This window comes from Cornus florida, unplaced genomic scaffold (genome assembly GCF_030987335.1).
Source record: "Cornus florida cultivar Cherokee Brave unplaced genomic scaffold, ASM3098733v1 CherokeeBrave_3.0.0_Hap2_Chr10, whole genome shotgun sequence".
Lineage (NCBI taxonomy): Eukaryota > Viridiplantae > Streptophyta > Magnoliopsida > Cornales > Cornaceae > Cornus > Cornus florida.
The window spans coordinates 5,100,243-5,172,331 of record NW_026775580.1 but is presented as its reverse complement, the minus strand read 5'-3'; the positions used below and the strand labels follow the sequence as shown (position 1 = coordinate 5,172,331).

The following is a 72,089-nucleotide window of genomic DNA, read 5'->3' as shown; positions in this document are numbered from 1 at the left end:
TTAGATTAGTGCACATGTAGCCTTTGATTTGTGACAAGTGTGGGCTTGGGATTTAGTCTTGGAATAGGCATTGGATTAGTGACAAGTGTAGGATCAAGATTTAGTCTTGCATTGTGTGTAAGAGAGAGGTAGTGCAAGAGCACATAGTGAGTGGAGGATTTCTAGCCCTTCCACTCACCATTTTTACACATTACCTTCTTTATTTCATTATCTCTCTTAAACCCTAGCAAATCCACCATTGGAGGAAAGCTTAGTTTATAGCTTCTCCCTTCAATTTGGCTCACTTCCTTACATTTTAGAGTAAAAACCTTGGGAGAGAAAAGATTCCTCTCACTTTCCTCTTCAATAACCCTAAACTTGTTTTACATTTAGGGCTTGGTTGCTTGGATTAAAGAGATTCAATTCTCTATTGAGGTAGGGGTGGTTGTATGTTTATCCTCTTTGGGTTTTATATATATTGGAGCTTGATATATATTGATTACATGCTTTAAAATTCTTGAATTTGCATATAAATAGAGATTTTGTATGCTTGACTTAGGATTTGTGGATTAAAGCATATATATGACTATTAAATTGTATAGGTAGGTTATTGTTTAATGATTTACCTAATACTTGTGATTTCATTGAGGGTTTATGATGAATATCTTGAAATTACTCTTGTGTTGTTAAGTAATATAGATTTCATTGAAATTCTTGTAAGTATTACTTGAAATTACTTGTAAGTAAATTGCTATATTGCATAATTAGTAATTGTGGCCTACATTAATATTAAATCCATGTGGCATAATGTGTAGAATCATTAGCTTGCCACTTTAGACATGAAACCTTAAGGCATGGTTTTTGTGGTTTTACCCTACTTGTGCTTGGTAGGTAGTTCATGCATTGAGATTGTATAAATGTCATGAACTTGTTGATTTTTGGAACCTTGTAAGGATATAAAATGTTTGATGGCTAAAGTTTGGCTCTAGTACGGAGGATAGGAATTCTCCTAAGTCATAATACGCATTTGGTAGTACCTTGTGGGTTATAATTACCCAAAATAAATTGTATGGTCTCATGGCCACATATCCTAGTCTTTCCATTACTTGATTTCGCATTACTTTCCAAGTTGTAAACCATGGATTTCTTGTAGCTTGTGATTTGGTAAATCTTAGTTTTAATATGGTTAGTGTACTTACTTATGTATACTTGGATGTTACGTGTTTACCGTTCAACATTTGTATAGCTTGAGATGATCCCTTAGAGCACCATGGAAACATAGACATTAGGTGGAATGCACCCTTATGATGGTCTATGTTTGGTTCACATTATACTTGAAACTATAGGGTATGCACATACACCACATCCTACAAGTAACTTGATTACTCACCCAAGTGGTTTGGTTTGTTTTTCAGGTAAAGAGACTATGTTCTTGGAGGCTCATCATCCTTAGAAGCTTTTGACCTAAATGAAGCATTTTTGTACATTGAAATGCAAGTGTTTAGCATGTCTTTCTTTTGATATCATATTTTGAATGCCATGGGTGTATGGTACTTTTGGAGCTTTAGTAGCTTTCTTGATATGTAATGACACTCAAACATTTACTTATGACATTATAAACATGTATGTAAAGAGGCCAAGGGCCAAACATGTATGTAAAGAGGCTAAGGGCCAAACATGTATACTTTTGTACTTAGACACTTTTGGTATCAACCTTTGCATCAAAAGTGTATTTAAACCAAAGTTTGAGGTTTGACATATGAAAATCTTGTAAATGATGTGTATGAGGCCATGGGCCATGGTTTTATGTTTATTTATTCATATTAGAGTTGTTGACATGTTCACATTTTCAAAACTCATGAAAAATCAGTTTTACATATTCATTGTGAACCAAAACATCATGGGATTCAAAGTTGAGGTTGAACCTTAACACCTTAGACTCATAGAAGCCTTTTTAGCAGCTTTTCATGGTGTTTCGGTCGACCAAAACTCCATTTCGGTCGACCGATGGCAAATGGAATTGCCAATGCACAGTAAAATCACATTCCAGTAGCCAAATGCACTGTTCATGAGTCATTTCGGTCGACCGAACCTTTATTTTGGTCTACCGAAGCAACAGAACCTTTTCTTCATGGTTTCAGGTCTCAGCACTTTCATTTTGGTCTTCCGAAAGTCCATTTTGGTCGACCGAAATAGCTTCATCCCGAGCCTAGTCTCTGTGGAGTTCCAGCACTGATCATCCAACTTCAACGGGTCATAACCTCTTCGTTTCTAATCTAAATGGGGTGATTCTTGAGCCTAAACTCAAGGATTTTGAGTCATCTTTCCAATGGTACTAATCCCATTCTCAAATTCCAAACATGGTGGGAGGTATGTATATTTTAGTGAAACAGTGTCAGTTTTCACTTCAACCAGGACGGGGCATTTTGTGGGATTCTTGCCAATGTTCATGGAACCTCTTGGAATGTTTCAAAATGATTAGATTAGGTTGTATTCACCTTGTTTGATATTTTTTGAGTCAAGTTTCTCTCTTTTATTATGAGTTGACCTTTTTGCCCCTTGGATAGCAAATTTTGTCCTTTTTGACCCTTGTTCCGTTTTTGTCCTCTTTAAGTTCCATGACCTCATAGAGGGTCATATTTGTGTCTTAGGAGTGACTCTTATCTCTTAAGACCTTGGTTTATTATTTGCTTCCGCATTTCGGATCCGTTATCGGGTCAACTTTCGATTCATCACTGACGCACCGGGTTGAAAAACTTGGGCTATCACACTATGGGAACCAGGCATTTTGCGAGAGTTGGGGTATGGTCCAAAGATGTCCGGCTAGCTAATCGCGGCCAATCCTAAAACTCTGATAAGAATGTCATAGGCACTATTATACTTAAGGCCTAAAATCCTCAATACTATAACAACCGGTAACTCCCACGCCTCAAAACATCTTTGTCAACAACACTAGTCCCAAATCCAAAGCCTAATAAGTCTGTGCCCTCAAGCCAATGGATTGGAATTTACGAAATCAAACAACATCATCACCCCCTAGTCACAAGAACTTCCACTACAGGGTACTACATCGAAGATCCAACACACCATCCTAAGACAGACCTGTGACGAGGCTACATATAGGAATCAAGATACCGGATCAAATCACTATTGGGAACAACAAAATCCTCAAGGACTCGAATCTACCATGAAGCTCACACATTATGATCCCGACAACCAAGATTACAAAACCCCACATGTCAGTGCAAGAAAAATAAAACAATATGGACTAGATGTAACATGCAGTTATGAACCCATGTCATGATGAAACACCGAAATTGTTGACTAAGGAATGTGTCCCTCGTCATAAAACAAATATAGTGACTAAGTCACAACTTAAGGTAAATATACATTATGTATACAACTCCAATGCAACATAATGTACCCATGTATGCACTCGACACTCACGTAGCACATACTCATAAATCAAATCACATAAATCAAATAATACCTTAACACTAAGCACATAGTATAAATAAGGCAAATCAAATAAGCTACCTATCACATAGGGGCCAAATAAGCAATGACACGCTATACATCACAAATTACACTAGCATGTTGAATAGATATAGTATGTAAAAAACACATCATTCATATCATCACACGAACTACCACATAGCCAGATATCCTAAACATGTTTTTAAGGTATGCTCAAACGACAAAGCACATAAACATGTCAAGGTAAATACATAAAAATAATGCCACGAAATCAAATGTAAAAATGAAGTGCCTCTCAAAAGGGACAATCTCACAGAAAGTGTATCCCAAAAACCTGGATGAGTCCAAAATCTCACTATAAGGAAAGGAATCATCTCCCAAAATGACTACCAAACAACTGAACAAGAATGTAATGGAAAGTTTCAACGCTAACCATTACCAAACATCCATGAGAAGAACGTATCTCAAGATGCCAAAGAGTCCGATGAGAACTCTACAGGATTATAATAGAACCCTAACACACTATCCTAAGTCTCCAATGACAAAGGAGAGTAATTAATTACGTCAATGCAATTAATCACATAAAACCGCTCATATCCCAACCATAGCTCACAAGTGCTATCCAAGGTAAACACAAAAAGGGTCCTAGGTTAACACACCTATTAAATCCCTAAAGCATCACTCTAAGAAGGTAAGACACGAGGACCTCACCGTTAAGGTTAACAAAAATAAACCTCACAATTCCCAAAGAAGGACTCAAGTCAATCCTGACTCATCAGCCTAAGACGCTAATAACGAAACCCTAAATGATGTAGCCACATCAAGATCACCACGAAATCCTAAGAGATGACACTGACACCTTTAACACAACCACAACTACGTCATGAAGAAACAAGGGAAAATGAGACGAAACGGTGCCTCCATGTGATGAGCATTGAAAATTGCGCAATTAAACCCCGTAAGCTTAGGTATTCTAGGACCTTTATCTATCTTACTTTCCCGTTTTAGACTAATTTCAAGTTATTGCCCTTTTCAGGCACTTATCCCAAAAATAAGCTAATTCAGCCAAATAAGAGCATTAAAAAAGCTAACTCAAGCTAGATGGAAGAAAGGAGCAAAGTGAAAGCAGAATGAAGCAAAGTGTGGAAATCAGCAAGTTCGATCGATCTCGACATCACTTCGATCGATTGAAGAAACATCGATCTGGACACTTCAAGATGGATCCAACCCCTTTTCCTTATCCAAAAGATTCCATAATGTTTGATTGATCCAACCACTCTTCAATCGATCGAACAGATTTAATCTTATCCACACCTATCACCCCACCTACAACGTTTGTCTCTTTCCCAAAATATCCCAAAATAGCTCAAAGATTTGTCTTTAATCAAAAAGGCGCCGCCAAGGATGGATTAATCTCTGTAGCATTAGATGGATCTTACCTCAGTTCGATCGATCTCTACATAGTTCGATCGATCAAACCTCCTCAAGTCCAAAAAAAATAAGTTCCAGCTCATTAAAAGTTGGCTCATGGTGCGATCATTGCAAGGACCCTAGTGCACGAATCCAGACCATTGGGTGTGACACTTAACCTACCTATCTAAGGATTTTGAGCCTCTTTTACAATAGATGATATACATATCTCATATATCATGGGGAGAGACTTACAAACATTCTTAGAGAGGAAGAAAAGAGAGGAGGAGAAGCTAAAGACACATCTTTGGGAGTTCTTCTATTCTTCTAGGGTTTCCATCAAAAAGGAGGTCATTCCTACCATGGAGATAACCCTTGAGGGTTAGATGACTACTTCAATGAGTGGCTAAACATCTTCTTGGGGCTAGAGTTAGCCCTAAGCATGCCTTCTAGACTCTAATGCTTTGTATTTTGAGGGGATTTGTGTTGTTATTTTGTCTTGACATTTATTTTATATATAAATCTTGTTTATTCAATGATTTGTGTGGTTTAATACTTCCAATTAATCATTTCATTCTATCCATATGTCTATGTATGCTAGAATAGATGTTCATGTGTTTATCTCTAGTTTTTGTGTTATTAATGCATGTCTATGTGTGTTGATGCTAATCTAGAGATTGTCAAGGCATAGTGCTTAATGGAATACTATTGTGGTTTATTTGATGGTTCATACTCATGTCTTGATGGATTGTGCCTCTCCCTTAGTTTCTTTAGTTTAATTTTCATGCCCTTAGCTTAGTTATAGTGTAGTAGCCTTAGTTATTAGATGGGAGGACAACCCATGCTTGTTGTTTAATGTTCCATGCTTATGAATGCAAGTAGTATTATTCTTTAACCATGTGATGTGTTTGGATTGTGAGCTTAAAGGAAGGATTAATGGCTTAATTTGATGTATTGTGCTATTCACTAGGTTGCTTAGACAATATATACTTAATTGGTCATCCATACTTGTTGAAACAATCAATCACACACTCTCAAATTGCAACACATGTTTCCCCTCATTAATTATGCATTGAATGTCTGTAATGGTGATGTTTAGTGGCGATCTCCAGACCCCAAGACCTCACGCTGTTGTTTTCTCTAAATTTCATTTAATTTGCTTATTCTATATTGAAATTGTTTAGTTTAATTTGTAGTCTACTCAACCAAACACACCATCTCTTGATCACTCGACCTACTAACCCTATACATTTTTTCCATTACAAGTACGCCTAAAAATCCCTTGGGACGATCCCTACTCACCCTAGCTATCTTTTTAGTTAGAGGTAGTAGTGGAATTTATAAATTTAAAACTTGGCCACACTATTTTATTGCAAATTCGGGTGCAACCAACGACAATACGCCAAGTTTTTGGCGCCGTTACCGGGGATTCAAGTTGGCAACACCATGTTTTGGAAACAAATATGAATTAATACTCTTTTGATCGTGTTTTTACTTTATTTTACTTTTGTTACTCATTGTGTTTGTTCATATTTGGCTAGGTGGATTGAGCAAAGGAAGTTGAGCAAAGGAGAATTGAAAGCAAGGAAGCCAAATGAAGCTAAGCAAAAGCACAAAAAGGAGTTAAAATCTAAAAATTTGCAAAGCATAGCGAGGCTTGAAACTAAAAGTTTAATTGAAGTTGCTTAAGGACCCTTTGTGAGATCTTTCTAACTCAATCTCTAGTTAAATCGTCGGCCCGCATGGTGGCAAGGTTTTCAATTCTTATATAAATCGTGAGCCCGCGTGGAGGCAATTTACTTTTCTTTGCATGTTGTTCAAGCATGGGAGTATGGGATCATTGTATGTGGAGATTTGTTGATTGATTTGTTGTGGGGGCGAAGTGATTGTTTTGATTTTTGTGCGGTCTTAACCCACCCTTCATCATCCTAATGGAAAATCTAGAGGGTCATCTTGGTTATTTAGACCCGAATTTCATGGAACACCTGCCTTTCAACCAATTTCCTCCCGGAGTTCAAGCTCCAATTCCTCCAATGGTCCTTCGTGATCATTATAATCTCCATGAATACCATGCACCAACTTGTATCATGCTTCCTAATTTTGGAGCCGATCAATATAAGATTAAGCCCGAGACTATTCAAATGTGTCCACTCTTCTATGGCTTAGATGGTGAAGAACCATATAAACATATTGATGAATTCCTTGAAATATGCTCTACCGTGAGATACATGAATGTCTCGAAAGAAGTTCTTAGGCTACTTCTCTTCCCTTTCACTCTTAAAAATAAGGCAAAACATTGGTTCAACAACTTGGGGGCAAATTTAATAACTTCTTGGGTACAAATGCAAAAATAAATTTTTAAAGAAATTTTACCCCGTGACTTTGACCAATGTTATGCGAACTTCTATTCGTGAATTTTCTCAAAGGGAATGAGAACTTTTGCATGAGGCTTGGGAAAGATTGAATGACTTGTTAAGGAAATGCCCACACCATGGCATTCCTAAATGCCAAGTAGTTCAATATTTCTATGAAATTCTATCCGACATTCACAAGGACATTGTTGATACCTCATGTGGAGGATCATATTTTGGGAAACATGAAAATGATATTTGGCACCTTTTTTAGAAAATGAGTGAAAATTCATTGCATAAGTGTCACACTTCTCGGTTGAGTCAGGATTCAAATAACAAAAAGAAAATTTTGAAAGTGTGTCAAATTGAGAGTCCAATGGAGATTGTTGCCGAGGTCAAAACCCTCATTCAAAAACTTGATCAATTTTTATTGAGTCAAAAACCGGTAAATCAATCATCTCCTCTTCTTAATCATCATCTTCATCATTCTTGTGAGCCATGTATAACTTGTTCAAGTGTATTGTATAGTACTTCCAATTGACCCCATAGACATGTGCTTGATGAACATTATGAACAAGTCAATGCCACATTTTCTCACCCTCTTTCAAATGTTTATGTTCCGGTGTGGAGTGAACATTCAGATCCATTTCAAGCTAAAAATTTCCAAAATTGATATATCCCTCCTCATCAAAGAAATAAAGGTTCAAGGGGATTTGTCTCACCTTTTTCTTTTCATCAAAGAATAAATCATTTCTCTCATCCTCAAGCTTATAATTCTCAAAGTAGCTCTAATCATCCTCATGCATTTTCTAACAATCCCACATTTGAAGATAAGATCTTAGTGGCTTTGGGTAGTTTGGAAATGAATACAAATTTGTTGCATTCTCATTCTCAATCGATATCAAAGCTTAAATCTCAAATAGGGATGATAGCTAATGCATTGAATGCGAGAGAGATGGGTAAATTACCTAGCCAACCCGAAAGGAACCCAAAAGCCCAACATTTTGTGGAAGTAAACTCTACATCGGGGTGTCCTTCCTAAGAACAAGTGCAAGCCATTACTACTTTGAGGCAAGTTGACAATAGGGTTGAACAACCAAGAGAAGATAGTAAACCGGTGAAACCAAAAGTTGACACCCATCCCATTTCCAATCCTACTCTTACTTCCTTGGATGAGAATGTCACCATCAAGAACTCACGACCCTTTTTATCATCTCCTCAAGTTGCACGGTCTTATGAGCCAAAAACTCCATTTCCATATGCATTAAGAGAAACTTGGCCTTTTGGGAGGCAAGAAGGAAAAATCCATGACATAATGGAAGTATTCAAACAAGTCAATATGAATCTTCCTCTCTTGGATGCAATTAGGCAAATTTTGCCTTATGCAAAATTCTTGAAAGATCTTTGCACACAAAAGAGGAAAAGCAAGCGACAAGGCCCTAAAAAAGTGTTTCTCATGGAGCAAGTGAGCTTCATCATTCAATAGAACACTCCACCTAAGTTCAAAGATCCTGGTGCTCCGACCATCTCATGTGTAATTAGAACCCATAAAGTTCGTAGAGCTCTTCTTGACTTAGGGGCAAGTGTCAGTTTGATTCCTTACTCTATGTATGTCCAACTAGGTTTGAATGAGTTGAAGCCAACCTCGGTGGTGCTTTAATTAGCCTATAGATCTATCAAAACACCTAGGGGCATGATTGAGGACATACTCATCAAGGTTGACAAGTTTTACTTCCCGATTGATTTTGTGGTCCTTGATACCGAACCGGTTGCTAATCCTACCAACCACATTCCAATCATCTTAGGAAGGCCATTTCTTGCTACCGCAAATGCAACTATTAATTGTAGATTTAGGGTTATGGACCTTTCTTTTGGTAACATGATGGTTAAGCTTAATGTATTCAATGCAAGTCGACATCCCATTGATGAAGACGAGTGTTGCCTCATAGATATCTTAGATGAGATTATGGAGAAGTCCATTCCTTCAATGGTTATAAAAAAACCAACCGAGGATAATCTTTCATCTCTTTTAGCCGAGGATCCTCTTGCGTCTTGTCTCCTCAAAATATATGAAAGTTGTGGATTTGATAATGAAGGATCAATGAATGAGGTTAATGATCTAATGGAATCTGTTGCAAGTTTGGACTTTCCACCTTGGAAAGCTCCAAAAGAACCTCTTTCTCCACTCTCTAACACTCCACCGGTCCCATCTCTAGTCTCTCCATGAGCTTAAAATTCTCCCTCCCAATCTTAAGTATGCCTTCCTAGGCCCGAAAGAGACTCTTCCGGTCATCATCTCTTCAAATCTTGAAAAAGGTTAAGAGAATTATCTTTTAAATGTGCTTAAGGAAAATAAGGAAGCTATTGGGTGGAGTGTGGCAGATCTAAAGGGAATTGTCCCTTCCATTTGTATGCATCGCATTCTTATGGAAGAGGATGCAAAACCCTTTAGAGACGCCCAAAGGAGATTGAATCCCAACATGAAAGAAGTTATTAAAAAGGAAGTGGTAAAGCTCTTAGATGCTGGTATTATTTATCCAATCTTTGATAGCAAATGGGTGAGCCCAACTCAAGTAGTTCCCAATAAATCAGGGATTACGGTGGTTGAAAATGCAAAAGGTGAGGTAATTTCTAAGTGTACTGCCAATTCATGGCGTGTATGCATTGACTACCAAAAATTGAATGCCGCCACTAGGAAAGATCATTTCCCTTTGCCATTTATTGATCAAATCCTAGAGAGATTGGTTGGGCAACAATATTATTGCTTTCTTGATGACTATTCGGGTTATAATCAGGTAGCCCTTAACCCCTTAGACCAAGAGAAAACCATATTTACTTGTCTTTTTGGCACATTTGCTTATAGACGGATGCCTTTGGGTTTGTGCAATGCTCCTGCAACATTCCAAAGGTGTATAATGTTAATTTTCTCGGATATGATGGAAGAGTATCTTAAGGTCTTTATGGATGATTTTTCTGTCTTTGGGTCGACATTTGATGCATGCCTCAAAAATCTAAATTTGGTGCTTAAAAGATGTCATGAAATAAACCTTGTTCTTAGTTGGGAAAAGAGCCATTTCATGGTTCAAGAAGGTATCGTTTTGGGTTACGTCATCTCAAAAAGGGGAATTGAGGTGGATAAAGCGAAAGTTGAGCTCATTTCTAAGTTACCTCCACCTTCTACGGTGAGAGAGGTTCGCTCCTTTCTAGGTCATTCCGGCTTCTATCGCTGTTTCATCAAAAACTTTAGCAAAACTGCTAGACCTTTGTGCAATCTTCTCACCAAGGAAACTCCTTCTGTCTTTGATCAAACATGCCTTGATGCTTTTCATAAATTGCGTGACTTATTATCATCTACTCCTATTGTACAACGTCCCAATTAGTCATTACCCATTGAAATTATGTATGATGCTTCTGATTATGCTATGGGAGTGGTTTTGGGACAAAGGGTAGGAAAACTTTCATGCGCCATATACTATGCAAGCAAGACCCTCTCGGGAGCTCAATTGAATTACTCCACTACCAAGAAGGAATTACTTGCCGTAGTGTATCCTCTTGACAAATTTCGGTCCTACCTCTTAGGGTCAAAAGTCATTGTTTATTCTGATTATGCTACTTTGAGGCACCTTTTGACTAAGAAGGAAACAAATCTTTGTTTGATAAGATGGGTTTTGCTTCTTCAAAAATTCAATTTTGAAATCAAGGATAAAAAAGGCACAGAAAATATGGTTACCGATCATCTTTCTAGATTAGTGGTAGAATCTTCCTTGAGTCCACCAATTCATGATTCATTCTCGGATGAACAACTATTCCGAGTTTCTAATGGACAAATGCCTTGGTTTGCCGACATTGTGAATTTTTTGGTAATTAGCAAACTTCCGACCAATTGGTCAAAGCAAGTGAAGAAGCGTTTCTTTGCCAACATCCAGAATTACTATTGGGAAGATCCTATTTTGTTCCGATATTGTCCTAATCAAATTGTAAGAAGATGTATTCCAGAGAGTGAAATTCCAAGTGTGCTTGTGTTTTGCCATACCCTTGCATGTGGTGGTCATTTTAGTGTAAAGAAGACCGCCTTGAAGGTGCTTCAAAGTGGACTATTTTGGCCCACCATCCATAGAGATGCCTACAACTTTTGCAAGCAATGCGAGAGATGTCAAAAAATGGGATCGATGTTAAGAAGGGACATGATGCCCTTAACAAATATCCTTGTGGTTGAAATCTTTGATATTTGGGGCATTGATTTTATCGGTCTTTTCCCTATGTCTTATGGATATTAATACATTTTGCTTGCTGTTGACTATATTTCTAAGTGGGTGAAGGCTTGTGCTACCAAAACCAATGACCACTCCGTGGTTATCCAATTCATTAAATCCAACATTTTTACTCATTTTGGTATGCCAAGAGCAATGATTAGTGATGAAGGAAATCATTTTTGCAATCAATTTTTGAGGAAATTATTTCTTAAATACTCCGTTACTTATAAAGTCGCCACTCCCTACCATCCTCAAACAAGTGGGCAAGTAGAAGTGTCAAATCGGGAAATTAAGCATATTCTTGAGAAAATGGTTAACACAACCCGGAAAGATTGGTCACGCAAATTGAATGATGCTTTGTGGGCTTACCAAATGGCATACAAGACTCCCATTAACATGTCTCCTTATAGACTTGTTTATAGAAAGCCTTGCCATCTTCTGGTTAAGCTAGAACACAAAGCTATGTGAGCGGTTAAGAAGCTTAATTTTGACCTTGACAAAGCCGGAGAGAATCATTTACTCTAATTGAATGAGTTAGACGAGTTGAGACAAAATACTTATGACAATGCAAAACTTTACAAAGAAAAAACCAAGGCTTTTCATTATAAACATATTGTGAAGAAATCTTTCGAACCAGGACAAAAAGCATGGCTTTTCAACTCTAGGCCTAAACTCTTTCCCGGGAAATTACATACCAAATGGGAAGGTCCGTATGAGAACATCTCTGTTGTGCCTCATGGGGCGGTTGAGATTCAAAGCCTAAAGAATAGCAACACATTCAAGGTGAATGGGCAAAGGGTGAAACCCTACATTAAGTGACAAGTTTTTCAAAGGCATATGGAAGCTACCCTTTTGGTAGATCCAATCTATGAAGAGATTTAGTAATACATTCCGTGTTTTCAATGAGATGTTCGAATTCTTCTTTAATTGGTCTTGTTCGATTGATCTTAGAATAGGTTCGATCGATCGAACATCATCTCTGCATCCAATCATCTCTCAGTCCCATCGATCGAGAAATTCCTGTATATTCTAGCTCTCTGTGTATCGATCGAACTTCATTTCAGATCGATCCGAGTCTTTCAAGATCGATCAAATGTTTTCTTCGATCGATCTCAGTTCCATACTTAGAAAATTTTTGGAGTCCTGCATATTTCAGCTCTCTGTTCCATCATTCGATGATATCTACAGAATTTCAGAAGTTCAATCGATCATGATGGATTCAAAAAAAAAATTCCTTTATCTTTTTACCATTACGCCCTTATATGTAGTCATGTTACTTTCATGCTTTAGCTAAGGCTTGATCTCATATCTCTCTTTTCCCTTGTGTTATATTGCCTTAGAATGCATGATTTGATTATTCTTATCCCATTTGATATTTGATGTGAGCTTGCTAGTGTGGTTATTCAAATAGGTTGTTGATTTCGAGTTTGGGGGAGACCCTTTTCATATTGGATCATATCTTTCACCACCACGGTATACTTTTTCCTTCTTTTCCATTGTTTTCTTTGTACATTGAGGATAATGTGCGATTTAATTTTGGGGGTAAGGTGTCTTGTTGCATTCTACTTATAAGTTGAACTTAAAATGCATGATTGAGATTAGAGATCCATGTTAGCTATGATTTTGATCTTTTGAGGACTATATTGCTTAAACTTTAAAAATTGCTTGACTTGAGAGTCCAATACTCCTTGTATGCCTTGTGGTCCACATCATCCTAATTTTATAATTGTTTTGAGATTCACTCTAGGATTCTACACTAGCACAGGCGCACACTAGCATTCATTTGTGGGATACATGCTTTGTTGACTATTGAATTGGTTATATCCCAATTGAGCTAGTAGTACATTGAAAGCTTTCATTTTGACAAAAGTAGATAACAATCCCTTTTTATTGAGTAGCTAGGATTCTAGCCTCATCAAGCACTGAATTTCTCACACCGAAAGGTGGAGAGCCCAAACTCTAGGTTAATAATTAAACTTACTAAAAATAAATAAAAAATATAAAAAGGTTACAAAAGTAATAAAAAGTGAGGACTTCTCCCAAAAGGTGAGAAGTGGGAAATGATTAGATGGAGGTTATTTTGATTTGTAGCCTAATTGATTTGAGCTTGTAAGTCCTTAGGGGTGTTTGAACACCTAGTGCCCTAAAGCCGTCTGGTTTGGGAGTCATTGACAGAACGCTCGACCTTATGGATCGCTAGAAAGCTTAATAGATCAACACATTGCACCATGCTTCCATCTTTGATCCTTAGGATTAGTTCAAAAAAAAAAAAAAAAATTTTGATTGAAAAGAATAAGCGCACTTAGAACAATAAAGTTTTAATAAAAGGTCCACTCTCTGTTTTGATGATCGGTACTAAATTTGTGTGCTAGTTTGAGGGTAAGGATGTGATCAATTCTCTAGTTGGCTTAGATAGCAACATATTTGATGACAGTCCACTCAAAAAGGATTCTAGAGTTGTTTTGATTTGCATGATCATTTTCTTGATGTGTGGAGGACCATACTTGCTTGCTTGATGTTGAGATTTTGGGAGATTGCTTGGAAATGGTTGAAAAATTGCATACTTGAGGTAGTTTTCTCCTAATGCTTGTTTGCAATATTGGTGTCTCTTTAGTGATAATGAGCTTAATGTTTGTGGGTATCATTTCTGGAAACCCTTACGAGACTTCACTCGTCCACTAAGGGTAACCTAGGGGTTTAAAATGCTTGTTGCATACGCTAAATGCAATCGTGTTCCTACGAAAGTGGCGTTATCCATTTATTGGTTTTTAGATCATAGTTGTATAGTCGTTCATTTCATTCCTTTACTTCATAGTTCATTGCTAGGGACTAGTAATATTTAAGTTTGGGGGTATGATGAACACTGAAAAGTGCACAATTAAACCCCTTAAGCTTAGGTATTCTAGGACCTTTATCTATCTTACTTTCCCGTTTTAAACTAATTTCAAGTCATTGCCCTTTTCAAGCACTTATCCCAAAAATAAGCTAATTCAGCCAAATAAGAGCATTAAAGAAGCTAACTCAAGCTAGATGGAAGAAATGAGCAAAGTGGAAATAGAATAAAGAAAATGTGAAAATCAGCAAGTTCGATCAATCTCAACATCACTTCGATCGATCGAAAAAACATCGATCTAGACACTTCAAGATGGATCCAACCCCTTTTCCTTATCCAAAAGATTCCACAATGTTTGATCGATCCAACCATTCTTCGATCGATCGAACATATTTGATCTTATCCACACCTATCACCCCACCTACCACTTTTATCTCTTTCCCAAAATATCCCAAAATATCTCAGAGATTTATCTTTATTCAAAAAGGAGCCTCTAAGGATGGATCAATCTCTGCAGCATTAGATGCATCTCACCTCAGTTCAATCAATCTCTACATAGTTCGATCGATCGAACCTCCTCAAATCCGAAAAAAATAAGTTCCAACTCATTAAAAGTTGGCTCATGGTGCAATCATTGCAAGGACCCTAGTGCACGAATCCAGACCATTGGGTGTGACACTTGACCTACCTATATAAGGATTTTGAGCCTCTTTTACAATGGATGATATACATATCTCATATATCATGGAGAGAGACTTACAAACATTCTTAGAGAGTAGGAGAAGCTAGAGACACATCTTTGGGAGTTCTTCCATTCTTCTAGGGTTTCCAACAAGAAGAAGGTCATTCCTACCATGGAGATAGCCCTTGAGGGTTGGATGACTATTTCAATGAGTGGCTAAACATGTCTTCTAGACTCTAATGCTTTGTATTTTGAGGGGATTTGTGTTGTAATTTTGTCTTAACATTTCTTTTATATATGAATCTTGATTATTCAATGATTTGTGTGGTTTAATACTTCCAATTGATCATTTCATTCAATCCATATATCTATGTATGCTAGAATAGATGTTCATGCATTTATCTCTAGTTTTTGTGTTATTGATGCATGTCTATGTGTGTTGATGCTATAAATCTTGAGATTGTCAAGGCATAGTGCTTAATGGAATACTATTGTGGTTTATTTGATGGTTCATACTCATGTCTTGATGAATTGTGCCTCTCCCTTAGTTTCTTTAGTTTAATTTTCATGCCCTTAGCTTAGTTATAGTGTAGTTGCCTTAGTTGTTAGATGGGAGGACAACCAATGCTTGTTGTTTGATGTTCCATGCTTATGAATGCAAGTAGTATTATTCTCTAACCATGTGATGTGTTTGGATTGTGAGCTTAAAGGAAGGATTAATGGCTTAATTTGATGTATTGTGCTATTCACTAGATTGCTTAGACAATATATGCTTAATTGGTCATCCATACTTATTGAAACAATCAATCACACACTCTCAAATTGTAACACATGTTTCCTCTCACTAAATATGCATTTAATGTCTAGAATGGTGATGTTTAGTGGTGATCTCTAGACCCCAAGACCTTACTCTCTAGTTTTCTCTAAATTTCATTTAATTTGCTTATTCTACATTGAACTTGTTTAGTTTAATTTGTAGTCTACCCAACCAAACACACCATCTCTTGATCACTCGACCTACTAACCCTATACATTGTTTCCATTACAAGTACACCTAAAAATCCCTTGGGATGATCCCTAGTCACCCTAGCTATCTTTTTAGTTAAAGGTAGTAGTGGCATTTATAAATTTAAAACTTGGCCACACTATTTTATTGCAAATATGGGTGCAACCGACGACAACATACCACCATAGCCCACATCTCATCCCGCCAAACGAAAACTGCATTCTATGCTCACATAAGCCTCACTTACATCAGTCCTCAACCTAATGCCTCAAACTCCCAAACTGACAAAACAAAGAAGAAGGCTTTTATCGTGGAGACCTTGCGAAATGAATTTCTCCTGCCCAAAAGAGAAACCCAAAATGACAAGGAAAAGTCTAAGAATACTATGAACTCCCAGAGATAATGCCCAAGCGTTAAACTTACCCAACCGAGCATGAACAATGCACAAAATAAAAACAAGTTATGCACGTAACATGGAGACACTTAAGCACATAGCCATACAAGTGTACGGGTCAAATGAAGGTGCCTTTAAACATATAATCAGATAAGCGCGTAAGCATACAAGTGCTAAGTAAATGCAAAGTATACTATCATATGTAACATATAAGTCATGCTATGATTTTTAAATAACACTTCTAAACACATAACTACATAAGTGCATAAACATGTAATCATACTAAATATGTTATCAAGAAGCATGTAAACAAGTAGTGCATGTCAAAAAAAGCATGATATGCACCCAAAACCGATAATCCCAAGGTATTCAAACCTAGGAGCTCTGATACCACTTGTGACGGCCCTAGTATTTCAAGCCAATGTGTTCTGTGAAGACCCAAAGTTTGAATCGATAACAAATCCCGAATGCAGAAACAAAAACAAAAACCAAGTGTCTAGAGATGTACGTCATCTCTAAGATGCCAATGTGACCTCCCATGAGTCACGGGAGCCAAAAGGGAAACAAATGCAAAAGTGACATTTTAAACACGAATAAGTTTAATCCCAAGGGAAAAATGGTCATTTCAAAAGGATATGGATGCTACTGAGCACACCATTGGATAAACAATGAAAAATTAACAAAGTTTGACTCAAGAATCGCCTGATTCGGAGTCCGGACGAAGAAATTATGGCGAACACAAAAATCGACGTCAAGGCTGCCAAGTCTGGGCACCAGGGGAGCACTCACGGAGCACGCCCCACGCGCGCACGCGCACACGCTGCTGACCCCTGACACGCCATGTGGGCCTACACCTATTTTTCTACTTGAAATGTTGTTTTGAGGGCTTAAATGACCTTTTTGGAAAGAAAAAAAAAAAAATTGTGAAGCGACCCCCCCCCCTCCCCCAAAAAAAAAAAATCATGATTTATATACGACCATATCAAAAAAAGTTTTCATTTTCAAGTGAAATACCCAAAATGCCCCTTAAATCAGACTTTTTCCTGAAAATTTTGCACCCACCAGAAAATCATATTTGACGCGATATTTTCGAGACCGAGACGACATTTTTTGGAAAAATGTTGTGAAGAAACCCCCCTAAAAATCACATTTTCTAAGTAACCATATCAAGGCTGGAATTTATTTTTCAAAGCAAAATCCACAAAATGCCCCTAATCCATATTTTGCATAAAACCTAAAATAAATTTGCTTCAAGTGTTCATTTGGTCAAATATGAAGTTGTGTGTTGAAATGATTGTGAACGCAAACATAATTAGTGTTTTGAAGTGCACGCGAATGGTTCATGGCCTCCAAATATACTCGATACAAAATACGACCTATCAAACCTCAAATTTGCCTAAAATGACTTTTCAAAGTAAAACTTGAAACCAACATGCATAGATGAAAAAGAAAAGGCATTTGGCCATTGGCCACACCTCAAACATATCAAAAGAGTCATAATGAGTGTGCTTCGGCACGCTTTCTACGCTTCGAATTGAAAATGATACATTAAAATTTCAAATTTTCATATTATTGCCTTTAAAGGAAATTTACAAAATTAATGTGCAAAGGCATGAACGAAATGGTGTTTGGCCCTTGGCCACACCTCATGCCTATTAAAGATATCCCAAGGAGTGTATCAAGTACACTTTACATATCACAAGGCAAAAATGGCATATTGAACCTAGCTAAGTATTATAACTTTACAAGTAAAACTTAAACATGCTAATACTTGCATGTGAGCAAAAAAATACATTAAAAGTACTTTAAATTTACAAGACAACTTAGGGTTATTGTCCGTCCTGAAACCACATCTTCGTGCCTGAAACAAATCGCATTCAGTGGGGTGAATAACTTACCCTACTCATACGGAATGAACATGCGTATGACCTAAAGTTTTACAAGTTCATCAAATTGATATAAATCAGTCCCTGTGGTTTATGCCACTTAACGTCTATGTTCAAGGTGAGACTAAAGGATCATCCTAAGCTACATTAGGATAATTTGCAAATTACAATATCAATGCACTTTAACCAACATTGGAACTTCCAGTACAATGCAATAAAACGTAATTTCTCAAAGTTATCAACTTGAAACATAAAATGCGAAAACAACTAAAGTGGTCCATGCCACCTAATGTCTATGTTCAAAAGGGAAGCTAAAGGATACCCTAACGCTACAAATGAACATGTTATAAACCATTCACCAAAATTGAAATCAACAAATTACAACTTAAAAAGGTAATGCCAAATTGTAAGAAAAAACGGACAGAATCAACACAAAGTATGTACTTGTACAAATAACTACCACATAGCTAGTTAAAAAACAAGATATACAACAAGGAATAGTTAACTTGGAAATGAAGACGAATCAAACACAAAGCATATACTTGTATAAATAACTACCACATAGCTAGTTTAACGACAAGACATACAACAAGGCATAGTTACTTGTAATTGAAAGCAAATCAACGTAAGTATATAACACATCAAAAGTTACCAAATAGTTTGCACATAAACTCTACTATGATGCAACTCACACATGTACTCCATGATGCAATGTGATGAAAGACAAATGTCATAATCGAATCCCGAACACAAAAACAAATTGGTGCACTTCCACACCCCACTGGCCAAGTGTATTGTAGGACTTCCAACCTACCGGACACGATGTCCACTTTTTTCAATATTCAGATGGCGTCCATCCTTCAAACTCATTATATATGCCGTGCATACATAGGTTAAAATCAAATGCATATTTATAAACCGAATAGTGACCACAATGCTCCTAAAGCCCAAATGGCACACACAAAACAAAATTTATACATAAACACTACATATCTACAAGTCATAATGTAAACCTCTAGGTTACAATACAAGTCAACTTACATTAATCTAATTATAAAGCAAGTTTCAAGTCCTCATTACAAAATACATGATTAAATCATTAATACAATAAAATAGAAATTAATTAAATAAAATAATTAATTTCTTTGGATTTCAAATTTACTCCAAATGACTTAAAATAATTATGTGTCAAAAATCATGTCATAGTCATTACATATATCAAGTCAAATATTTATTTAAATGAACGGAACACTTAAATAAAAAATAGTTAAACTAATTAATTAATTTCCTTAGAATTTAAATCAACTTCAAATGACTTCAAATAATTATATGTCAAGGATCATGTCATGGTCAATACATATATCAAGTTAAAAACATAATTAAATAAGCAAAACAATTAAATAGAATTCAATTAAAATAAAATAATTAAATCTCTAGATTTTAAAACAACTCCAAATTATTCCAAATTAATATATGCTAAAGAATAAGTCAAGGTCATTACATATATCAAGTTAAACACCTAATTAAATCAATGGAACCAGTAAATAAACTTTAATTAATTCATTTAATTAAAATCTCTAGATTTTAAAACTCATCCAAATATTCTCAAATTAATATATGTTAAAGAACAAGTCAATGTCTAATTTAATATCATGTATTAAGTTAATTCCACACTAGATACAACTATGTGAATTAAATTTCATATAAAGAATAATTAAATTAAATTTTAGATTATATACAAAAACATGCATACAAGTTATATAAACCTCAAAAACAATTAAGACTCTAAGATTATAAACCTATATACATCCCCTACCTTACAGGAGGATTGTTGCTCTTAAATCCAAAAGAAGCAAAGGAATTCCAAGAATCCTTCAAAGGTTTTGTAGAGGAAGGTGAGGGGAACCTTTTGTATTCCAAGAAGGTGAGTGGAAGCGAACCAAAACCAAGGTTTTAAGCCTAGGTTAAGCTTTCCTTCAATGGTGGCTAAGGGTTTTTGTGCGGAAGAAGCAAAGTTAGGGGAGAAAAGTGTATTTCTCCACTAACTAAATGTGGTTGGTCAAACACACACACACATACACTACCTCTCTCACACACACAAAATGTAAGACAAAATTTGGAGCCTACACTTGTCACAATCCTAAGCATCCATCCAAGGCTTAATCTTAAGCCTACACTTGTCAATCCTCCAAGCCAACAAGTGTACCTATCCTAGGTCAACAAGTGGGTGAATCCCTACCCTCCACATGTCATCATCCAAGACTCCTAAGTGTGAACCAATGAGATGCCTACAAGTGGACTAATGGGAGTGTGACACTTATCACATTTTTCTGTAATTACAAAAAGCTCTTCTTCCAAAATATCTTCCAAATTAAATTACAAAATGGTCCCTAAGACGAAAAATAATTACTTTATTTAATTACACTTAAACCCTAAAAATCAAGAATGTTTCCAAAGAAATTATTTATTCATGCCCTTTACAAAAAAAGTTAGCAACTAACATGCTTTTCTATAAAAGTAAAAATACACATATCATGGAAATTAAATATTAAGATTACGTGAAGGGAAACAACAAATAAATAAGTAAGAATTTCATGAAAAAGAAAATAGCCGAAAAAGGAGAAAATGATCGGGTCATTACAACCTACCCTCCTTAAAGAGATTTCGTCCCCGAAATCAAACACATCCTATGGAGGACGAAACAAGAATATGACACAAGGCCACACATAGGAATGGATCAACAAATACTAAGGAACAACTCCAAAAGTCTCAAAACCAAACAAGGGAACAGGAGATCACCGAATTGTAAAACACGTCACCTACTGAATCAACTTACAAATCAAATGACAATCGCCAATCGTATCAAGGCACTAAGCTAAAGGTGAAATGGCAAAATGAATAACGATTAGTACCTGTCCACAGCGTACCCCAATGCATGGTAGCATTGATAGTGACTAGCACACGCCCATACAAACTCGTCAGTAAGGTAGCATTGCCAGTGACTAGCACCCACCGCAGCATACAACTTGGTACTGTAGCATTGATAGTAAATAGGCTAAATCATTACCAGAAGCACTACGGGAACTAGGCATTTTGCTAGAGTTGGGGTATGGTCTAAAGATGTCCGGCCGGACAATCCTGGCCAATCCTAAAACTCTGACAACAATATCGTAGGCACCGTTACGCTTAAGGCCTTAAATCCTCAATACTATAACAACCAGTAACTCCCACGTCTTAAAACATCTTTGTCAACAACACCAGTCCCAAATCCAAAGCCTGACAAGTCTGTGCCCTCAATCCAATAGATCGGACTTTATGAAATCAAACAACATCATCAGCCCCCTGGTCACAAGGACTTCCACTACAAGGTACTACATCGAAGATCCTACACACCATCTTAAGACAGACCTATGACGAGGCTACACATAGGAATCAAGATACAGGATCAAATTACTATTGGGAATAACAAAATCGTCAAGGACTCAAATCTATCATGAAGCTCACACATTATGATCCCGACAACCAAGATCACAAAACCCCACATGTTAGTGCAGGAAAAATAAAATAATATGGACCAGATGTAACATGCAGTTATGAACCCATGTCATGATAAAACACCAAAATTGTTGACTTATGACTGTATCCCTTGTCATAAAACAAATATAGTGACCAAGTCATAACTCAAGGTAAATATACACTTTGTATGCAACTCCAATGCAACACAATGTACCCATGTATGCACTCGACACTCACGTCGTACATACTCATAAATCAAATCACATAAATCAAATAATACCTTAACACTAAGCACATTGTATAAATAAGGCAAATCAAATAAGTTACCTATCACATAGGAGTCAAATAAGCAACGACACGCTATACGTCACAAATGACACTAACATGTTAAGAAGATATAGTATATGAAAAGCACATTATTCATATCATCATACGAACTACCATATAGTCAGATATCCTAAACATGTTTCTAAGGTATGCTCAAACAACAAGGCATATAAACATGTAAAGGTAAGTACGTAAACGTAATGCCACGAAATCAAACGTAAAAAGGAAGAGCCTCTCAAAAGGGATAATCTCACAAAAAGTGTATCCCAAAAACCTGGATGAGTCTAATCTCTTACTGTGAGGAAAGGAATCATCTCCCAAAATAACTACCGAACAACAGAACAAGAATGTAATGGAAAGTTTCAACACTAACCATTACCAGATATCCATGAGAAGAACGCATCTCAAAATGCCAAAGAGTCTGATGAGAACTCTACAGGATTCCAACGGAACCCTAACACACGATCCCAAGTCTCAAAGTAATTAATTGCATTAATGCAATTAAACACACAAAACCACTCACATCCCAACTGTAGCTCGCAAGAGCTGTCAAGGTAAACACAGAAAGGGTCCTAGGTCAACACACCTATCAAATCCCTAAAGCATCACTCTAAGAAGGCAAGACACAAGCATCTCGCTGTTGAGGTTAACAAAAATGAACCTCACAATTCCTAAAGAAGGACTCAAGTCAATCTTGACTCATCACCCTAAGACGCTAGAAACAAAACCCTAAATGATGTCGCCACATTAAGATTACCATGAAATCCTAAGAAGTAACACCGATAGCTCTAACACAACCACGATTACGTTATGAAGAAACAGGGGAAAATGAGATGAAACGGTGCCTCCATGGCCCACGTCTCATCCCGCCAAACGAAGACTGCATTCTATGCTCATATGAGCCTCACTTACATCAGTCCTCAACCTAAACTCCCAAACGGATAAAACAAAGAAGAAGGCTTCTATCTTGGAGACCTTGCAAAATGAATTTCTCTTACCCAAGGGAGAAACCCAAAATGACAAGTAAAAGTCTAAGAATACTATGAACACCCTAAGATAATGCCCAAGCATTAGTCTCACCTAATCGAGCATGAACAATGCACAAAATCAAAACAAGTTATGCGCGTAACACGGAAACACTTAAGCACATAGCCATACAAGTGTACGAGTCAAATAAAGGTGCCTTTAAACACATAATCAGATAAGCACGTAAGCATACATGTGCTAAGTAAATCCAAAGCATACTATCATATGTAACATATAAGTTATGCTATGATTTTTAAATAACACTTCTAAACACATAACCATATAAGAACATAAACATGTAATCATACTAAACATGTTATCAAGAAGCATGTAAACAAGTAGAGCATGTCAACAAAAGCATGATATGCACCCAAAACCCATAATCCTAAGGTATTGAAACCTAGGAGCTCTGATACCACCTTTGACGGCCTTGGTTTTTCAAGCCAGTGCGTCTTGTGAAGATCCAAAGTTTGACCCGATAACAGATCTCGAATGCAGAAACAAAAATAAAAACCAAGTGTCTAGAGATGTGCATCATCCCTAAGATGCCAATGTGACCTCCCATGAGTTACGGGAACCAAAAGGGAAACAAATGCGAAAGCGACATTTTAAAAATGGATAAGTTTAATCCCAAGGGTAAAATGATCATTTCAAAATGATATGGGTGCTACTAAGCACACCATTGGACAGACAACGAAAAATTAACGAAGTTTGACTTAAGAATCGCCTAATTCGGAGTCCGGATAAAGGAGTGATGCCAGAACAAAAATCGAGTCAGGGCTGCCAAGTCTGGGCACCAGGGCGCGCGCACGCACTCACTCACTGCTGACCCCTGACATGCCATGTGGGCCTACACCTATTTTCCTACTTGAAATGCTGTTTTGAGGACTTAAATGACATTTTTTGGAAAAAAATTGTGAAGCGACCCCAAAAAAAAAAATCATGATTTCTATACGACCATGTCGAAAGAAGTTTTAATTTTCTAGTGAAATACGCAAAATGCACCTTAGATCAGACTTTTTCCTGAAAATTTTGTGACCACAAGAAATCAGATTTGACGCAAGATTTTCGAGACTAAGACGACATTTTTTGGAAAAATGTTGTGAAGAAACCCCACCCCCCCCCCCCCCCCTAAAAATCACGTTTTCAAAGTGACCATGTCAAGGCCAGAATTTAATTTTCAAAGCAAAATCCACAAAATGCCCCTAAACCAGATTTTGCATAAAATCTAAAATGAATTACTTCAAGTGTTCATTTGGTCAAATATGAAGTTGTGTGTTAAAATGATTGTGCACACAAACATAATAAGTGTTTTGAAGTGCGCGGGAATGGTTCACGGCCCCCAAATATGCTCGATGCAAAATACGACCTATCAAACCTCAAATTTGCCTAAAATGACTTTTAAAAGTAAAACTTGAAACCAACATGCATAGATGAAAACAAAAAGGCATTTGGCCATTGGCCACACCTCAAACTTATTAAAAGAGTCATAATGAGTGTGCTTCGGCACACTTTACATGCTCCAAATTGAAAATGATACATTAAAATTTTGAATTTTCATATTATTGCCTTTAAAGGAAATTTACAAAACTAATGTGCAAAGGCGTAAACAAAATGGTGTTTGGCCCTTGGCTACACCTTATACCTATTAAATATATCCCAAGGAGTGTGATGAGCGCTGACAAGTGCGTATTTAAACCCCTTAAGCTTAGGCATTCTACCACCTTTATCTATCTTACTTTACCGTTTTAGATTGATTTCATATTATTTCCATTTTCAGGCACTTATCCCGAAAATAAGCTAACTCAGCCAAATAAGAGCTTAATTGAAGCAATTATGGGATTAAACAAAGAAAGGAGCAAAGTGGAGAAAGAAAGAAGCAAATGAAGCCAAAAGTGGGAAGCAGCAAAGCTCGATCGATCCAACTTCAAGGTTCGATCGATCGAACAATGATCGATCTCAGCACTTCAAGATAAATCCAAGCCTTGGCCCAAAAGCATAAAATCCAAAAGTTCGATCGATCCAACACCACCCTTTGATCGATCGAACACTTTTGTCCTTATTCAAACGATTGATCCTATCCACAATTGTACCACCCACTAACCACTTTTGTCCTTTTCCCAAAAATATCTTTCAAAATATCTTGGATTTGTCTTTTCCCAAAAAGCTCAACCAATTGGATTGATCCAGCCTAAGTTCGATGGATCTCAGCCAGTTCGATCGATCCAAGTCCAAGGTTCGATCGATCGAACTTCCTCCAGTACGAAAAAGTTAAATTTCCATCTCATTAAAAGTTGTCCTTTATCCAATCATTAGGGAATATTGTTTGCACGACCCCAGCTCATTTTGGGTGTCATTTGACCTACCTATATAAGGATAAGGATTGCTTTTTACCAAAGGGGAAGCTAATATCATTTACATATCATCTATTGGAGAGCAAGCTTAGAGGAGGAGGAGGCTAGAGACACCATTGGAGACTCTTCATCAACCAATAAGCAAATCTCTTCCATAGAGTTAGCCCTTGAGGGTTGGAACAACATCACCATGAGTGGCTAGACATCCTCTTGGGGCTAGAGTTAGCCCCAAGCATGCTTTTTATATCTTAATCTTGTGTATTATTGAGGGATTAGTGTTGTAATTGATGTTTTGACACTTTAATATATATAGATCTTGTTTATTCAATGATTTATGTGGTTTAATGCTTCTAATTGATCATTTCATTCTATCCATATGTCTATGTATGCTAGGATAGATGTTCATCTACTTGTCTCTAGATTTTGTGTTATTGATGCTTGTCTATGTGTATTGATGCTATAGATTTGGAGATTGTCAAAACATAATGCTTAAAGGAATGCTCTTGTGATTCTCTTGATGGTTCATACTTATTCCTTGATGAAATGTGCCTCTCCCCTAGTTTATTTTCATGCTAGTAGTGTAGATACAGTGTAGTTGTAATGTAGTGTTAAATGGGAGGATAATCCATGCTTGTTGTTTGATGATCCAAGCTTTTGAATGCAAGTAGCATATGTCTCTAACCTTGTGTTGTATTTGGATTGTGAGCTTAATGAAAGGATTAATGAGTTGTTTTGATCTACTGTGCCTTTCACATGTTGTTTAGATAATATATGATTCATTGCTTAGATATATTGTGTCTTTCACATGATATTTAGACAATACGTGCTTAACTAGTCATCCTTGCTTGTTGAATCAACCAAACACACACACACACACCAATAGTGCAACACACCATTTGCCCTCATTAGTAACTTGTCAACAGTATAGAAATGCATTGCTTGGTGGTGATCTCTAAACCCCAAGACTCTTCTCTCTCTTACTTACTCTTAATTTCATTCTCTTGTCATCACTTAGTTGAATTTAGTTGCTCTCTAATCAACCAACCAACCAATTATTTGATCACTCGACCTACTAACCCTAATAGCGATTCCACGACCTTGTTCAATCCTTACAATCCCTTGGGACGATCCCTACTCGCCCTTGCTATATTTATAGTGAAAGTTAGTAGTGGCTTCTATAAATGTAAAACTCTTGGCCCTTGCCTTAAAATCCACACTCTCTCAACCTTGACGTGGTGCGGCGATACACCGGTCAGTTTTTGGCGCCGTTGCCGGGGATTGATTGATTTGATTAGGAAACGTCGGATTTGTGGAATCAATTAGGATTAATACTCTTTTGATCGTGTCTTTACTTTATTTTTATTTTTCTTTTTGGTTACTTATTGTGTTGTTCTTACTTAACTAGGTGCATTGTTGGAGAAGAAACAAGCAAAGGAGCATTCAAGCAAGCAAAGAAAGTAAAAAGCTAAAAATTCTAAAAATTTGCTAAGCTAGGCTTTAAATTTGGAGTTGAAGTGCTAAAGGACCTTTGTGAGACTTTCTTTACTCAATCCCTTAGTTAAATCGTCGGCCCGCGTGGAGGCTTGTTTTTAATTGTTTTTGCATCATTGTTATTAAAGCATGGGAGTATGAATTAAGTGTTTGTGGAAGAAGTCTAATTGCATTGTTGTGAAGGCATAGTGTTTGTCATTCTTTGTGCTTGTTGTGTTTTGCATTTTGCATGCATGGACGTCGTTCATTGAGACACACTCTTGTCCCTCTTAATTTGCATCTTGAATACATCGTTAGAAATCCTAGGGGAAGAGGAAGTTCAAATAGAACCAATCTATCAATGGATGACCATAATAATGATCATGTTGAGGACCTTGGTCACATAGACCAACAAGGTATCCTTCATCCCAATGTGCACAATGAGAACATACAAGTACCATTAGGTATGCCTAGGCCATTCATTCACCAACCACCACAACAACAAGGCCAAGTTCCATATGGAATGCCAAGGCCAATGTATGCTCCACAACCTCCCATCATCAATCAAGGAATTCAAAACCAAGGTATTCATGTTGCACCACAAGTAGCTAATCCACCTCTTGTTTTAAAAGACCATTCATGCATCCAATTGCCTCCATTTAGAGCACATCATTATGAAATTAAGCCATAAACCATTCAAATGCTTCCTAACTATCATGGACTTCCAAGTGAAGAACCGTACAAGCATTTGGATGAGTTTCTTGAAGTATGTTCCACCGTAAAATATACGGACATGTCGGAAAAGATTTTAAGACTCAAACTTTTTCCATTCACCTTAAAAGATAAGGCAAAGTATTGGTTTAACAATCTTAGGCCTTTTTTAATCACTTCTTGGGCATAAATGCAACAAGAGTTCTTGAAGAAGTACTATCCGGTTTCAAAGACCAATGCCATGAGAACCTCAATTCGAGAATTTTCACATGGGGATGGAGAAACGTTTCATGAGGCATGGGAATGCTTCAATGAATTGCTTAGGAAGTGTCCACATTATGACATGCCCAAATGGCAATTAGTTCAATACTTCTTTGAGAGCTTATCGGATAACTATAAGGGTATGGTTAATGCTTCCATGGGTAGCTCATACATTGATAGGTTTGAGGATGACGTGTGGCACCTTTAATAGAACACTATCATCCAAGAATGGTAGAAATTCACAAGGTAGGAAGAGTGTTGGCTTACATCAAGTCAACCATTCAAATGAAATAGCCGCCGAAATGGAGTCTTTATCTCAAAGGTTTGATCAATTTTTTATTAACCAAAACTCGGCGAACCAAGTATCTTCCTTCCCTAACCATTCTCATCGTGCATCAAATGAAACATGTATGACTTGTTCTAGTGTTCTTCATTCTACTTCTCATTGTCCTCACGGACAAGTGCAAAATGAACCAAATGAACAAGTCAATGCAGCTTTTGTGAACCAAGGGAACAATCCTTATGGTACTCGCTATAATCCAAGTTGGAGGAATCATCCGAATTTCTCTTAGAAAAACCAAGGAGAGGGCTCAAACCCTTCCCAAGGCGGTTTTTAAGGGAAATACATTCCACCTCCACTTCAAAACCAAGGATCCCAAGGCTATAGACCTTATCAATCACAAGGAAATCAATTTGCTAATTCTCATTTTCCCAACCAATCTTATTCCCAAGGAAATACTAGAAGCCCCGCCTTTGAAGAAAAAGTTTTGAATGCTTTGGGCACTTTAGAGGCTAACACTTAATTGCTTCAGTCTCACTCTCAATCTATTGCGAAGCTAGAAACCCAAGTAGGGAAAGATGCCTATTAATGCCCCACCTAAGCAACAATATATTGTGGAAACCCAATCCTCATCGGAAGGCCACACTATTAAACATGTTAATGCGGTGACTACCTTGCGGAGTGGTAGGATTGTGGACAATCAAGTTGGAATTTCCAATAAAGAGAGTGAACCGGTGCAACCTCAAGTTGTCACCCGTCCCGTTTTACATTCCATTCCTCCCTCATTGCATATACATGATCTTGTGAATAAGGAAGTTTTGAAAAATGTGTTTGAAAAAGAAGTTTTGAAAAATGATGTTAAAGAAGTTTTGCTGAAAAATGATTTGAAACAAAATGATTTAAAAACTTCTTATGTTGAAGAGAGTTCAAAAGAAAATTCTGAAAAAGTGTTTGAACCAAAAGTTCCATTTCCGGTTGCCTTAAAAGGATCCATTTCAAAAGACAAGCAAAAGGCAAAAACCAATGAAATCATGGAAATGTTTAGGCAAGTAAAAGTTAACCTTCCACTAATGGATGCAATCAAGTAAATTCCGACTTATGCCCAATTCTTGAAAGACTTGTGCACCCAAAAGCGGAAGAACAAGAGTCAAACACCAAGAAAAGTGGTTTTGACCGAGCAAGTAAGCTCAATTTTGTAACATAACACTCTTCCAAAGTTTAAGGACCCCGGTTCACCCACTAGATCATGCATTATTGGTGATCATATCATTAATCGGGCGCTTCTTGACTTAGGAGCAAGTGTTAACCTTCTTCCATACTCGGTTTATATCAAATTGGGCCTAGGTGAATTGAAACCGACTTCGGTAGTTTTGCAACTTGCCAACCGATCCATTAAGAAGCCTAGGGGTATAATTAAGGATTTTTTGATTAAGATTGAAAAATTCTTCTTTCCCGTTGATTTCGTTGTCATAGACACGGAACCGGTCCCCAATCCTAAAGCCAAATTCCCGTTATCCTTGGCTGTCCTTTCTTGGCAACCGCTAATGCCAACATCAATTGTAGGATGGGGATAATGAAGATCTCATTTGGCCACATAAAGGTGAAGTTGAATATCTTTAATCCTATGCCCAATTCATTTGACAAATATGAAGGAAAAGTTAATGTTGTAGATAAATGTCATGATCTTCAATGTCAAGGACATGAGCTTTTGTGTAAGACCAAAACTTCCAAAGGATCATCTTCAACCTTGCATTCTAAAAGTCTTGTTTCAAATTCTTGCTTTGAAAGGGCATAGAAGCCCAAAGGTTGTAATTGCATAGACAAAGGATCAAAAGTTTCTTTTGAGCTTAATCCAACAAGTTATTCAAATAACCATTTGTTGGGTGGAGTTCAAAGCATCTATCACCCTAACAAGGAGGGGATGCATTATAAGATCTTTGATCCGGGCTAAAAGAGCCCAATGTCTTGCTAGAGACGTTAAAGACTAGCAAAAGCATTCATAGGGTGTCAAAACCCTATTCCTCCCCCATTTCTATCTTAAATTTCATTTCTTGCGAAGTCTAGATACTTGTTTCTGGTTCATATGCATTGAAAGGAACTTTGGTGAGGATTGCATGAGCTTTCATGTCATTATTGAGCATTCTGCATAGTTCGATCGATCTCAAACCTGAGTTCAATCGATCGAACTCCATTCTGCATCCAACACTTAGAAAATTTTTCGACTGCAGAAGCCTGCATCCAAATCACCTCTCTGTCCCATCGTTCGAACTAACTCGTAGATCGATCAGGAGACCTTCGATTGATCCAACTTCTAAGTTCGATCGATCTCATGATTCAACACTTACAAAAATTTTGAGCCTGCAAAAACCTGCATATTTCACCTTTCTGTCTCATCAATCGAAACATTCCAAGATCGATTAAGAAGTTCTTCGATCGATCCAACTTCCAAGTTCGATCGATCCAACTTCCAAGTTCGATCGATCCAACTTCCAAGTTCAATCGATCTTCAAGTTCCAACACTTAGCCAATTTTCTGAGCCAAAAACCTGCATATTTTTGCTCCTGATCAATCGAACTCTTGTTTCGATCGATCTCAGTTCTCCATTTCATTATTTTGACTTTGTTTTGACTTTTCAAATTTTAAAAAATCCAAAGTATTTTCATTTTTATTTTATTTTATTTTATTTTCATTTTTTTCAAAAAATTTTCAAAAATTCAAAAAAAAATTAATTAGTTTTTAATTATTATTGTTTATTCAATTAAATTAAATTTAAAAAAAAAAAACCAAAAATATTTTATTCTATTTTATTTTATTTTACAATTTTTAATTTTAATTCTAATTTTTAATTTTAGTTTTGCATTTTTCAAAAATTTTAAAACTCCAAAAATACTTTGAAGAGAGTTCATCAAAGTTCGATCAATCGAACTCTGTCGGGAATGTTTTTAAAATAGACCTGGAGGGTCTCAAGATCGATCATTTAGATCGATCCAACCCTCCAAACCCTTACTCCCCTCATCGCCGCCGCATCCAATCTCATCTCCCTCATCTCCAACGAGTTCTCCGACGAGATCTAAGCGCCAATCTCTCTCTCCCTTCTCGGATTCATCTTCACTCGTTCATATCTCCACTTCTCTCCTTTCGATTTGGGTAAGATCCGAGATCTCACTTATGATTTAAGCTTCAATATGATAATTAGATGCTTTATATGTTGCATTCTTGCTTTATACATGATTGAATCTCCATTTTTGAAGCTTCGAAGCATTGAGTTTCCATGTATATATATATGTATGTGTTTGATCTATTTTGGGAGGATGGGCCATGATTGGGTGATGATATTTGTTATTTTTTCGTGTTGATGGGCCCACGGACACGTTCGTATGGGCCCCATGCTTCCAAAGTCACAGATCTGTGACTGTTTATATTCGTCGCATAGTTCGATCGATCGAACTTGTATCTCAGATCGATCTTGAGAGATCAATCGAACTCATGTCTCAGATCGATCGAAGTTATGAGATCGATCTCACTTATTTTCGATCGATCCAACTTTTGTGATCGATCTCACTTCTTTTTGTGATCGATCAAACTTCACAGATCTCACAAACACACTTCATTCTTCACACCTTATGTTCATGCTATCCTATATATGCCCAATGCCTGTGATATTCCACTTTAGATGCATTACATACTTACATTGTTTAGCATGTTTCATATCCTGCCACTTGCATAGATTCATGTCATATTTGTTTTGTATATTTTACTTGACATACATGTTTCTATATTATGCTTAAACTTTCTTACTCTGGTACTAACTCCCATTGCAAGTTTTTCTTTTTCTTTTTGCAGGCCATGGTTAAGAGGAAGACCATTGCCAACAGGCAACACGGGCCCCACCGACATATCAGACCACGTATAGAGGAGCCAGCAGAGCCCTCTCATGCACAGGAAGAGCCAGCACAGGCTACCCCACCTCAGTCACCCTCTCATGAGGCTAAGGATGACCATATGCCATCCACCTCTGCGGCTCATCCTGCATTTACTCCATCACCATCTCCACCGCATACTGGGGCTGAACATTCACCTCAGCCAGATCAGCCAGCCCAAGAGAGTGATAGGCCCGTGCCTAGATATGCACACATGGCGGTCGACCATGAGTCAGTGTTCGACACAGCCTTCTTCTCTAGATCGGTGCTGACCCGATCCGCTTACCATGATATCATTCAGAGGGGCCTGGCCACTATTCTTGCCCCAGTCACAGAGCCAGTCTACCCGCGGCAGGTACGGTTGTTCTACCAGAACCTTCGACCATCCTCGCGTACCACAGTAGAGCTAGTCACTTCTGTAGATGGCCATCGGATCACCATCACAGTAGACTCACTAGCCCGCTCTTGCCACTGGCCACACCACTGTCCTCTAGAGCTTCAGGAGACATATCCGAGGCTATACAGGCCTTCATACGCCGACATGGCGCTCTTTCTTACAAGTCATCATGCCACTGGCGAGACCTTCGCCACTCAGATATTCCTTCCAGATGACCTTTGGTTTATCGATTCTGTACTCTTCCGGAACATTTATATGGCAGGGCACACGATTCAGCGGAGGGGGGATTATCTGACAACCCTCTACGCCTTTTACACCGGGCACTGGGTGTCCATTCCCGCACTCATCTGGAGCATGATAAGGAAGCTATATGACGAGTACATTAGCAAGGAGACGCCCGGATGGGCTAAGTCTCTTCCATTCAGCCACCTCATCACCTAGATTTTGATCGATCAGCGCTACCCTATTCACCCTCGGGAGCACCCTGAGAGAGGTTCCTGTCACTTTCTGAAGAAAAACTAGACCAGGAGCTACAACGCCATTATTTCTAGACCACAGGACCACGCGGTAGTGGCTGCAGAGGAGCCAGAGGCAGAGGAGGAGGCATAGGCAGCAGCAGATCCCGCAGCGGATGACGCACCAGTCGATCCAGCTGCCGAGCATATTGATATTAACTTAGAGCGCCCTGCAAATGACACAGAGTAGTACTCTCCAGCTGGGTCGCCCATTCACGAGCAGGTGCAGACTCTGGAGCTTTTTTCTGACTCTTCTATGCCTGAGGCTCCAGATCTGACCCCCGGCTTTGTAGTATGCCTGCGGACGCTTGAGGATGCTGTTGTTGCCATACGAGCTGATCTCACAGCCCACAGAGTTGATTTTGCTGCTTTCCACACGGATGTCGCGACTATGTTCCGAGATCTATCTAGAGATATCCGCGGAGCCCGACCTGCCCGTCCTACCTCATCCTCTTGAGTTCCCAGTTCTTTCTATCTCATGATCCCTCTCTCCTATTGATACTTTACTTTTGTCACTGTACATTATTATTTTCGTAGCCGGTCTGTCAGCTTAGATCTTTTGATGTACCAGTACTTTATATATATATATATATATATATATATATATATATATATATATATATATATATCTATTTTTATTGTGGATGTCATATATTACATTCTCATATCTATATGTTTGACTCCATCAAGTGCATCACAGTGACTTTAGTGAAAGAGTGCTACCCAATTTTCAGGACCACCCTTATACCTCTCTCATTTCTTTATCTGTTTATCCTATTTACACTTGCATGTCCACTGTGCACTAATTATCCCATTTTGTTATCTGATGAGTTTATCCAAGTGCCAATTTTCAGGACCACAGTTCATCCCAAGTTTGGGGGGGCCATGCAACCCAATTCGGATACTTCAATCCCAATCATTCTATGCCTTAGTTGCACTGGTATACTCTTTCCTTTGTTCTCTTTGCACATTGAGGACATTGTGCCATTTAAGTTTAGGGGGATAGTGTTTTACAGTGTTAGTTTTAAATTCAAAATTTTGAGCATGACTTGTGTATTTGAGGGATATTTTTATGATTGGTCCATATCTAGTTATGATTTTGATCTTTTGAGGACTATATTGCTTAAAATTTAAAAATTGCTTGACTTAAGAGTCCAATACTCCTTGTATGCCTTAGGGATGCCATTTAGGAGTAAATTTTTCAAAATATTGATATCTTGCTTGCACTTGTGGTCCACATTATCTTGATTTTGTGATTGCCTTGACATTCGTTCTAGAATTCTACACTAGCACAGGCGCACACTAGCATTCATTTGTGGGGTACATACTTTGTTGATTATTGAATTGGTTATATCCCAATTAAGCTAGTAGTGCATTGAAAGTTTTCATTCTTGACAAAGATGGATGACAACCCATTTTCACTAAGTAGCCGAGATTCTAGCCTCATCAAGCACTGAACTTCTCGCGCCGAAAGGTGGAGGGCCCAAACTCTAGATTAATAATTGAATTCAAAAAAAAAAAAAAGAAGTTGCAAAAGCAATAAAAAGTGAGGACTTCTCCCAAATGGTGAGAAGTGGGAAATGATTAGATGGAGGTTGTCTTAATTTGTAGCCTAGTTGATTTGAGCTTGTAAGTCCGTAGGAGTATTTGAATGCCTAATGCCCTAAAGCCGTCTGGTTTGGGAGTCATTGACCTAACGCTCGACCTCATGAATCGCTAGAAAGCTTAATAGATCAACACATTGCACAATGCTTTCATCTTTGATCCTATAAAAAATAAAAAATAAAAATAAAATAGAGTAAAAAGAATAAGCGTACCTAGAACAATAAAGCTTTAATAAAAGGTCCACTTTTTGTCTTGATGATCGGTACTAGATTTGTGTGCTAGTTTAAGAGTAAGGATGTGATCATTTCTTTAGTTGGCTAAGGTAGCAACACATTTGATGCCGGTCCACTCAAAAAGGATTCTTGAGTTGTTTTGATTTGCATGATCATTTTCTTGATGTGTAGAGGACCATACTTGCTTGCTTGATGTTGAAATTTTAGGAGATTGCTCGAAAATGTTTGAAAAATTGCATACTTGAGGTAGTTTTTTCCCAATGCTTGTTTGCAATATTGGTACCTCTTTTGAAAGAATGAGCTTAATGTTTGTGGATATCATTTCTGGAAACCCTCACGAGACTTCACTCGTCCACTAGGGGTAACCTAGGGGTTTAAAAGGCTTGTTGCATGTGCTAAGTGCAATCGTGTTCCCTACGAAAGTGGTGTTATCCATTTATTGCTTTCGACTCATACTTGTATAGTTGTTCATTTCATTCCTTTACTTTCTAGTTCATTGCTAGGGACTAGCAATATTTAAGTTTGGGGGTATGATGAGCGCTGAAAAGTACGTATTTAAACCCCTTAAGCTTAGGCATTCTAGTACCTTTATCTATCTTACTTTACCGTTTTAAATTGATTTCATATTATTGCCATTTTCAGGCACTTATCCCGAAAATAAGCTAACTCAGCCAAATAAGAGCTTAATTGAAGCAATTATGGGATTAAACAAAGAAAGGAGCAAAGTGGAGAAAGAAAGAAGCAAATGAAGCCAAAGGTGGGAAGCAGCAAAGCTCGATCGATCCAACTTCAAGGTTCGATCGATCGAACAATGATCGATCTCAGCACTTCAAGATAGATCCAAGCCTTGGCCCAAAAGCATAAAGTCCAAAAGTTCGATCGATCTAACACCACCCTTCGATCGATCCAACACGTTTGTCCTTATTCAAATGATTGATCCTATCCACAACTGTACCACCCACTAACCATTTTTGTCCTTTTCCCAAAAATATCTCTCAAAATATCTCGGATTTATCTTTTCCCAAAAAGCTCAACCAGTTGGATTGATCCAGCCTAAGTTCGATGGATCTCAGCCAGTTCGATCAATCCAAGTCCAAGGTTTAATCAATCGAACTTCCTCTAGTGCGAAAAGTTAAATTTCTATCTTATTGAAAGTGGTCCTTTGTCCAATCATTAGGGAATATTGTGTGCACGACCCCAGCTCATTTTAGGTGTCATTTGACCAACCTATATAAGGATAAAGATTGCTTTTTACAAAAGGGGAAGCTAATATAATTTACATATCATCTCTTGGAGAGCAAGCTTAGAGGAGGAGGAGGCTAGAGACACCATTGGAGACTCTTCATCTACCAAGGAGCAAATCTCTTCCATAGAGTTAGCCCTTGAGGGTTGGAGCAACATCACCATGAGTGGCTAGACATCCTCTTGGGGCTAGAGTTAGCCCCAAGCATGCTTTCTATATCTTAATCTTGTGTATTATTAAGGGATTAGTGTTGTAATTGATGTTTTGACACTTTGATATATATAGATCTTATTTATTCAATGATTTATGTGGTTTAATACTTCCAATTGATCATTTAATTCTATCCATATGTCTATGTATGCTAGGATAGATGTTCATCTGCTTGTCTCTAGATTTTGTGTTATTGATGCTATAGATTTGGAGATTGTCAAAACATAATGCTTAAAGGAATGCTCTTGTGATTCTCTTGATAGTTCATACTTATTCCTTGATGGATTGTGCCTCTCCCCTAGTTTATTTTCATGCTAGTAGTGTAGATATAGTGTAGTTATAGTGTAGTGTTAAATAGGAGAACAATCCATGCTTGTTGTTTGATGATCCAAGCTTTTGAATACAAGTAGCATATGTCTCTAACCTTGTGTTGTATTTGGATTGTGAGCTTAATGAAAGGATTAATGAGTTGTTTTGATCTATTGTGCCTTTACATGTTGTTTAGACAGTATCTGCTTCATTGCTTAGATATATTGTGCCTTTCACATGATATTTAGACAATACATGCTTAACTAGTTATCCTTGCTTGTTGAATCAACCAAACACACACACACACCAATATTGCAACACACCATTTGCCCTCATTAGTAACTTGTCAACGGTATAGAAATGCATTGCTTGGTGGTGATCTCTAAACCCCAAGACTCTTCTCTCTTTTACTTACTCTTAATTGCATTCTCTTGTTATCACTTAGTTGAATTTAGTTGCTCTCTAATCAACCAACCAACCAATTATTTGATCACTCGACCTACTAGCCCTAATAGCGATTGCACGACCTTGTTTGATCCTTACAATCCCTTGGGACGATCCCTACTCGCCCTTGTTATATTTATAGTGAAAGATAGTAGTGGCTTCTATAAATGTAAAACTCTTGGCCCTTGCCTTAAAATCCACACTCTCTCAAGCTTGACGTGGTGCGACGATACACCGGTCAGAGTGTTTCTAAGTACACTTTACATATCACAAGGCAAAAAATGGCATATTGAACCTAGCTAAGTATTACAACTTTATAAGTAAAACTTAAACATGCTAACACTTGCATGTGAGCAAAAAAATACAATAAAAGTACTCCAAATTTACAAGACAACTGTTGTAAGATTTATATTTACCACTCACAAGTGCACGAATCTTTGCAAACAGAGCTTACTTGTAAGGGTGTCGTACCCAAGGAACTTGTGTAAATTAAGTTTCTCAATAGATTTCTTAAATTCCAAATTAACTTGAAAGTAGGATAATCGAATTGTGATGATTAATTCTAAATTAACTAAGTAGAAAAATAAAATAAACTAAAAAACAATGATTAAATAGGATGTAGAAAATAGAGAGAAAGAATTAGGGGAATGACTTCACCACTAACGTTACACCACCAGTTAATTGCATCAATTTATTGGAGATATATAATATAACATGCACAGGGAATAAATCATGGCTACAAGCACATATTAATTCAGTTAGAAAATAATATAATTTAAAACTAAGCATGGACTATCTTCGATTGATATAAATCATCTACTTATCTACTTTACTATTGGGTGTAGCATAGTCTATCTTTTCTAGGCATAATCCATCAAATCTCTAACATTATATTTAGAGAAATACCATGTTATAATCATCTCATTCACAACTACAAGAAGAGAATGAGTTGTGTTCAATCATGTGATTAAAATATCTAAGACAAGATAGAAAAATATTTGTAATTGAATTAAAATTCTAAAACCGATTCTTATTGAAAAGTCAATTAAAAATCCTATAGATTACACAATCATGCATGATAAAAATTGTTCTCTAATAAATAAATACAATCAAACCATTGTGCTAAGCTAGGGTAACATCATAACCCTAGCAAAGCGTTTAGCCAAGCATGATTGGAGTGGAATTCTTCATGGTTGAGGAAGACATCTTCACCACCATGAATTGATCCCTTCCTTCTTCTGAATGCTCCTCTCTGATCTTAGCCTCAAGCTCATCTGTATGATGATCATTCAATGTTGTAGAGGACTCCCTTTAAATAATAAAAGATTAGCCCTAAAGTTCCATTTTTCATATAGAAGACATATGTAATACCCCTAAAATTAAAAAGGATATAATTGGGATTTTATAAATTTATTTTAAGTATTTTATGTGATTATGTGGATGATGTGTTTATGTTTAATTGATTAATTGTTTTTCTTTATGTGGGTTGGTTAATTGATTACTTTGTTTTGTCTGAATAATTGAATTCCTTGTTAATTGTTTAAATTAAGTAATGAATTAGTTGTATATGCTGTTTAATTTAAATGTATTAAATGTTTTAAATTTTTTATTTTAGGTATTTTATGTGATTATGTGGATAATGTATTTATGTTTAATTAATTAATTGTTTTTCTTTATGTGGGTTGGTTAATTGATTACTTTGTTTTGTCTGAATAATTGAATTCCTTGTTAATTGTTTAAATTGAGTAATGAATTAGTTGTATATGTTGTTTAATTTAAATGTATTAAATGTTTTAAATTTTTTAACTTGGTTTTAGATTTTGGGAGCAACATAGTTTATAAATTAGGATTTGTTTTATGGACCGATTACATTACATTCTAGGGTTTTAATTAGACTTAAGAGTTGGAATGGTCTATAATTATACAAGTATACGGTTGCCTAGGGTTTTAGGTGTCTGATGTATATTTTAACCTAGATTACTATATGGGCCAACTAAGGTTTATGTTAGGGCTTTGGCTCTAATTAAACAAGGATTAGGGTTTAGTGTTTTATGTCTATAAATACAGTGATCATGTTGGTTTAGGGTTTTGGAAGAAACAAAGTGTTGGTTCTGTACAGAGACTTGTGAGAGAACTGAGCGAGAGAAAATAGAACAAGACTTAGGAAGAGAACAGAGAGGGACTTAGATGGACTGAAGCTCTCACAGGGGGAGAGAGCCGGCTCCATGGAGGGAGGAGCCGGCTCCGCCATGAGTAGAGCCTGCTCTAGAGGAAGTAGAGTAGGCTCTACCTCTAAAAGAGGCGGCTCTAGGCTGATTTGAGCCTGCTCTACTTTGCCAAGAGCAGGCTCTTCCCAATTTGATGCAATTTTTATAAGTACTGTAACCTTTTAAGCTACTGTTTGGGCACTTGGGGTTCTTGAACAGTTTTAGGACTTTGATGGGGGTTTCAATAATTAATTTAACATGTAATTAAGGTTTTGAATTGCATAAAATACCCCCTTTGTATTAATGGAATTAACAGTGCGCTATTTAACAACTATGTATACGGTTAACGACTGGAAGGAAATTAATTGTCTAGTTTTAATTTGACAATTTAAGATGTTATAACATGATTCTAAATTAAGTTTTAAATGCGTAGTGGAGTCTTTTAATTAACAAATTAGACTTGTGCATAGTGTATGGCTCCGTGTTAAAGGATAAAACAGAATACGAGTATAGAACTTAGTACGCTGTTACCAGATGGAAAGAACTAAATTGCTTAAATTAATTTAGCAATTGTTTGGACTATAACATGATTATAAAATTTATTTAAATGCATGATAGAGTTGTTGATTTATTAAAACTGATCTATGCATGCTCTGGATGCTGGTTGTTGAATTATTAAACCATTTCTTGCAAATACATGGTTTAGATCTTAGATTTAAATTGCTGAAACTTTAGTCACTTTTCTGCAATGATATGGATATTTGGTTTTGGACTATAAATTACTTGCTTATTATTTTTAAGTTGTAATTTACATAGATATGGAGGATTGTATGCACCGGTATGGGACAGTGACATACTAGATATGGTTTAGCTCAAAACGCTAATTCTTACCTTATGGATTTTAATTGGTGAACAGCTTTACCTGTTCTATCAATTATATGGATTTTGTGGATTGTTTGCACCGGTATGGGACGGTGGCATACTAGGGACAGACTGATTCAAAATACTCAGTCCTACCTATTTTGGAATAAGGGTACGAATTATAAAAACATAATTCTCCTTATATTTAAGTTTGTGCGGTTGAATAAGCTGAACGACTTATTGGATCTTTTATATAAGTCTGTGCGGTTGAATAAGCTGAACGATTTATTGGATTTCCTATGGATGGATATGAATGGATTTTAAATATATTTTTATGGTACCACGAGATGAGCTTGAGTCTCAGACTCGTTGGTTAGGGTGCGTATATGCCATGGATGCGTAGCTGACTCTAGTAGGTTGAGGTGTACCCTGTTAGGTCTAGGTACTCATGCCCACCTTTGGATGCGTTTTCGCATGTTGCCTTCTATTCAAGTTGAGACCCCTATGGTAGTCCAGTGAATGTCCCTTAGTGTGGATATATATATATATATGTATAGACTAGATAGCTATTGTTGAGATATCTAGGGTGTATCTGCGTATCGGGTCACTGTTTGGATTGTAGTTAGAGAAGAATTTGCATGTGGGCAGACCCACTCTTATTTTTACAGGTGTTCGTTAGTTCCAGTCTTAGAGCTGGATCGTGCTGAGCAGATACAGTCATTCACTTCACCGATGCCGTAGGATTTTGTTTTATGTTTTAGGCTTGGGTTTTATTTCCAGTCATTTGAGTTCAGTGGAATATTTTAAGGGTCCACTAAATGGATTCCCGAGTTATATAATTTGGAGAATGATTTGTATTCGTGGAGGATCAGTTGTAACAAAATAGTTTTATTTATCAATGGAAATGTTTATTCTGAGGTTTCAATTATTGGATTGTCATTTTAGTTTTCATTTCAGCAAATTTTATTTATCTTTTTTGGTTTTAATTGTATTCTGTGTTTGATTATTGCTAATTGGTTTGATATCCTCGGGTAATCGAGGTGGGCCTGGCCAACCCGCATCCGGAGATCCGGGGGCATCACAACATACATAGAAATTCTATCAAATAAGGACTCCAAAATTTATACATACTTCCAACCCAATTTTGACAAAGTAGACAGTTGTTTTATAGAATCCTCGTGAAATACAAAATTGTAGCTTTTCGAATTTCCTTTCAACTAACACGAGAATTTAGCTGTTTTGACACTCGAGGAGAGAGATACAGCCAGATTACCAAAACTAGTTCAAGTTACCAACTTTGGCGAAAGTTTCCTTTTTGGAGAAAGATTTTTCCTTTTCTTCTTCTTTCCATTCTCATCAACTTGTGGCTTCTTTTGGGCTATTTTCTAATTATAATTATACTTGGATCTTCAACATTCGGTCCCACGAAATGTCATCTTTTAAAGCTCAAAATCACTGGCTATGACTGATATTACAATTAAAGTCCTGAAATAAATAAAATTAATAAAACAATGTAAAATCACAAATAAACTATTATTAAGAGAATAAAACATGCAAGTAAAGGGGCTAACATGTATAACATTCAATGCCTAATAACAACTTAGGAATGTTGTACGTCCCGAAAGCACGTCTTCTTGCCTGAAACAAATCGCATTCAGCGAGGTGAATAACTTGCATTACTTGTAGGGAATGAACATGCGTATGACCTAAAGTTTTACAAGTTTATCAAATTGATATAAATCAATCCCTGTGGTTCATGCCACATAACGTCTATATCCAAGGTGAGACAAAAAGATCATCCCAAGCTACATTAGGATAATTCAATGCAAATTACAATATCAATGCAGTTTAACCAACATTGGAACTTCCAATACAACGCAATAAAACATAAGTTCTCAAAGTTATCAACTTGAAACTTAAAATGCGAAAACAACTAAAGTGGTTCATGCCACTTAACGTCTATGTTCAAAAGGGAAGCTAAAGGATACCCTAAAGCTACAAATGAACATGTTATAAACTGTTCACCAAAATTGAAATCAACAACTTTAAAAGGCAATGCCAAATTGTAAGGAAAAATGGACGAAATCAACACAAAGTATGTACTTGTACAAAAAACTACCACATAGCTAGTAGAAAAACAAGATCTAAAACAAGGCATAGTTAACTTGTAAATAAAGACGAATCAAACACGAAGCATATACTTATACAAATAACTACCACATAGCTAGTAGAATGACAAGATATACACCAAGGCATGGTTAACTTGTAATTAAAAGCAAATCAACGTAAGTATATAATACATCAAGAGTTACCAAATAGTTTGCACATAGACTCCACTATGATGCAACTCACACATGTACTCTATGATGCAATGTGACGAAAGACAAATGTCGGAATCGAATCCCGAATATGAAAACAAATTGGTGCACTTCCACACCCCATTGGCCAAGTGTATTGTAGGACTTCCAACCCACCAAACGCGATGTCCACTTTTTTCAATATTCGGATGGCGTCCATCCATTAAACTCATTATGTATGCCATACATACATAGGTTAAAATCAAATGCGTGTTTATGAACCGAATGGTGACCACAATGCTCCTAAAGCCCAAATGGCACACACAAAACATAATTTATACATAAACACTACATATCTACAAGTCATAATGTAAACCTCTATGTTACAATACAAGTCAACTTATGAAATACATTAATTTAATTATGAAGCAAGTTTCAAGTCCTCATTACAAAATACATGTTTAAATCATTAATACAATAAAATGGAAATTAATTAAATAAAATAATTAATTTCTCTAGATTTCAAATCTACTCCAAATGACTTCAAATAATTATATGTCAAAGATCATGTCACTTAAATAAAAAATAATTAAACTAATTAATTAATTTCTCTTGAATTTGAATTAACTTCAAATAATTATATGTCAAGGATTATGTCATGGTCAATACATATATCAAGTTTAAAACATAATTAATTAAGCGTAACAATTAAATAGAATTTAATTAAAATAAAATAATTAAATTTCTAGTTTTTAAAACAACTCCAAATGATTCCAAATTAATATATGCTAAAGAACAAGTCGAGGTCATTACATATATCAAGTTAAATACCTAATTAAATCAATAGAACCATTAAATAGATTTTAATTAATTCATTTGATTAAAATCTCTAAATTTTAAAACTCATCCAAATATTCTTAAATTAATATATGTTAAAGAACAAGTCAACATCTAATTTAATATCATGTCTTAAGTTAATTCCACACTAGATACAACTATGTGAATTAAATTTCATACAAAGAATAATTAAATTAAATTCTAGATTATATACAAAGATATGCATACAAGTTATATAAATCTCAAAAACAATTAAAACACTAAGATTATAAACCTATAAACATCCCCTACCTCACAAGAGGATTGTTCCTCTTGAATTCAAAGGAAGCAAAGGAATTCCAAGGAATACTTCAAGGGTTTTGTAAAGGAAGGTGAGGGGAACCTTTTGTATTCCAAGCTTTTAGGTCAAAGGTGAGTGAAAGGGAACCAAAACCAATGTTTTAAGCCTAGGTTAAGCTTTCCTTCAATGGTGGCTAAGGGTTTTTGTGAAGAAGAAGGAAAGTTAGTGGAGAAAAGTGTATTTCTCCACTAACTAAAGGTGGTTGGTCAAACACACACACACACACACATACACTACCTCTCTCACACACACAAAATGTAAGACAAAATTTAGAGCCTACACTTGTCACAATCCTAAGCATCCATCTTAGGCTTAATCTTAAGCCTACACATGTCAACCATCCAACCAACAAGTGTACCTATCCTAGGTCAAATAGTGGGTGAATCATCACCCTCCACATGTCATTATCCAAGTCTCCAAAGTGTGAACCAATGAGATGCCTACAAGTGGACCAATGGGAGTGTGACACTTGTCACACTTTCTGGTAATTGTAAAACGATCATCTTCTAAAATATCTTCCAAATTAAATTGTAAAATGGTCCCTAAGAGAAAAAATAATTACTTTATTTAATTACACTAAAACTCCAAAAATCAAGAATATTTCCGAAGAAACTGTGCAATTATACCCTTTACGAAAAAGTAAGCAACTAACATACTTTTCTATAAAGTAAAAATACACATATCATGGAAATTAAATATCATGGATGCATGTAAATCCGGAACCAAATCCAAGCACAAAAAGTGAAGTTACGCGAAGGGAAACGACAAATAAATAAATAATAAAAATTCACGAAAAAAAGAAATGACCGAAAAAGAAGAAAATGACCGGGTCATTACAGCAATTAAGGTCATCCACCAACGTAATATTTAGTCTTTTATAGATAACTTTCTTGAAGTGAATGTTTGAACTCCACATTTTATATTACTTGACGAATCACTGACGAGTCTCGCCACTTCCTCTAAGTAATTAAGAAAATGGACTTTTTAATGCGAGAGGTTGCTTCGCAAGGTCAAAATATGATTGGGGTTTAAGAAGCCTTTCTAATTAAATTTACATTTATAAAAACCACTATTACAACTAATGAAGTATAGCGAGTAGAGATCGTCCACAGAGATTATACATGTTGGAATTTAATTTCGACTCTAATATATCAATTGATTGTAAGGAAAGATTGGTTGATTACTCTAGAAAAAAATTAATTAAAATGCAATTAAAATAAACTAAGTTGAGATAGGGATTTAAGAGATGAGAAGTGAGGTCTTAGGGTCTATTGGAATCGCCACTAAGCTCGTTCACCAAACCACACACTTTCAACTAATTTGAGAAAAACATTCTTATGAACAAAATGCGATTACCAATTGCAATATTAAGCATGGACCATCAAATTCATATATGAATTGTCTACCTAATCGACAAATAAACCAAGTGTTGCACAACCCATCAATTCTAAGCATGACCTATCAAACTAGTCACATTTGTAGCACACATCAATTTAGAGAATCATGGAATTTGCAACAATAAGCCATAGAATATCAAATTAAGTAAAGAATGTCTACCTACCTACAACAAAGAATTAAATTATAGAACAACCCATCAAGCATAAGAATAATCCATCAAATTAATTGACAAATCCATCTAATAAAAACCATGTCTAGCCATCACTAGATTTTTAATTAACCACACATAGACATGCAATTAATATAGAAAAACTAGTGTAGAGATCAATTTCCAAATAATCACACATAAGACAACATGTAATCACATAAAGAATCAATAGAAAGAATTAATCCATAGAAATCAAAGGAGAACCCAAGATTTATTAAATTCACAAGGCTAAAAAACTAATCACGAGATATTATTCCCTAAAAAGTATGAAAGAGATAGAGGTTTAGATTACAAACTTGGGGTTCATCCAAGCCCCAAGGAGAAGTATAGCCAATTATGAGGGAGGTAGGTGTGATCTTGGACTCAAGGGCAATCCCTAAACATGGCTCCATCTTCTTCCTCTTCTTCTTTGTTGAATTCTAGAGAGAGAGTATATATAGATTTTGAGATGTGTTCTTGGTGCCTTCACTCTTCTCTTTTCTTCTAACCCTAATCTCTAAATTTTCTAGAGAGAAAAAATAAAAATTACAATGAATTAAAATTAAAGACAAAAGATATATTACAAAATGGTTCAATTCCCCCTTTATAAAAGGTCTTTGGAGTAGTGAAAAAGTCAAAAAATAAGCCCTTAAAATATCTAATCCCGCAACCATGTGGTAGGTGGAGTTCGGGCGCGTGGGAATAAAACAGCTCGCTGCCAACACATTTTTTATCAATCCAAAATATCTTCGATTGATCGAAGAAATCTTCGATCGATCGAAAAAATATTCGATCCATCCAAAAATTCAGCATTTTTGACCTTTTTCTAGATTTTTCTGGAATCTTCTCGGAACTTTTGTTTGACTCCAAAAAGGTTGTAAGGGACCATTTTTAGCCCGTTTGAACCTTATTGACCTAAAATAGACAAAAACACAAATAAGTACTAAAACGGGAAAATAAAGATAGATGAATGGAGTAAAATACCCTCGCTTAGGTGCTAAACTGCGTCACATTTGAGCACTCATTATACCCCCAAACTTAGATATTGCTAGTCCCTAGCAATGAACTACAAGGAAAATAAAGAAAAAAACAACTAAGTAACTATGAACTAAAAAGTAATAAAATGATAACGCCACTTTCGTAGGGAACACGATTGCATTTAACATATGCAACAACCTTTTTAAACCCCTAGGTTACCCCTAGTGGACGAGTGAAGTTTCGTGAGGATTTCCAGAAATGATACCCACAAACATTGAGCTCTTTCTCACTAAAGAGGTACCGATATACAAAACAAACATTGGAAGAAAACTACCTAGTATGCAATTTTTCAACCCTTTCCAAGCAATCTCCCAAAATCTCAACACCAAGCAAACAAGTATGGTCCTCCACACATCAAGATAATGATTATGTAAATCAAAACAACTCTAGAATCATTTTTAAGTGAACCAACATCAAATATGTTGCTATCTAAGTCAACTAAAAAAATGATCACATCCGGCCTCAAACTAGCACAAAAATCTGGTACCGATCATCAAGACAAATAGTAGACCATTTATTAAAACTTTATTCATCTTGGTGTGCTTATTATTTTCACTCAATTTTTTTTTTTTTTTTAACTAATCTAGAGGATGAAAGATGAAAGCATGGTGCAATGTGTTGATCTATTAAGCTTTTTAGCGATCCATGAGGTCGAGCGTTAGGTTAATGACTCTCAAACCGGACGGCTTTAGGGCATTAGGCGTTTAAACACTCCTAAGGACTTACAAGCTCAAATCGACTAGGCTACAAATCAAAACTACCTCCATCTAATCATTTCCCACTTCTCACCTTTGGGAGAAGTCCTCACTTTTTTATTTGCTTTTGCAGCTTCTTTCCTCCACTTTTCAGCGCAAAAAATTTAGTACTTGATAAGGCTAGAATCCCGGCTACTCAATGAAAAGGGATTGTTATCCACTTTTGTCAAGATGAAAACTTTCAATGCACTACTAGCTCAATTGGAATATAACTAAATCAATAATCAACAAAGCATGTACCCCACAAATGAATGCTAGTGTGCGCCTGTGCTAGTATAGAACTCTAGAGTGAATCTCAAAACAATCACAAAATCAAGATGATATGGACCACAAATACAAGCAAGATATCAATCTTTTGAAAAATTTACTCATAAATGGCATCCACAAGGCATACAAGGAGTATTGAACTCTCAAGTCAAGCAATTTTTAAATTCTAAGTATCAGGGTCCTCAAAAAATCAAAATCATCGCTAACAAGGATTTCACATTTCAATCATGCAATTAAAGCTCCAACTTAAGTAGAATGCAACAAAGTCACCTTACCCCCAAACTTAAACCTCACATTGTCCTCCATATGCAATGAGAACAATGGAAAAGATGAAAAGAATATACCGTGGTGAAAAAGACATGAAGCCCGGTAGTGATCCATTGGGAAATAGTGCACCCCCAAACTTGGAATCAACAACCTACTTGAATAACCACACTAGCAAACTCACATCAAATATCAAATGGGATAAGATAAGTAAATCAAGCATTCTAAGGCAATATAGCACAAGATGAAAGAGAGATATGAGATCAAGCCCAATAAAAAATATGAAAATAGCATAACTACACATAAAGGCACAATGGTGAATTTTTTTATATTTTTCATTAAATGAAAGCAAGTATATACAAAATGAAAGAAAATCAAATAATAAAATGCATGAACAAAATACAAAAAGAAAAATAAAGAATGTAAAATGCAATAAAAGAATATGTATAATGAAAGAAATGAAAAATAAAAAGTAAGAAAGGATGCAAGAACAAAATAAAGAAAAAAAAAATAAAAACTCTTTTTTATTTTTATTTTTTAGACATAACAAGTATGTACACACTCACAAAAATAAAACAAATAAACATGCAATGAATGAAAATGTAAGGAAATAAAGAATGCAACAAATTTTTATTTTTATTTTTTTTTTAATGAACAGTGCTCGATCGATCGAAAAGCTTGTAGAATGATGCCTTGGGAACAAAAATTTCCGACGCAATTCCGATCGATCAAAATTATTTTCGATCGATTGAGACCATTTTCAATCGATCGGAATAAGCATAGATCGATCGAGAAAGTGTTCGATCGATCGAACTGGGCGCTGCCTAGGCATAAAATGCTGAATTTCAAAAAAAAATCAATGGCAGAAATTTTTCTAAGGCCCCAAAATGCAAGAATATGGTCTAAAAACCTGATTTTTGACAATGAAGTGCAATGGAACATATCTAAACGACGCAAGAAATGAAAAACAAAAAGAAATGGGAGAGGAATAGAGTTGAAAACTCTACGAATACTAGTATTTAAGGTCTCTAGCAAGACGTTGGGTCGACTCACTAGCCGAATGAATCAAAAACCAGATATGAAACATCCTTATTGACTCTCTTTTCCATTTTCTCATTTAATGCCTCGCTTGCAACAATATACACATCCTCCGAATGACTTGAAAAGAAATTATGAAAGATGCAATTTGTTTCTTTTCAGCTACGGTCTTAAAAATAAAATCAATGATGAGCGGCCTTGCACTTGGCAAGGCAAAGTCTTTTAACGACTCAATTGGATTAATAGGAATTGCACTCTCTCCATCTCTTTTTTCTTCCTCAATAATCACCATCTCCTCACCTTCCAAGTTAGCTAAGGAGTCCATTAAAGAGTTCACTTCATTTTTTGAACTTTCAAGATCAAAACCACAATTTTTATACATTTCAAAAAGGCATGTCTCAAGAGTGTCTTTGGAGATAATAGAAGGAATGTTCTCTTCAACAAGTTCCGCCTCCTCCTCTCCTACCTCTATAGTGGTCAACATCTCCTCACTCTCTAATGTAGCAATGGCCGGGATAAAATTATGATCAAAACAAGGAAAGTCCTCATTAATCATGTTATGCTCTATTGGGCTAGCCATTGGTGGACTCATTCATTCCTCAAATTGCTCACTTGCTACTTCTTCCTCTTCACTCTCATCATCCTCATCAATATAAATTGAAGTTCTTGCCATTTTTTCATTTGCCTCTTCCTCCTCCTCTTGATGAGAAAGAGTACTTGAAATTTGTTCAACTTGAGCTTCAAGCTTGGCTAAGATTTGAGAATGAGAATTAATATCTTGAGTTTGTGAATTAAGCCCAACAAGTAGAGCTAACACTTTTTCTTGAAACTCGGGTAAATAAGGTGATGGAGGTGGTTCTTCATAAAATGGTGGGGGAGGGCAATTGTCATAAGGAGGATTAAAAGAGTGATCAAGTCCATAATAAAATGATGCATGTTGAACATTGGACTCAATCTCATAAGGATTAAAATATGATGGAGGAGCATACAGTGAAGGGATGTAATTTCTCCCCAAACTTGGATCAAACAATTCCTTCATTCACACTCAAAATCTAAATGCAAGAAAATTTTATGGCCTCCACACGAGCCGATGCTTGGACTTAAAATAAACCAATGAAACTAGCCTCAACAAGGGTTATCACAAGCATGCAAAGAAGTGAAACAATTAAACTACAAAAATTCCAAGAATTGCTCGCAAAGGTCCTTAAGCAACTTAAAATTTTAATGTTAACTTTAAGCTCCAATGATTGCTTCAAGTTCTAATGATTGCCTTCCTTGTAGTCAAGTACCTAATTGAACAAATAATATCAAGAGTAAGAAAAGAATATACAATGGAAAATAATATAAAAATAGAAGCAATCAAATGAACAATATTGTCTAGTCTAATTCCAACAAAACCGTTAATCCCTGGCAACAGCTCCAAAATTTGACGAGTCTCACCCCTTCCTCTAAGTGATTAAGAAAATGGACTTTTTAATGCGAGAGGTCGCTTCGCAAGGTCAAAATATGATTGTGGTTTAGGAAGCCTTTCTAGTCAAATTTACATTTATAAAAACCACTACTACAACTAATGAAGTATAGCGAGTAGGGATCATCCACAGAGATTATACGTGTTAGAATTTAATTTCGACTCTAATGTATCAATTGATTGCAAAGAAAGATTGGCTGATTACTCTAGAAAATAATTAATTAAAATGCAATTAAAATAAACTAAGTTGAAATAGAGATTTAAGAGATGAGAAGTGAGGTCTTGGGGGCTATTGGAATCGCCACCAAGCTCGTTCACCAAACCACACACTTTCAACTAATTTGGGAAAAACATTATTATGAACAAAATGCGACTACCAATTGCAATATTAAGCATAAACTATCAAATTCATGTATGAATTGTTTACCTAACCGACAAATAAACTAAGTGTAGCACAACCCATCAATTCTAAGCATGACCCATCAAACTAGTCACAATTGTAACACACATCAATCTAGAGAATCATGAAATTTTCAACAATAAGTTATGGAATATCAAATTAAGTAAAGATTGTCTACCTACCTACCAGCATGAATTAAATTGTAGAACAATCCATCAAGTATAAGAATAATCCATCAAATTAATTGACAAACCCATCTAATAAAAACCATGTCTAGCCATCACTAGATTCTTAATTAACTGCACATACACATGAAATTAATATAAAAAAACTAGTCAAGGGCAAGGAGAATTCTAACTAATCATGGAGGAGGTGGGTGTGATCTTGGAACCCTCAAGGGCAATCCCCAAATATGGCTCCATCTTCTTCCTCTTCTTCTTTGTTGAATTCTAGAGAGAGTGTGTGTGTAGATTTTGAGATGTGTTATTGGTACCTCCACTCTTCTCTTTTCTTCTAACCCTAATCTTTAACTTTTCTAGAGAGAAAATAAAAATTACAATGAATTAAAATTGAAGAAAAAAGATATATTACAATATGGTTCAATTCCCACTTTATAAAAGGTCTTTAGAGTAGTGAACAAGTCAGAAAATAAGCCCTTAAAATATCTAATCCCGCAACTATGTGGTAGGTGGAGTTCGGGCGCGCGGGAATAAAACAGCTCGCTGCAAGCACATTTTCAATCGATCCAAAATATCTTCAATCCATTCAAAAATTCTCGATCCATCCAAAAGTTCAGCATTTTTGACCTTTTTCCGGATTTTTCTGGAATCTTCTTGGAACTTTTGCTTGACTCCAAAAAGATTGTAATTAGCCCGTTTAAACCTTATTGACCTAAAATAGACAAAAACACAAATAAGTACTAAAACGGGAAAATAAAAATAGATGAATGGATTAAAATACCCTCGCTTAGGTGCTAAAATGCGTCACATTTGAGTACTCATCAATCACAGAAAGGAGAATGTGTACAGGTTTATTAGACTTGTTAAACTTGTTAGAAATAAACGAACAAATACACGGTTAAATTGTATTTATATATACATACGTGTAGTTCAGTATTTAGATGCCATAGATTAAACACATGAAATATCAACAAATACTTAATTAAATGTATTATTTTTTGTCTTATTTTAATTCTTCCATTTTAGATTTTATAATTTTTAAAGAGCACGATGCATTTAGTGCATTGTTTTGTTAAAATTTTCAAAATTATCTTTCGAAGTTCAAATATATAGAATATCAAGTTCAAATATATCTAAGAACTTTGCGAAATTGAAAAGATACATTTAACTATTTAACTTATTGAGGTTGATCTTGCACTCTCTTGTGCATATCAGTTTATAAAGAAAGATGTGTGAAAGAACTTTGTCTCATACTCGTGAGGAGTCTCATTAAGGAATTAGGATTGCATGGAAGAGAGTTTTTGGGCTTATAAGGGCAATAGATAGCCCTACGTAACAGTTAATTTTTTGGATCTAAAAGCAAGCATATGATCTGTTACAATAGTCCAGTGCATAGGATAGCCATGAATGCCACCTTACAATTTTTTCTAAATAGGCAATCAACGCAGTTACACGTATTTTTTCTAAATAGTCCACTGCATTTTTTTTTTTTTTTTGGTATGGAATAGGACCAACTACAAATTGATTTCCTTTCAATTATTGTCTTTTCAATAGTAGCAAGTTTTCATTGTCGCTTTTTACACCATAAAATGACAATTTGGTTAATTTGTTCATGAATAGGCTTTTGATATTCATTTTGGCCATTTAGATTTGTGCTGATATTTATTTTGTCTGTCAGGTACATAAGGAACTGTCATTGGGAAAAAATGCAACCAGCAGGAATTAAAGGGCATTCTGTTATAGGCTGGTTATGTATATATTTTGTTTCTCAATCAAAAAGCAAGCAACGTAGTAGGTAAAAGGTAATTGTTGCTTCGTTAATTTGCATATATATATATAGTTGTTTTGGCTTTCAAGGAACTGTCATGGGTCAGTTATCAGGTAAGGTAACATAACTAACCTACCTGCAATGAATTAGCAATGGAAGATATATATACATCATTTTATGGGCACCCTCCCTAGCCAGATTGCCAGAACCAATTTTGGCTTCACCGTGTCCCGATCGACCATTAGGTAGAAGAAAAATAAAAGTAAAAGAAACTGAAGGGAATCATTCTTAAGGCCAGCTTGAGGAATGTTATTTCCCTGCAGCTTAATCAGTTGTTAAAAAAAAATCAAACCTAGTTAAATTTGGTATTCTTGATTGTGTTTGTTCTTACTTTTCTGGTATCATTTTATGTGTTGGTGTTGAATTCAATACTGATAGTTGGATGGTGTATGGATTTGCTACTGTCTAACCATTGTGTTTAAAAAAAGTAACTTCAAATTTGAATTATTTTTATTTTTTTGTTACTCATGATTATGTTTGTTCTTACTTTTCTGGTGTCATTTCGTGTGTTGGCGCTGAATTCAATTCTGGTAGTTGGATTGTGTGTTGATTTGCTACTGTCTAGCCATTGAGTTTGAAAAAAAAAAAAAAAAAGGTAACTCAAAATTTCAAATGTTCTATTTTTTGGAACTTTTCATTGTATTTGTTCTTACTTTTCTGGTGTTATTTCCTGTATATATTGGGACCGAGTTCAATTGTACTCCTTAGATGGTGTGTGCTGCTGAGTTGATGGTGGTTTTTATGTTGAGGTTTTACAAAAATACACACACACACACACGTGTGTATATATGTATATATATATATATGCATGTATTTTTGTGTTTTTCCTGTAATTGTTATTTAATGAGATCCTGTGCTTGGCTTCTTAACTACTGTGGTTTAAAAATAAAGGTGTCGTTGCAAGCATGTTAAGAAGGTCACCATACTTTTTTATTTTTTGTTTCGGGAAGATGATAACTAACGCAAGGGTGTAAACAGTCTTTTTCTTGTCATTTGCTCGATCACTTTGTTGGTTTGTAGAACTGCTTTGCATTATGTTCATCTTTTACTTGTAAGCCTTGTAGAACTGCTTTGCATTATAGAACTGCTTTGCTTTGTTCTTGCTATTGCTGAGTGTGACCCAATATAATTCAGCCTTCATCCCGGTTTCCTTCGCATTAGCAATCAAGAAGGGGATAACTCGCATTTGATTGGCTAATACTCTATGAAGGTATTGATGATTGCTTTTCCTGCTTTTTAATTTGTTTATCTATTCATTTAAAATTTATTCCTTTTGAGTTTCATTTGTTGATAAATATATTCTACTTGTTGCATGATAGGTAAATCAACTTTGGCATATCATCTTACTGTATATTTTATTTAGGTTACTTGATGTAATATCATGGATAGAAGTTGAATAACTCAGTCAAGGTACTTCAGATTATAATTTGATTAAGTTACTTAATCTAATAACTACAATTTACTCAATTTAATTTTTTGTATGCATTACCATCCAAATAGGTTAAGTTCAGCATATTTGCGTGAAGTTGAAGAGTTTCTAGATATCTCATTTGAGCGAGTTGGGAAGAATGTCCTTGTACTAATTGTGGCAATTGTATAAAAAACTCGTTCTGAGGTGAGAGATGATACGGTATGCAATAAGTTTATTCAGTCATACACAACTTGGTTATATCACGGGGAAGAAGTGCCTTCATCTTCTTCTTCTTTTTCCTAGTTGGATACTCACACACACATTCCTCCACGAAGGCTCGAACCCCTGACCTCTCTTTGAGAAAATAGGGACTTGAGACCGTTAGGCCACTTGGTGAAGTGCCTTCAAATTCTCGGCAAACTATGTACATAGAACACACGAGGATATCAATGCAAACAAAAATGATGATATGCATGGACTCTTACACGAGGGTTTTGGTGTTCCAATTGAAGGGAGGGAAGAGACCAATGGAGAAAATGATCAATATCGAAGGGTGTCAAATGAAGAGCTAGATAAATTTTATAAGCTATTGGAAGATGCAAACCAAGAGTTATATCCTGGGTGTACAAAGTTTTGCAAAGTTATCCTATGTAGTGAAGCTATATTTATTGAAGACTAAACATAATTGGACTGACAAATCATTCACTGATCTATTAAAAGTGGTAAAAGATGGATTACAAAATGGCGAGACATTACCAAAAACCTTCAATGAAACAAAGAAGATGATTGGTGACTTGGGTCTTAAATATAATAAGATTCATGCATGTCCCTCCAATTGTATGTTGTATTGAGCACTCTAATAATGAAATGAGTTATAATTATGGAAAGTCAAGGTGGAAAGTTTTTGATTCAGAAACTGAGGGCAATGCGAGTATATCATCCTCGTCAACAAATAAAAAAATTCCTGCTAAAGTTATATGATATTTTCCTTTGAAGCCAAGACTCCAAAGATTGTTCATGTCAAGTAAGACAGCTTCTTCCATGAGATGGCATGCCGAATAATGAATCAAAGATGGATTGACGAGACATCCCGTTGACTCCCCAGCATGGGATAACTTTGATAAAAGATACCCAACATTTTCTAGTGATCCTCGGAATATGAGGCTTGCATTAGCAACTGATGGTTTCAACCCATTCAAGACCATGAATGTTGCACACAATACATGGTCTGTTTTGATACTTGTATATAACTTACCCTCATGGATGTGCATGAAACAACCTTATTTTATTCTATCAACCTTGATACCTGCCCAGGGACCTGGAAATGATATTGATGTCTATTTGCAGCCTTTGATAGAGGAATTAAAAGAGTTGTGGGTTGATGGGATGGAAACTTATGATGCTTCAAGAAATAAGATGTTCCGCATGCATGCAGCATTGTTTTGGACTCTTTGACTTTCCTGGTTATGCAATGGTATCCTGTTGGAGTACAAAAGGGTATTTGGCTTATCCTACTTGTAACAAAGACACTTGCTCTCGTTACTTAGATCATAGCAAGAAAATATGTTATGATGAGCATCGTTGTTTTCTTTCAAAAGATAATAAATATAGGCGTTGTAAATCAACATTTGATGGCACTAAAGAGGTAAGGTGCGCACCGCCTATGTTATCTGGAACACAAGTGTTACATGAATTAGAGGGCCTTAAATTTCCACCATTTGGAAAGGGTGTGCATACAATGAATGAAGATCGAATGCGTCCGATGCACAATTGGAGAAGGAAGGGTATATTCTTTCAATTACCTTATTGGAAGTATAATCTTTTGCGTCATAATCTAGATGTGATGCATATTGAGAAAAATATATGTGACAATATACTTTACACATTGATAATGAGCGGAAAGGGAAGGATGGATTAAAAGCAAGACTTGACATACAGGATATGGGAGTAAAGCCTTCACTTCACCCCCAAGAACATGGTTCAAACAAATTTTATTTGCCTCCTGCAAGTTTCACGCTATCTCCACTTGAAAAGAGCACATTATGTCGAGTGTTGAAAAATGTTAAAGTTCCAGATGGGTATGCATCTAACATTTCACGTTCTGTAAAATTGAAAGAGTGTACAATTAGTGGGTTGAAGAGTCATAATTGTCATATCTTGATGCAATAACTTCTAACCATAGCCATTAGTAGGATATTGCCTAAGAATGTTAGCTCAGTATTTGTTGAGCTCAGTAACTTTTATCGAGAACTGTGTTCAAAGACTCTTCGACCTAAAGACTTGGATAAATTGGAACATCGAATTGTTTTAATACTATGTCAGTTGGAAATAATATTCCCACCTGCCTTCTTCACCATAATGGTACATTTATCTATTCACTTGGCCCACGAGGCAAGGATTGCACGACCAGTGCAATACTGTTTATCCAATTGAGAGGTCAAGATTTTTAAAAAAAATTCATTTATAGTTTATGTTTATTTTTCAATAATTCTGATATTATTAATTTTCATTCTTTATATTTAGGTACCTTATGACTTTGAAAAATTACATGCAAAATAAAAGTCATCCCGAGAGTTCAATAGCAGAAGGTTATTTAGCGAAAGAATGCTTGACTTTTTATTCACGTTATCTGACAAATATTGAGACAAGATTCGATAGACCCCAAAGGAATTTCGATAATGTGCTTGATGATGGTGAGGAAGTGAATGATTTTGGTGCACAAGGTCGTGCCTTGGGAAAACAAGAGTTCATTAATCTAGATGAGATAACTTTGGTGTAAGTTCATCGGTATGTTTTGTTCAATTATAATGGAGCAAAACCATTCATCGAGTAAGATTAAGTTCCCTAATATATTACATGATTATATTCGTGTCAAACTTCATTTAGTTTAATAGGCAATATGCCTAACATTATATTTTCACAATGCAGAAAACATAAGAGATTTATTAAAATGAGGCAGCGCTATTTAAAACCAAGACAATTAGAGAAGTTATCTCATGATTTATTTCACAAATGGTTTGATGAACATGTAAGTATTTAACTTTTGTGTATGTGTTGGTGTATTATACATTTATGAAAAATTACCTTATTTTATAACTTATACCTTTATGAATACAGTTGCGAGATAATGAGGATCCAATTCCTAATGAATTGAGGTGGCTAGCACAAGGTCCAAACCCTGTCACGAAACGGTTTAAGAAGTTTGTGATCAATGGTTTGAAGTTTCATGTTAGAGATGTTAAGAGATAGAGAAAGACTCAGAACAGTGGAGTTGTTATAAAGGCAGTGACATCTAGTTATGCAAGAGCCACCGATCAAAATCCTATTACAGGAGATATTCAATACTATGGTGTGCTAACTGATATCATTGAGTTAAATTACAATGCGAATAGAAAGGTTGTATTGTTTAAGTGTGATTGGTTTGATGTCTTGTCCAAGGGTAGAGGAATAAAGGAGGATGATTTTCAATTTAAGCGTCGTCACAATCGTCGGGAACTGATGAGCCTTTCATTATAGCATCTCAAGCTGAACAAGTATTCTATGTTGATGATCCCATTGACTATAAGTGGAAAGTAGTCAAAACCGCAAGACCTTTATGATATGCAAGAGCATGATATTGAATCTTATAAATTTCAAGAGCCATTTCATGCACAACATGTGGATAACAACTTGGATGTACCTAATGATAACACCTTTTGGGCAAGAACTGATTTACTTAGAACAACTATAAAAGAAGATGATGATGTTGACGAAAATGATGATGATGTTGATGAAGATGATATTTAGGATGATTCCATATCTACTACTTAATGAATGTGAAATGTCTTTTTTGAATATTATAAACTCTAATTGACTATATATATATGTGTGTGCGCGCGCGGGCGCGCAGCTTTGACAATAATATTGCAGTAATTTACTTAATTTTCATATGATTTCTGATATATGTTAGATTTGCAGTACTTTGGTAAATTTTTTATGATATGACAATACCTTTTGAGTTGTTACTTACACATAGCATTTATGCAATCAAGTTGGCCTTGTATTATGGTTTCATATGTGGCTGTACTTCAAGAAATGTAAAATTTCATCTTCAGTATCATATTTTGTAGCATGCACATGTAAGATTCCAGTGAAAACTGATTTAATTTTTTTTGTGCTTACATTCAATATGAAAAGTATTAATTCTAATTTTAATATGTTTTGATCTATTCTTGGCACATTATTGAATAAGTGCAATCAAGGATTTTACTAAATAATCTAGTTTGAATCTTTTATTGGTGATAACAACCATGTCTCAGTATTACATTACCAAAACAAAATGGATTTATATAATTTTCTTTCAACAACCAAAAACACCCTAAAGTTTTGAGGTATTTGTTATTTCCTTTTATTAGTTTTACATGAATTGTGCACCACCTTTTTTTAACAATTTGATTGTATTCTCTTAAATGAATTCTCACTTTTTTGTTTGCTTCTCCAAGAAGGATAAATAATAAGCTCACAATGAAACGAAGGGTGAGTCAAGTTAAACAAGTGGGTGAAGAACATCCAGAAGCTTCAACTTCAAAATCTTTGAATGAAACTGAGAATACTGAATCACCCAACCAACTTTGAAGAAGAGACGGGACTCTACACGATGCAAGGATGTCGTAAACACAACCACATTTATACCATTAAGGTATATATATAGAGAGATCTTATATAGTTTACATAATTAGACTATATTCAATACGAAGGAGAAAAAAGAATTTCTATCTTTATTTTTGTACTAAACATCTATAATTGTTAATTTTTGTTTAGGGTTAATAAGTATAGACAACCGATAGGAAATGGAAGTACCACATATGATAATTATTTGGGAACAATTGCCCAGAATAGTAGATTAGCTCCTTTATGCTACAAAACTTGGTGGGAGATGCCTAAATGACTTAAAGAGGATATGTAGACCATTGTAAAAGTAAAACCCTTCAACGACATTAAAATAATTTTGATGGAAAAGGTGGATTATCATGCAGCAATTATCACATTTTCAAAAAAAATATGATACGAGAATCATTTCAAAACAGTGGACATTATCCTCCATCGAAACAAAATAGAAGGGGCACAAGCGTGAACTAAAAAGTGCATACTACTCGATTCGAGATACAAATGCACAAAGATTGGCAAACCCACAACCTAATGTTGAAAAGGAGCATTGGGAATTTTTGATTATGCATTGGTGTACGCCTAGGGCGAAAGTAATCCTCCATCTACTAATTTGTTTAAAGCAAATGAGTTGAATTTATAATTTACCTGCTTTCAGTCATTATTTTAAGTAGAATGTGCTTTATTCAAAAAAATATCTACTTTTTCTCACTTTTTGTAAGAAGAGAGCAAAAAAAACAAAGAACATCGTTAAAAACAAACAATGCTTCATATTATAGGGACAAAAAGTTTTGCACGTGTTTCTACTAAGGTTAGTTAAAGTTTTGGCAATATAAATTATTTCAATTCATATGTGGTTGAATGATTATAAATGTTAATGGTAAATAATATATATCACAATGTCTGTTTCTTTTATAGATTGAGGAAAAAAAAAAGTATTTTTCTTTCTCAGATTTATTCATTCTTACACATATAAACAAGGATGGCAAGACTACTGATGCTGCTGCTGCTGAAGAGATGATTGTAAGTTTTCAAAATGCATGAAATGATAGTGAGCTTATCTGTTCTAAGTCAATATCTAAATTCTCATTCTTTTCATTCTTATCATTTCATGCTTCCATTTTGCCAAAAAAGGGGTCACGTGCCTTGAAGTGACCAATTTTTAACCTCTTTGCGGTGTATATGGGGGTCACATGCCTTGAAGTGACCAAATGAAAATTATAATATAAATGAACTTTTAAAAGTTTTAAACCATAGATCAGGTTCCATCACACAAAATTGCAAGAAGTGCCCATTTGAATTTTTGTATTATGAAATGAAACCATAGAATTGTTTCTTACTCTTATTTTAATGTGTTACTTTATATATTTAAGGGTTAAGACTATAATAACAAAATAATAATAGTATCTATTGTTGGCAAGGTAACCAAGGGATACTCTTAGTAAAGCTCGACAGATATAACTGGTAGTGAACTAATTACCACGAATACAATGTTTAAATCCAAGGTCAATACAATGTCTAAATACAAGGTTATAGCCCTCTTTAACACCGACTGATTTTAGGAGAACTGATGAAAACTATTATACGCTATAACTTTTTCTTGTAAAGTTGTAAAATTTGTCAGTCCAAATGTTTATATACTTTCAAAAAGCGTGTAGCAAGATATTCCATGCAATTTATATACTTTCAAAAAGAATGAAACAATCATGAATTTTATCAAGGTATAAAGAACAATAAAATTAAGAATCTCTATACCTTTTGGAAAACAAACACAAGCACCAATGAGTTACTCAATATTAAAATTCAATTATTTTCCATTTTCAGAAACGTAGTAAATTGAATTAAATCACAAATTACAATGTAAATCAAAGAAATATATATATATATATATATATATATATATATGAATGTTACCCCCATTCATTTTGCAAGGTACGATAGTAACCAATTTCTAACCATAAAATTCCAAGCATGCTAAAATTATCACAAAGATGTCAAATAAAACGAAACTTACCAATCCCCTCATGTGCATGAAAAACCCCTCCAACTTCCTACAAACCAAATGCAGGTAATCAAACACTCCCTGCAATTTTTCACTTACAGGAGAACACAAAATGCATGAATTGTTACAAAGTACTAAGCAATAAACTTCATGCCAAGTCTCTGTTCATATTCATCCCAACAAATATACAAAGAATTTTGAGAACTCTAAGCAGTTGATGTTACCATCAAAACTCCCTCAAATTCTCTGAGACTTGAAATGCCTGTCCACAATCAATCTCATTGGTTCACCACACTAGTGCTATCGTACTTTTTCATCCCATCAATATATTTATAATATACCGAAAATTGTAAGACTTTAAACACCAAAAGAAACATAAAAAAATCAGAAACCATCATATATGTGTGTGTGTGTCTATATATATATATATATATATATATATATAGTGACCGCCGGTGATTTTTGTCTTGTTAATCTCAATTTCTCCTGTCTTCACTGCCCCTCCCTTAGTTCCTCTGGCGGATTTTTGTCTTTGTTAATCTCAATTTTTCCTGTTCACTGCCCCTCCCTCGGTTCCTCTGTATTTCTTGAACGAATCATATATATATATTTGGAGTGATTTGCAAGTTGAGTTGCATCAGTCTCTCCACAAAACTCGGTATTTCTTGAACGAATCATTATTTTAATTTTTTTTTTTTATTTTTGTTTTTGTTTTTGGGGGTGATTTGCAAGTTGAGTTCAATGAGTTGCGTCCCTCTCTCCAACTAAGAATATTCTTTCAATTTAATATGGACTCTTTATATTCTTTCAATAAATTGAACTAAAAAAACAAAAGGTAAAGAGAAAAACTTCATTTAAAAGTGTAAATAATAATAATAATAATAAAGTCTTCACATATGAGGGTAAAAAGGTCTAACTAATTGAGTCAAAACTGTCCTTTTAAAAAGTGGTTAGGGCTTATTTGTACATTTCACAACACGAAATGGTAGTTTTGGCATTTTGTATTTTCACATTAATTGATTTTAACACATGTAATCAACTATCAAAGTAAAGTCAAACAAAACTGAAGAGAGAGTTGAGCATTTATTTATTTTTCATTAGTTTAATTTAGAAGGTGTCAAGCATTTTACCCTTATTTCATTCACTGGTTTTATGAGTTATTTTTTTAGGGTAAATTACACCGATACCTCCTAAGGTTAGGTCATATTTTAACTAGATGAAAATTTTAGTTTTAACTTTTACTTACACTCCAATCATGCGAATTGACTCTTTTACCCTTAATTTTTTAATACAAAAAATATAAAATCTTAAATGACAAAACACCCCCTATCCCAACCCCACACCACCGCCACCATCCTCTCGACCATAACCACTACTGTTCCCAACTCCACATCCACTACTACATACCCTTTTCGGTACCCCAAGCAGTCATGTCTTCTTGCTAGCACTTTCTTTTTCTTCAAGTTCCAAGAATCTAAGTAGCTCTGAAGCTGTAAATGTGGAAAAGCTTTCCCAATCATTCTAGTCGATCGACATCTCATCCCTTCACTTCTTCAGTTCAGCCCGTTCCAGCCCTTGCCCAAGAAGATCAATGTCAAAGGGTTTAACGGAAGCAATAGTCAATTGTTGTCGCAACTGAAACTTCAACATCCGCCATGGCATCACAGATTGAAGCCCTTATTTTCGAATGTAAGCAGTCATTTTTATCATCTATATTATGAGGAAGCAACTATGAACAGGTTTGTAGAGTAAAAGCTCGAGTTTCGGTAGACCATCACCCCACTACACTAGTAAAGGGCAAGTCAGCATCTTGACTAGATTGGGGCGCAGAGGTGGGGGCAGAGATTACAGGCTTACGGCCGCGGTGTGGTAATCGGCGGCGAAAATCCGCGTCTCGTGCTCCAACGGGAGGGCTGGACCCAACCCTTGTAAGCTCTCCAACATTGCACTGTTGATCACCACCGTCGACGCCGGAACCCTCGACCTTGACTTTCTGGCGTACGTAAGCCTTGATGGCGTCATAATCGGTAGCGAAAATCCGCGTCTCGTGATCCTAGTGAATCCCCAAGTAGCGAAACCTAGTTCATCTCCGGCGACGAATGTCAGAACTGAACTGACCCAATTCCGGCAAGCTCTTAGTGTCAGCGAAACCAAACTCAATTCCGACGAGCTCCAAGTAACAAAACCAAGTTCATATCAGCGTGTTACCAAGTGACGACAAAGCAACAGCGAGCTCCTAATGTCGGCATCTAGTCAGAGCAATCAGTGATGACGGCGTCGGAGCTCCGTTTGGGGTCTTAGGTTCTCTGTGGTGGAAGCTATGTTGTGACGGGGACGAAGGTGAAGCCTTGGTGGTGGCTATGGGTGGTGTCAATTTGTTTTTCAGAAGGTAATTATTTAGTTTGATTTGGTGTAAATTTGGTGGTGGTTGTGGGGGGTGATGATGAATGTGGGTGTGGATAGTGGAGCTCTGATGCGGCGGCAGTATATCGTGGGGGTGATTGGTGATATATATGTGTGTGTGTGTGTTTGATTTGGTGGGAAAAACAAAATGTCAGTGGTGGAAAAAAAACCTAAATCGAAGAAGGAAGAGAATGATTGAGGAAAGAGAAATAAAACAAATTTGGCAATTTTAGACACCAAAGATCTTTGTCGCCCTTCTTTGCAATTGCCCCTCTCTCTCTAAAACTCTTTTCTTGTCTGGGAAAAATTCAACAATCATGACAGAAAGGTAGAGAGAGAAAGTGGAAGAAGGTTCACAACACAGAGTCGGGGAAGGTAGTGATTGTGATGAGGGTAGTTTGGTCACAAAAAAAAGTCAATATGAGGGGAAGGTAGTTAAAATGAAGTTATTAGTTTAATGGTGGCCAAGGAGAGGTATGAGGAAGAAGATGAAATGAGTGGAAGATTACATCTTTTTCCACTCACAATGTGTGACACAAAGCAATTCATCAATGCTAGCACTACCTAGAGGTGGCAATTCGTGTTCGTGGGTCGTGTTCGTGTCGTGTCGATATAAGGATGTTATACTAAATAGGTAAACCCAAACCCAACCCATTTAATAATCGTGTCAAAAATCTCAACACTAACCCAACCCGTTTATTAAACAGGTAAGCGTGTTAACCCGTTTAATGACATGTTTATTAAAATGAGACATTTAATATTTAATCAAATACTAAATAATAGAAAAAAAAATTGTCATAATTAACCCAAATATTCAAAATAAAAAGAAAAATCATAAGGCATAAACAAGGTTTATATTAAAATGACTTAACTATCCATAGTAATTGGGTTTAAACAGGTAACATATTACATATGTCATAATCACAATTATAACATGTTAAGTTAAATGGGTCATAAACGAGTTACACGGGTTAAACTCCTCAACCCTAACCCAACACAATTAAGTAAATGAGTTAATCGTGTCGACCCTTTATGACCCAAACCCGTTTATGCCAAACCCAAACCCTTTTAACTCGTGTTGTGTTATCGTATCGTGTCGTAATTTGCCACCCCTAGCACTACCGCACACACACACACTAATCTCTACCCTCCAGTTGTCATGATCAAAAGCACCCTCACAAGACTTAATCCTAAGCCTACACTTGTCAAGATCATAGGCCTCCTCACAAGGCTTAATCACAGGCCTACACTTGTCACAATCTTAAGCCAACAAGTACACCAACCAAAGGCCAATCCTCACCCTACACTTGTCACAAAACAAGGCTTCCAAGTGTTTCCACCACAAAGTCAACAAGTGATCCAATAAGAGTGTGACACTTGTCACACTTTCCAAAAATTATAAAATGGTCCCCAAAATATCTCACAAAATAATTGCAAAATAATCTCTAAAGAAAAATATCCCAAAAAGTTAATTACACAAAGCATCCCAAAAAGTGAAAATATTTCCAAAGAAATTATATATCCACACCCCTCAAAAAGTAAAACAAGCTAGCATACTTTTCTATCAAAGTAAGACTACGTATTTTATGAAAATAAAATGAGGTGAATGCATGCGATGCCGAAAATCAAATCCGAACTCAAAACCCTAAGGTTATGCGAAAAAAAAAAAAAAAAAAAAATCAATCAGTTAAATAATAAATTAAATAATTAAATAATAAAAAATAAATAAATGGAAAAAATCGAGAAAAAAAAAAAAAAAAAAAAAAGAAGACATGATCTTCACAATTACACCCCCAATTATAAATTAAAAGTATTTTTTCTCAGATATAAGTAACAACAAAAACGAATAGATTTGCTAGTAATACCATAAAGATTTGCTACTACTCAATTATGCACAAACAGTCATCAAAAAAAATGAATAGATCTTGCGTTAACCCTACAGTCTCCCTCAGGGGCGGGATAAGAAAATGTTTCTTCTAAGAGGATGTTTCTACTAAAGAGGATCAACAGAAAAAAAAAGTACAAAAAGCCTGTCAAATCCTCTAGTTACACTATAGCAATGACAAAACTACGCTTTCAATAAATTGTCAAATAAAAAAGAAAAGTCAAAGATTGCTTAATCTAGCTCAAATTTCGATCCCTAGATTTCTGTTTATAAATTGCAATTTTCGCTAAGGGAGTAAAAGCACAGATAATGTGTGCGTGTGTGTGTGTAGACACAGAGATTGAGAAGACAATACAATGATTCGGAAATTTATAGTTGGCATTACTGCATCCGTAATGGATATTCGATTGCCTCGAGCTCCATAGATCACGGCCTAAACTCCCTCCATTCGTCAGAAAAATTCAACAAATCACAAGCAAAATCGAAACTGAGAAAAAGGGACAGAAAATTAACGCTAAGATCCAAATTAATCAACCAAATCGTATCAATAACAAAATAAATAAATAACCAAACGAATTACAAAAATCTTTACCGGAACAAGAAAGACCATCCTTCGTTCCACATTCAATCGAACCACATACCCATTTTTTTCCAACTAAACAGACATTGAAGAGCAACTCAGGAAAAAAAATAAATAAATAAAATACTACTAAGAATCTAAAAAATGAACAATTGAAAAAAGAAATTGAGAGAACAAAATACCGAGCTGTGTGGGTGGCTATGGTTGGTGATCGGAGGAGAGAGAAATGAAATGACGGCGATGAGGAAGAGAAGGGCGCTGGCGACGGCGGAGAGGAGCAGGATGAAGTGGTGGAGGTGGCGGCGGCAGCGGTGGAAGAGTGCGCCGTGGATGATTTGAACTCCGGCGACGGCGCTATCTCGTTTCTTCTTCTTCATTGTGGGGGAGGGTGTGAATTTAGAGAGAGAAAGAAGATATAAAGTGATGATGGTGTTGTAGAGAAAGAAAGTTTAGCTTCAGGGACATCTCCATCGACAAAGCATCTTTCTTCGCAACAACGACGTCGTCTCCATATAGAAGAAGTATTTGCTTTGCTTTTCCCCATAAACAAACAAATCGTTCCCCTAGGGACACAGCATCGACATTGAAGAGATGGATCAAACCCTAAAATTTTCAATTTGAAACAGTGTAATAATTTATTAGGGGGAAATGAACAATTGACAAAGAATTGAATTAGAATTAGGGCTTTTTGAAAATTTTCGTTGATGGCTCCAAAATTTGGCAAAATGTACTGCAGCTTTTGGGTTTTGTTTTTTTGTTAACCATGGTTAGTAGGAGGGTTACGTGGCTGAAGGAGGGCCAAGGAAAAATAGAGTAATAGCCTGGACAGCTCCGAAGTCCCGCTGGGAAATGGGGCCTACCGAAACTGAAATTGTTAATGTAGAAAGGTCAATGGAGGATACAAAGTTGGGTGCACATCTGACGTTTCATCTACTAAATGTTGACTTTTTTTGTTTCATGAGGACGTTAGTTTATTTGTCATTCTAGAGAGTTTTGACAAAATCATCATGGAAAATAATAAAATTGTTGACGTGGACCCTTTGAAACTGAAATTTCTACGTCCAACAAACGTGGAGCTACGCTAACAATTTTATTACTTTTCCATGATGATTTTGTCAAAACTCTCTAGAATGACTAATAAACTAAAGTCCTCGTAAAACAAAAAAATCAACAGTTAGAAGATAAAACGTCAGATGTGCATACTCGCAACTTTATGTCCTCCATTGACCTTTGCAAGTTTCTACTCGAAACGCGGACAAACAATGACCTTATTTTTTTATTATGTCTATCACTTCTTATAGTCTGATTATATATGTATAATTTAATTCACACATAACAAAAGCGAAAGTGAAGGCTTGCTAGAACCCTTTTTAACACTGGTCCCCTCTCTCTCTCTCTCAAAAAATAAAAAAATAAAAAAACTTTTAATATTTGTACCTTTTTTTTTAGATTAAAATAAGAAAAGAGAGCTCAAATATAAGTATATCAATTTAGCAAGTTTGAGGCTTGATTTATCAACTACAAACAGATATGTTTAAGTGATAAGTAATCATTATATTTCTATCTTTTGATATATATAGCATTGGTAATAATTTGAAATATAAAAAATTGTCCTATATTGTTTTCAGGATAATTTGCACTCACACCCCTCTCAGGTTTGCAATAAAAATAGGTATATACAATTTAGAGAGGGAGAATATCCTGTGAGATGTATATTTTGTAATTGGTTGCTAATTTTGTTGTCAAAATAAGTTCGATCAACTTGAAAATTTTTATTCAAAATTTCAAGATTGAAGATCTGAAGCAGATCACTTTAATACACTACGGGATGATGAGAACAATATGATTCACATTGGTCAATTCAGAAGTTAAAAGACAAGTATGTACTTTTATCATGGTTAGGAGTGTCTTTATTTATTTTATTAAATATGGGGCCATTCTTGGCAAAGGTTGTTGTGTGCGTTGTGTCATGAGCACGAGAGTGCAAGTGGCATTAGTTTGTGCACTTTTTTTTAGTCTTGGGGTCGCTGGTGTAGCGTGTTGTGTGGGATACTCGGAAATGTACTTCATAGTTATCTTGGGTTGGCCATCTGTTTTGTCAAGGCCAGATTTCCGGGACGAAATCCCCTTAAGGTGGGAAGGTTGTGAAGATCGTGCCTTATTTTTCCTTTTCTGATTTTTCGTTATTCATTTATTATTTATTATTTATTTTAATTATTTAATTATTTAATTTATTCTTTTTTCGCGTTACCTTAGGGTTTTGTTGTGCCAGAGGTGGGCTTCGGTACTTGGAAACGATTTTCGGCACTACGTGCATTGCATTATATTATCTTTTACAGTCCATGTATGTCTTAATTTCATTGTAAAACATGCTCATTTATTTTCAATTTCCAGGGGTATAGATGCATGGTTTCTTCGGAAACATTTTCCTTTTTCGAGGTGTTTTGCGTAATTATGTTTTTGAAATATTTTATCTTAGGGACTTTTATGCAAATATTCTTTGAAATACTTTGTGGAGGGACTAGGTTGCAAATAAGAGAAAAAAAAGAGTGCCAAGTGGCACTCTTCCATTGTACCATTTGTTGGCTTGCCATTGGTAACATTTGGAAGCCTAATTTGGTGACAAGTGTAAAGCCATGATCAAACCTTGTGAGGATGCCTAGATTTGTGACAAGTGGAGGCTGGATGTGTGTGTGTGAGAGAGAGGTAGTTTTGGTGTGTGTGTGTGTATGTGTGTGTTTGGCTAACAAAGCCATTGTTAGTAGAGAAAGTTGTGAAAATTGTTACATCCACTCAAAGCTACCTTTGCAGCCACCATAAACCCTCTTCACCATTTTCAAAATTTGAACCCCTTCCAATAGGAATTGGATCTTCCACTTTGAAGATCAAATTTTCCTCTCTTCTTTATCTATAACATATTTTTACAGTTTTTCAATTTGAGTTCATTTGCCTTGGATTCTAAAGGAACAATCCTCTAGTGAGGTAGGGGTGGTATTATATTTATATTCTTAGTGTATTAATTATTTTGGGGGCTTAATATATATTGTGTACATGCTTATTGAATTGTTGTCTTGCATCTAGTTGGAAACCCTTTTTATTTGACTTAGGGTTTATTGAATTAAGCATGTGTATATATATAACTTATGTAGAGAAGTTATTTAATTTAGTAGATTACTAAATTCTTGTGATTTTATAGTATTGTGAATATGGAATCCTTGTTGTGCATTGTTGGTATTTACCTTGCAAGCTAATTACTATATTGTAGTGATATGAAATTCTTGTGAATTATTGATTGTAATTGCCTTGTAAACTTATTACTATAAAGTTGTAGAAATACTACATCTGTTATGATGACCCTGGTTTTCAAGCCAGTGTGTCATGTGATGAACTGAAGATTGACCCGATAACGAATCCGAATGCGGAAGCGAAAACAGAAAATAAGACTCTAAGAAGTCAAATTAACCTTTCATGAGGTCGTGAGACTCAATGAGAACTGATGTAGAAGCAAAAGATCGAAAATATGACAAATAAGCCCCTAGGGGCAAAATGGTAATTTTCTAAAAATATGAACTCGGGTGCCACCCAGCACACCGCTGGGAAGACAACAAAAAATTAATCAAGATGGACTTAAGAATCGCATGATTCAGAATCCGGACAAAGGAGAAACGACATGACGAAGAAAAACAAGCATTTAAGGTAAAAAGGGTAAACTGGTAATTATCCAGGAAGATCTAGGTGCAACCGAGCACACCGTTGGAAAGACAGGAAAAAATTAGTCAAGTTCAAAAAACAGTTCACTCGATTTGGAGTCCGGACAAGAGGTTTGAAGTTGAGACGTCGCGGCGGCCCGATGAAGGCCATGGCGTGGCCGGTGCCCATACACGAGCCCACCGGTGCCCCATGCAGCACCCAATGGCATACACATGCTGACAGCAAGAAAAAAATTGAGTTTCCAGAATTGAGGCTTGAAACGGAGGTCGAAACGAGTTTTTCTGAAAAAACACAAAGAAGAACCCCCCCCCCCCCCCAAATCGAGTTTTCTACCCGACAACGCGGAAGGAAATAAAATAAAAAAAAAAACTCACTACAAAATTCTGAAAAATGCCCCTAGATCAGAACTGGATAAGAGGGCAAAAAGCTGCTACAGTGACTGTCCACATCTGAGATCAAAAACAGGCTACCAAACGAATTTTTCTGAAAAAAACACGAAAAAGAAACCCCTCCCAAAATCAAATTTTCTACCCGACAACGTAAGAGAAAATGAAAAAAAAAAAATTCGCTGTAAAATGGCCAAAATGTCCTTCCAAGAAATCAGATCAAGAGGGCTAAAAAGCTGTTAAAATGTAAAACTGAAAGTTGAACTTCACGAGGGATTTCCGATACCAAGACGACATTTTCTGAGAAAACGCAAAGAAGAACCCCCCCCCCCCCCTTAAAATCACATTTTCTAAGTGACCATGTGAAGACTGGAATTAATTTCTCGAAGGAAAACCCTAAAATGCCCTAAAATCAGATTATGGAATAAAAATGTAAAATGAGTCCATAAGAGGTTCAAATCACCAACGATGAGGTTTTTTCTTGAAAACGATTATGCACGCAAACGTAACTTATCCATTAGTACGTGCTACAATGGTCCACGGCTTAAAAATATCGCCGATGCAAAATTCGACCCCCCAGGGCCAAAAAGGTAAAAATGAACTAAAAATGGAAAATTTGAAAACTAAAATTAACAAATGATTTCAAATTACCGTTTGGCCCTTGGCCACACTTCATGTATATTAAATAGGTCCAAATGAATGTACTCCTACACACTTTGCATCACCCAATTTGGAAATAAACCCTTAAAGGCTCGGATTTTAGTATTTTAGCTCAAAATGCAAAGTATGAAACTAAAATGCAAAAATGAAAACAAAAATGGTGATTGGCCCTTGGCCACACCTCATACATATTAAATGAATACTAGATAATGAATTTCATACCCGATGCACACTCCGATGCAAAAATGTCATGCTAAAACCCTAATTTCTCATATATTCTCATTAAAGGCAAGATTTCAACATTTATGAATATATATGAATTTCAAATATGGTTTGGCCCTTGGCCTCTTATCATATACATAAAATGAGAATCAAAAAGTGTGCTTAAGCACACATTACAAGTTTAAAATCAAATATACACATTTGACAAATAAAGCTACAAATGGCTTTTCAAGCCAACATTTACAAGAATAGAACCTTCAAGTCCACAAATCATCCAAGCATAACGAGAATCTCAACCTTGATTCCTGCACTTGAAAAATGTCCCCACTACGTGGGTGAGTAACATAAAGCTACTCGTAGGAAATGAGCATGCATCGACTTAACGTTTTACGAAATTATTACATTAACTTATAACAATTCAAAAGGATCATGCCACCTAACGTCTATGTCAAAGGTGAGACTCAGGGAACATCCTAAGCTACCTTAAAACATTTCTAACATAAATCCCATCATTCATACAATTCAAATAATATAGAAGCATGATATACAAAACAACAAGATATAGATCTTCAAAGCCATTGACTTGAAATCTAAAATGCGAAAACAATTAAAGTGGGTCATGCCACCTAACGTCTATGTTCCAAATGAATCTATAGGATCATTCCTAAGTTGCATTTGAACAATATAACATAGATGCACTTAACGACATCAAAAACCTGCAATGATTCATTAGAAATCATAATGCCTTAATGTATTTAATAACATTAAATCGCCAATAACCAAAACCACTAGTTATAATTAAACATTGGTTGCCAACTTGGAATTGAATGCGAAATCAAGTAGTGGAAGACTTGGACATCAAATCCTGGATAAAGCCAAGACCTATGGTTATTCCGGGCATAAACCCGCTGGGAATACCACCCTAAGTGTGCACTATAAATGGGGAGAACTCATACCTCCCACACTAGAGCCAAACTCTAGCCATGTCTCTTTAACAATGTTCCTAGTGACTCCAAAATAAATAAGTTAACAACTTATATACGAAATATATATAAAGCACGTAACTGCATTCCATACACAAGTAGGTTGTAACCACACAACTTATGCTCTAAATCCACAACTACTATAGGATGATAAATGTCGAATCTTCAAAGCGCGATTCGTTACGCACTATAATAACATCACATGTCGAATCTTCAGTATGCGATTCGTTATACGCTATAACAATATAATTCAATATTGAAAATATAAACTGAAGAATCTAATATGAGTCCAAAATCATAATTTAAATATACAATCAATGTCAAACACATGATTAAATCATTAACGCAATAGAAACGAAAATTAATTACATAACCTAATTAATTTCTCTAAGTTTCAAATCTCAATTAAATGATCCCTAATTAACACATGTTATACAACATAGCATGGTCATTACATATACCACATCAAAACTTAATTAGGTCATTGAAATAATAAAATAAAATTTAATTAAATCATGATAATCAAATCCCTAATTTATAAAACAATATCAAATGGTCCCAAATTAACATACGCTAGTGTACAAGTCCTAGTCATCACAATTATTAAATTAAAAACTTGATTAAGCCAATGGAACCTTTAAAGTAGATTTTAATTAATCCTTTTAATTAAAATCTCTAGAATTTCATACTCATCCAAATACTCTAAAATTAAAGTATGTTAAAGAGCATGCCAAGACTTAATTTAA

The 72,089-nt window shown here is 35.8% G+C and overlaps 1 protein-coding gene across 9 annotated transcripts; it reads right to left on the bottom strand.

Moving 5' to 3' along the window:
* Positions 1 to 50,761: 50,761 nt before the first annotated feature.
* LOC132280136 (uncharacterized) lies at positions 50,762 to 66,133 on the bottom strand. Of its 9 annotated transcripts, none has more exons than XR_009471475.1 (5): positions 65,564 to 66,127; positions 65,394 to 65,456; positions 65,187 to 65,288; positions 60,526 to 60,562; positions 50,762 to 51,340 (listed from the first exon to the last, which is right to left on the bottom strand). XR_009471475.1 is itself a non-coding variant. In XM_059782260.1 (4 exons), the coding sequence occupies exons 1-4, from the start codon at positions 65,756 to 65,758 to the stop codon at positions 51,333 to 51,335; spliced, it is 303 nt and encodes a 100-aa protein (XP_059638243.1). In that variant the 5' UTR covers positions 65,759 to 66,120; the 3' UTR covers positions 51,125 to 51,332. The 9 variants fall into 9 exon arrangements, 3 of the variants coding, with proteins under 3 accessions (XP_059638243.1, XP_059638242.1, XP_059638241.1); XR_009471474.1 differs by lacking the exon at positions 50,762 to 51,340 and adding an exon at positions 55,556 to 55,968; XR_009471473.1 differs by lacking the exon at positions 50,762 to 51,340 and adding an exon at positions 55,560 to 55,968 and having other exon boundaries at positions 65,157 to 65,288.
* Positions 66,134 to 72,089: the final 5,956 nt, after the last annotated feature.

Coding starts and splice junctions, on each gene's coding strand:
- LOC132280136 (XM_059782258.1), bottom strand. CDS start 65,758: ATGAAGAAGAAGAAACGAGATAGCGCCGTCGCCGGAGTTCAAATCATC. Junction 65,457..65,563: donor ATAGCCACCCACACAGCTCG/GTATTTTGTTCT, acceptor ATGTCTGTTTAG/TTGGAAAAAAATGGGTATGT. Junction 55,969..60,525: donor TCATGCACATGAGGGGATTG/GTAAGTTTCGTT, acceptor TCAATTTTACAG/AACGTGAAATGTTAGATGCA.